This window comes from Mastigoproctus giganteus, chromosome 14, assembly GCF_048544385.1.
Source record: "Mastigoproctus giganteus isolate SK-2022 chromosome 14, ASM4854438v1, whole genome shotgun sequence".
Classification (NCBI taxonomy): domain Eukaryota; kingdom Metazoa; phylum Arthropoda; class Arachnida; order Uropygi; family Thelyphonidae; genus Mastigoproctus; species Mastigoproctus giganteus.
This window is the reverse complement of record NC_143588.1, coordinates 109,542,985-109,615,073: the sequence shown is the minus strand read 5'-3', so window position 1 is coordinate 109,615,073 and position 72,089 is coordinate 109,542,985.

Below are 72,089 nucleotides of genomic sequence, written 5' to 3'. Positions count from 1 at the left end.
TTATTTTGGCTGATGCTGAATAAGCTTCTTTTCGTGCATCATGTGCCTTTGCTAATGCTAACAATATGGTACTACATTCAGGAATTGAAAGTGAAAAAGACGGGGGTAATTGTGCAATTAGATATGAAGTTCACTGAGCAGTGCAGACAGGCATCCAAGGGAGGTGTTGGTGTCTTGTGAATGATACATAAGATTTTGCTAGCAGCGACAGGGAGGTGGTTATCCCGTTGTACAAGGGAATGGTCAGGCCACACCTCGAGTACTATGCATACGTCTGGAAGCCTGATTTTAGGAAGGATGTAGAGTTGCTAGAACGAGGACAAAGAATGGGAACAAAGTTGTGTTGTATCCAAGAAAGACTTAAGTTCTACAAATTGCAGCATCTAGAGTGTAAGCACATGCCATTGATCTGATTCAGGTGTAGAAATGGGTTTTTCAAACTGAATACTGATAGGATTCTTGCACTTGCTCAGAGTAAGAACCTGAGGGGCATAAATTCAAATTCAGGAAAGCCAGTGGGAAGTTTAGTGGTGGAACAGACTTCCATCATTTGTTGTGGAAGTTGATAGCATAAATAAATTTAAGCCTGGACTGGAGAGGCATTGGAACGAATCGAGGGGTGAAATAGGAGTGTTTTTTTTTTTTTTTTTTTTGGCTGATACGGCATAAGCTTGCTTTCTTGCATCGTATGCCTCTACTAATGCTAATATTACCCACCGTCGGTTTTGCCAACCCTTGCAGTTGGCATTCATCATATATTTTGTTTTTAAGTCTTAAATGATTTCCTTAGATCAACAAAGCTTACTCTTCTCTCCACCCTTTCCAACATATCTTCCTGAAATTTGGTTTCCAAATCTGCATGCAATCAGATGTAACCTAACCATTTCATTATACAATGAGGTATTCACCTTGTTATGTATAGTTACAATGCCCATATGAACCAGAAAGTATCCACACCTTCAGATCATCAGCATAGTACTAGAATTAGGTATATGATACAAGGGAGGATAAATTATTGACCACCATCCAAATAAAGAAATAAAAAATCACTTCGTTTTCACATCCCTTCAAATAATGTGTACAAAATTCCTTTAATCTATTCAGACTGTCCACTTTAACAACACTAAGTAGATTTGTATTCCAAAAAATTAATTGCTCTTTGATCGAATGTGAATTTCTGCACAGCTCTTCAGTAACCATCCTTTTCCAGTTTATATTTATACATTCTTTAATGCATCTACGAAAGAGTAAAGATGCCATCAGCATTAAATTTTCTTAACTCATTTAAGGTCTTAATATTTATTATTAGGTCATGCAAATGTCTAGTTTCTAGCAACTACAACGCAGTCTTTCTTGGTTAGAAAAGTACCTTTCGTAACCAATTATCTGGTATTCTTTTGTGCTCTCAACTACTCTTGTTACTCTTTGCACCCTTTCCAATGGATTTATTTTCTTCCTAAAATGAGTTTTCCAAACCTGTATGCATTATGCTTAATTTTGTTTGACCATTGCTTTACAGAATGGGATAATCACCTCTTGTTCCATGCTTGCGAGATTTATGAATATCCTTGGCAACTTATCCCCGTTGCTCAAATTTGGTGAGTCCGGCTTGTAACACCCAGGGTCCTGAGCTGGATATCATCATTCTTCTCTTTCTTGTTGAATCCTTTTTACTTCTGACACTTGCTTTTCTCTCTCTCTCTTCCCCCCCCCCCCACCTCTTTCTCTCTCTTTCTCTGGGTAATTTGATATTTTTTTTTTTTTTTTTTTTTTTGACTGGTGCAGCATAGGCCTCAGGCGTCCTTACACCATAGAGATAATAATAACAAACATCTCTTTTACCAGTTTCTGCTGCGCGGAGAATTTTGTTGGACTAATGAGTTATCCCTCTATCTTTTTCTTACTTCACTACCGTCAGTTTGGTACCACTCAGATGGTATGTTTTTGTGGGAATACTGTTAACCAAATGCAATAGCTTTCATTTATCAGTTAAACCTTCACTGCTATTCTCCAGCATATCTGCTGAGTTTCGAAAGATCCTCTTGAAGTAGCATATCCTCATTACTGCATCATCAACAAACTTCATACTTGTAACATCGTATCATTAATAAATATGTCATAATTGTAACATCGCCCCCAGGGGCTCACATGTGATGAGTATGGGCTTGCCACACCCACGGTCCTGAGCTGGATATCATCATCCTTCTTTTTCTTGGTGATTCCCTTCTACTCGCTCTCTCTCTCTCTCTCGGGGTATTTCACAAAAATTTTTTTTTTTTTTTTTTTTTTGGCTGGTGCAGCCTAAGCCTCAGGCTACCTTGCACCATATAGCTAATAATAATAATAATAATAATAATAATAATAATAATAATGGGTATTATTAATAAATATCACAAACATTAAGCGGCCGAATGCCAACCACTGCAGAACCCTACTTATCATATTACTGTACCCGTGAAGTGCAGTGATAGTTTACACTCAATCTTTGTCTCTCCCATTTTGTTCTATTAATTTTTTCGAGAGACAATTTTCTGTCTCGAAAAATTAATACAACAAAATGTTGTTTTTCATGAATATTTAATCCTGAACAGTCGCAGAAGGTAAATATTTGATTTAATAGGAATCCTAGCATGCAAATTCCAAGTATCCAATAGGAACCGATTACCAACTTTAGAGATGCACATTATGAGCATTACTCATGCCTATAAAATGATTTGTGACAGCGATCGCTTCAATAATGTTTTTTTTTTTTTTTTTTTTTTTTGACTTGCTCGGTTGGATAGTCCCGTATTCTCTTCGTCTCTAGTACTCGGGATGGCAAGTCATTGACAATTAGATAATTCTTTCAGATGGTGGGCAGTTGGATTGGATCCCGCTGTCTGGTGTTGGTCCCTCTTTGCCTGTAGGAGTATGTAGAAATCACCATTGGGCGTTGCTTTTCGTGGACGACGATCACTGGTCCTTCGAACACTTGTACCTGTCAATCTGAAAGCCGATCACGCACATGAGATGATGCTATGGGCGATATCGAACTCTGCAGCTACACTCCTTGCATTTCGACCTTCCACAAGCTTCCCAATTATTGGACCCCAGGTAAAGTCATCCAGATGTTGTCTACTGGGTTCGTTGTCTGTAGCACTGTATGAAAACTATCGAACGTCTGTAACAATCGTGCTCACCATTCGGTAATTTGCACATACAGGGTGATTCACTACCAGTGCCACAAACTTGCAGGAGGTGTAGGGGGCACAAAGACGAATCGAAATCACATACCATTGCAGGATCCGAAGTGCCTTCGTCATGCGGTAGAGGACGTTGAACGGGAGGTCGCGTGAACAGCAATCCCGCTGGAAGTCAACATTTGCGAACCAGTTCCCGAGGCAGTAGGATGGACGAGTATTCAAACGTTGAACTGGCCGACATGCACCTCGCGTATGGAGCGCGGACTGTAACGGGCGCTCCGTTCTGTGCTTGTACCAGGAACGTTTCCCGCACAGGCGTGCTCCTCATCATACGATTTTCGCACGTGTGCACAGAAGGTTACATGAGACTGGTTGTTTCACGAGAGGTACCATGAATCGAGAGCGAACGACTAGGACGCCAGACAATGAGGAGAATGTCCTACGTCTTGCAGAAGGCAATCGGAGTACGAGTACTCGAGCGATAGGCCAACGATTGGGTATTTCCCAATCCACTGTATGGAGAACACTGTACTGTCAACAAACCAAATGAGTTCATACCATCTGCAACTCTTCCAATCATTAGAGCCTGCGGATTATCCACCCCGGAGGACTTTTGCTACCTGGTTTCTTCAACAGAAACGGTTCGCAAATGCTGACTTCCAGAGGGACCGCTGTTCACCCGACCTCCCGTTCAACGTCCTCTACCGCATGACGAAGGCATTTCGGACCCTGCAATGCTATGTGATTCCGATTCGTCCTTATGCCCCTTACACCTCCTGCAAGTTTGTCGCACTGGTAGTGAATCACCCTGTATACTGCTGAAGTGCTGCTTTTTGCACATATACGGCTGATGTGCACCAGCTTCATCCTGAACGGTCACAGTTATGCAAATTGCCACAGGGTGTTTCATTTGATTTTGTGGTTGTAACCTTTAGAAATAGTGTTGGTCCTTAAGTTTTGCACACCAGTGTATCATATATGAGATTCTTTTCTTTTTCAATAAATGAATAATTATTACGCCTAAGTTTTTAATCCCAATATTTTGGGGTGGCAAATTTTATTTCGCCAAATGGCGGCCCCGTGTGTTTTATACGTTAATTGATAACACTGCAGTGTGCTATGATATCTGTCTTCTTTGGGAAGCAGATGATACAGTGAGTGCATTGTCAACAAGTCAGAATACGACAGGGGGTTGGAGCTGGCGGTGACTTGCGAGCTGACCATTATATTCTGACCATATATTTTGCGATTATTTGTATATATTTTTAATAATTTGTACACTTCGCATATTGCAATGTTACCAATTAAGAACTGATAACAAATTTGCAGTTTAGTGTCGCTAACTCTAATAAGGCTATGCAGTCTCAAAATATGGTTTCAGTAATTTTGTGCATTTAGTCAGTTTGTTGATCGCTGGACGGAAATACCAAGTTTCCGGTAGGGAAAAGAAAAAAGCAAAATTTGCCTGATAACGTGAACTCCAACACATGAAGAAAATAATAAATAACATGAAAATTTTGGCGTCACTGATGGAAATTGAACTGATGTTTTTCCATATTGTGCAGTAGTGATAAGCAGCATGCTATCCAAGACCTATAAAATCTGTGTCACTGTAAGAGTGAGACGTGGACTTGAGTGATGTGTCATACCAGGACCAACTGGGAACTAACTAATCTGCCCATATGTAATATGGCCATAAATTGTATGTGTGGTCTTTAGTCGAGTTGGCTGTTTTGTTGGATGAAAAATCAAGTTTATGGAGGGATAAACTTTGCTGTCAACACCTGAGACCATCCAACTTTGCAGCTGTGGCAAAAAGCCATTGAAAGGCATTTGTATCATTGACGAGATTTGAAATCAGGCCTTCACCCATTGTGAGAAACGGCAGTGATTATTACAACTGTGCTACCCACTATGCTGTGAAATGAGATGACAAATAAAACTGTGAATTCCACTGGCTGTTGTTAGCCTACTTAACAATTCCGACGTGAATTTTCACAGCTAATAATAAACCAGCCATCAGTCCCACCGTTACAGTATGGTAAGTCTGTTACTGTGTGTTGAATATAATATGACTTGCCAACACCACCTGAATAGCCAGGCCACACTTTCACAATCACCGACACCAAAATTGTTGTGCATTGTTTGGGTTGGACAGAATGCAATCTTGAAATTTTTCAAGTAAAGCAGACATTTTTTAGATTACTTCTGTAACCAAAAATTCTTTTTATAAAATGCTCTTTATAAGAAAAAAAAAAAAAAAAAAAAAAAAAAATGCAAGGATTTCATTACTTCAACCAGTAGACTATCTATAGCAGTGATTCTTAACTGTTTGCTCCTTTGTGGCAGAATAATGGCTTTCTCACTTATTTGGATAGATTGGGATTTGAATCCCATTAGAAAACTAGGGGAATTCTTAACTTTTCACTGATGCTACATTTTTAAATGTTTCTGTTATTTTTTAAAATTTCTAAACAAAAATCTGATCCTCCAGTAACACCTTTGCCCATGAAACATTAAATTTCTGTTTGCAATTGAACAGATGCCAGGTAAGCTAAAAAAGCTGTCGATCCTCTAGGCAACTGCCATTGCCTTATGAGTCATAAATGGCAGATGTCTAACCTTTCTATAGAGTTTTGGTTTCTCTAACTAACTGCTGACAAAAATATAGATGTTCACACTGTGTCTATGACGTGTCACGAGTATTTCTTTCAATCCATGGGATGCATGACCTTGAAATTTCTGAAAATGATGATAAAAACTTTTATTATTATTATTATTAGTTTCTCATTAGTATCATTCAATATTTTTTGTAATCAAGTTTAGCAGCTTATAATTAGACAGTTTTCAATTCAGTAACAAAGCTTAAAATTAACCCACAGACTGGCTCCATTGATTTAGTAACTGCTACTAAAGAAAATGTTTCTCAATGGTTAACAGAGAAATTGCAAGAACTTCTTGCAGTAGATTTGAGGGATGACTCAACCTCAGGAGCCAGAAGGTTGTTATGGTCATTCGTCAGCTTGTGCTCCATCAAGATTTGTTACTAAGCCTACTCTTGTTTCTGATTATGAAAAAAATAAATAAGAAAATTGATGGAATGGTGTTGAAATTTGCAGATGATATATATATATATAAATAATCCTTCCTTATTCAACTCTGTCCTGTCTTATATCTTGCAAAAAGGATTCTTCTACTCCTGTGCTTATTGTCAAAGACATTCTGATTCCTAGACAAGATCACGTCTCTATTAGTGATTACAATTACCTCTGTTCTAATCACTCTAGGCCTAAGAACATATTAAATATTGATGTGCTTATGCCGGCACACCTATTCATTTAACACACTGTTTTCGATTTTGCTCTCGGTGTTACTTTTCATCCAAACAGCTACTCATTCCGTACATCTCTCAAATCTGCCCTACCTTGAATTTTGTTCCCGCATGTGTGGTGGGGCCCCCATGACCTCTCATACTTCTAGACTCCATTCAAAAGAGCACAGCTAGATTAATTGATGACCCATCTCGTATAAAGTTTTTCCACTCTCTGTCCCATAGATGCTCTGTTTCTCCTACATGCCTTTTCTATATGTACATCCACAGGCATTGTTCTTCTGAATTTGCTTCCCTAATAATAACTCTCACTTCTCTACCAATCTGAACACATGCTGCAGCCAGTCAGCATCCTTTTACTCACAGAACTAACTTTTCTTCTTCCACAATTATTCCTTCAACTTCTGTTTTTTGGAACACCTTCCCCTCTCATCTATTTATACTGAAAATTGTAATCTAAATTTCATGTCTAATGCAACAAGTATCTTCTTTCATTCTCTGAACCTTCAACTCCTAGACAGTAGTTAGTGCTATTCTAATATCTTTCATTTTGAGGTTCTCGTAAAAAAATAGGAAAAAAGTGTTAAGGTGCAGTGGATAAATACCTCCTGACAGTTGAAAAAGCGTAATTAAAATTGATACAAGTTATATCGAAAAAGTTTTTTGGCTAATAAATATTGATTTTAACAACTATAGTGCACTCTTGGTAATAGTAATAGAGGCGTATGAGGCAAGAAAGCAAGCATATGAGCTTATGCAGCATCAGCCAAAAAAACAAAGTAATAATAAAAGATAATTCACACAACCATTCGGTCTAAAAGTTTGTCCAGTTCCTCCTTGAATTTATTTAAGCCGTCAACTTCTACAATGGCAGATGGAAGTTTTGTTCCAGCAATTAATCATCTGGTAGCTAAAGATAAATTTCCACACATCTATTCTACTACTGTCTTTCCTCAATTTGAATTTATGCCCCCTTAGGTTCGTAATCTGAAAAAGTGGAAGAATCAAATCAGAATTCAACATGCTCAAACCATTAAAGGCCTTATACACCTCAATCAGATCACCTTTTAGCATTAGCATTAGGAGAGGCATTTGATGCAAGAAAGCAAGCTTATGCAGCATCAGCCAAAAAAAAAAAAAAAAACCACTTCCACTTCACCCTTCGTTCGTTTGAAATACTTCCCCAGCTGAGCCTTAAATTTATTTAGGCTATCAACTTCCATAACAAAAGATGGAAGTCTATTTCACCAACCAACTATACGCTTGCTAAAGGCAAATTTCCGCATATCTATCCTACCTCTGTCTTTCCTCAATTCGAATTTATGCCCTCTCAGGTGATAATTTTGAGCAAGAGGACGAATCCCATTGGCATTGTAATTTGCAAAACTTAAGCCTTTCTTCGTAAGAGCGACCCTTTGTTCCATTAAATAATCTTGTTGCCCTTCTCTGTACTCGTTCCAGCAGCTCTACATCCTTCTTGAAATGAGGCCTCCAGACCTGTATACAGTACTCTAGGTATGGCCTGACCATTGCCTTATACAAGGGAATAATCACCTCCTTATCCCTGCTAGAAAAATTCATGTATATCTTTGACAAGACACCATGAGCTACTCTTACAGCCCCTCTGCACTGCTCAGAGAGGGTCATACCTGCACAATTACCCCCAGGTCCTTTTCATTCTCCACCACTCTCAGTGTAGTACCACAGAGTTCATACGTTGCTCTGAGGTTGCTATTTTCCATATGTATAACTATACATTTGTCAAGGTTAAACTTCATTTGCCACCTCACAGCCCATCTGCTCAACCTTTCCAGATCCAGTTGCTGCAGCATATTGTCAGTAGTGTCCTTGACAAACCTGCCAACCTTTGTATTGTCTGCAAATTTGGACATTAAGCTTCATATACCATCATCAGTATCATTTATAAATACAGGAAACAACAATGGACCTAGACCCTACGGATTCCACTAATAACATTAGTCATGATGAACAGTATCCATTGATTACCACTCTCTGTCTTCTCCCCCTCAACCACCCATTTATCCATAGCAGCAATTTGCCTCCAATGCTGAACTGCCCCAATTTGTGCAGCAGTCTTCCATGTGCAACAGTATCAAAAGCCTTTCTAAGATCCAAGTATATAATATGAAAGTTATTCCCTTCATTCAGTTCTTTTGTGACTGCATCATAGTATCCAATCAAATTGGTCAAGCAAGATTTTCTCTTAACAAAACCATGCTGTGTTCGAGCTATAACCGAAGTCTTGTGTAGATGATCCTGCAGTGCTTCTTTAATCAGTGCCTCCATTAATTTTCCTGGGATAGAAGTTAAACTCACAGATCTATAATTACTTGTGTCAGCCTTTGATCTTCTTTTGTGAATTGGGGTCACATTTGCATATCTCCAGTCTATGGGTACCTCCCCTGAGTCCAAAGAAGCTTTCATAATTAAGGCAAACGGTTTGCTTATTTCCTTTGATGCCTCGTGTAATATAATTGGATAGATTCTATCCACCCCAGATGCCTTTTTTATGTTCATCCTCAACGATTTCTCCATTTTCCTCTCGGTTATTACAAAATCATCTAGCTCACTGCCGGAGTTTGCTTCACCTCCAGCATTCCCGTTCCTGAATAACTCCTCATGTGTGAATGTAGATGCAAAACACTCGTTTAGTTTGTTAGCCACCTCAGCAGGATCGTCAACAGTTGAACCATCAATATCCAGTGGACCAATCTGATTCATCCTTTTCCTTCTAGAATTAAATGGGTAAGGAACTCTTTTCTGTTTTTCTTTGCATCCTTTCCCAAGGATTTCTCATAATCTGCCTTTGCCTGCCTAATCTCCTTTGTGACTTGATTTCAGACCAGCTTATATCTATCATAGGCTTCCATGTCACCCATTAATTTATATGTATCCCATGCATTTTTCTTCTCTGCCATATATCTCATTAGTTCATCTGAAATCTATTTAGGCCTAAACCTTGAACAATATTTCTTAGTTGGTATGTAAAGCCTAGTAGCTTCCAAGATAAATTCTTTGAATGCTTCCCATTTTGAATTTTCCGTTGGTAACATCAGTTGGTCCCACTGTATAGAATTTAACTACTGATTCAGACCATCGTAGTTGCCTTTACGAAAGGAAAAACCCTTGCCTTTACCCTGATGGTAGTTACCTCTTTGAGTAAATCCCACTTCAGCACACTGTGATCATTACCACCTTGTGGTTCCTTTATCTGCTGAATGAAGGATCACTACTTATAATCAGATCAAGAGTATTAATCCCTTTAGTTTCCTCCCGAACATGATGATCTAGAAAACAATCATCCAATAAATCCACAAAAGCCTTGCTCGTGTGAGTGACCAACCCACAAATTCCAGTCAATATCTGGGAAATTAAAATCCCCCGTTATAAGACCCTCTGATTTACTGGCCCACTCTATTTCCCTATACAGTTTGTAATTATACTCATCAGAGTCATTAGGCCTATAGCTCACTCCTCTCAAATTTGAACTCCCAATATGCTTATGTCACACCAAACTGACTCAACGCTGCACTGTCTAGCGATGTCAACTGGCTTGCTTCACTACCTTGGATTTTGTGTTTCTTAACTAATAGCATAACCCCCCTCCCTTCTTATCCTGTCTATTTTTTCTGTACACATTGTGTTCTGCCAATTCCAGTTCTGCATTCCTTATATCTGTGTGCCACCATGTCTCTGATACCCCAAATAATAATTGCCTTTGATGTTTTGAGCAATACCTCAAATTCATCAAATTTATTTACCAAACTCCTAGTATTGGTGTATGTGCAAGTATACATGCACCCATTCCTATTCTTAGCTACCCTAACACAACCCATGTGTTTACTTGTACCGCATTGACTCCCAGCAGTCTCTGAAATACCTGCATCTTGTTTTCCAGGCTGCTGCTCATTTTAATAGTAACACTGCAAGAATCACTTTCACCTCTGCCAGTGGCTACTGTTAATCTATTAGTCCTTGTAACCCCCCAAGCCAGCAGTTTTCCTACCCACCTAACACTGTCTCGATAGCATCAGCAAATATTCTTGCACCCTTTCTATATAACTGTATCCCATCCCTGTATAAGCTGTCTCTCCTGTTAACAAGTACAGACCAGGCTGAAAAAAATTCTACCCCTTGTGCCTTGCACAGTCTTTCCAGGGCCGAATTGATCGACTAGGCTCTCATCTTATATACTCCTCCTACCATGTCTGGGCAGAATTGCAGACACTTTCAAATTCAACCCTAATGCGCAGCTTTTTTTCAATAGTGACCTGTACTTGTTAAGTAATTCCGCAGGTCTCCTACTCTTAATATTATTAGTGCCAACGTGTACAATAATATCACCTTTTGTGCCATTAAAAGATGATATCCGCTCTGCAACATCATCAACCTTTGCCCCTGGCAGATATACCTTGGTCCTGTTCCACCTATCCCTTTAACATACCATGTTCCCCATTTCCCTGACAATGTGTTTCTTAATTAACAGCATGACCCCTCCTCCCTTCCTGTCTTGTATATCCTTTCTGTACACATTGTACTGACCAAATTCCAATTCTGCATTGCTTATATCTGTCTCACACCATGTCTCTGATATCCCATGATATGTCGGTGATGTCTTGACTAACACTTCAAACTCATAAAATTTATTAACTATACTCCTAGCATCAGTATACATGTAAATATACATGCAGCTGATTCTACTCTTAGTTACCCTAACACAGCCCATGTATTTATTTGTCCACTGTGTCTCCAACAATGCTGGAAATCTCCAGTGCCTTTCTTTCCATACTGCTGCTCATTCTAATTGAAGCAATGCAAGAATCACTTTTGCCTCTGCCAGTGGCTACTGTTAATCTATTAGTCCTTGTAGACCCCCAAGCTAGCAGATTTCCTACCCACCTAACCCTGCCTCGATAGCAATAGCAAATATTCTTGCACCCTTTCTATTTAAGTGTATCCCCTCCCTGTAGAAGCGGTCTGTCATGTCAACAAGCACAACCAGGCTGAAAAAATTCAACCTCTTGAGCCTTGCACAATCTCTCCAGGGCTGAACTGATCGACAGGTTCTCATCATATACTCCCTCCTATAATGTCTGGCAGAATTGCAGACACTTTCACATTCAACCCTAACTGGTGACTTTTTTTTTCAATATTGACCTGTAACCCATCTTTGGACCCTTTCAAGAAGCACAATGTCTTTCTGTAGGTTGGACTACATATTGAACACAGTATTCCAAGTGTCGTCTAACAGTAGCCTTATATAATGGGATTGTGATGTCCTTATCTCTACTAGAAATTACTTGATAAATCATTGATAGGACACCATGGGCTTCCTTGAAATCTGTTTTCAATGTTCGGAGAACATCATTTCTGACGGTATCATAACTCCCAAGTACCATTCTTTCATTACTGACTTTAGTTCACCTCCACCAATTGTATAAGTTATTTCGGAGTTGCTGTTCCCAGGTGTAAGACCTTGCATGCTGCTGAATTAAAGCATAGCTGCCACTTTTCTAACCATCCCTGAAGTCTATATAAGTCACTCTGAAGAAACTCTGCTTGCTGGTTATCCTTATCTATTCTACCTATATTTACATCATCTGCAAGCAAGACATCATGCTTGCTATCCCTTCATTGATGTCATTTAAGAAAATCAAAAACATCAATGGTCCCAATACTAGATCCTTGGGGAACACCACTTCTTACATTAACCCAATCTGAGGAATAACCATTTATCACAACCCTCTGCCTCCTGTCCTGAAGCCATCCAGTTATCCATCTAAGCATTTTCCTGGTGATTCCAACCTGTTCCAGCTTACAAAGTAACCACTTGTGTGGGACTGAATCAAATGCTTTGCTGAAATCCAAGTAAACAATGTTGAAATTATTCTCTAATTCCAGCTCTTGTCCCTGGTGATCTATTTTGACAGGTGACCCTGTCAAAATAGATAACCAGATTAGTTAAACATGATTTTCCCTTTATAAAACCACGCTGATTATCCTTCAGATTTCCATTTCTATCCAAACGGTCCTGAATTCCACCCTTGATCATTGCCTCCATAATCTTCCCTACTACTGAAGTTAGACTGACCAGCCGGTAATTTACCACTTCACTCTTAGAGCTGCTTCATGTATTGGAGATACATTGGCACTTTTCCAATCCAGTGGAATCACTCCAAAGAAAGACAGCAAAGAGTTCTTTACTTGTGGCGCCTCTGTAGTCAGGTGGGCAGGAGCATCTGTGCGTAGCACACACTTCTTGATTAGACCGGGGTTCTAGCTCGTGACCATCAAATATGAATGATGCAGAAAGGTCAGGGAATGACCACGCATATCCCCGGAGCAATATGGCCTTAGTTGCTGATGTTCCTAAAAAAACCAAATAACAAATAACAAGTTCTTTACTTATGTAAACTCTAGGAGGAAAGGGATGAATCAGATTGGACCACTTAACACAGATGAGTTGTCTATTGGTGGTCATGCACAGGTAGCTGATAAACTGAATAAATATTTTACATCTACATTCACACATGAGGATTTATTCAAACCCCTTAGAAAATTATTATGAGAGCTTACTTAGACTCGGGGGAGGTCGCCATGGGCTGCAAGGAGAGGTCTGCAAATGTATCACCAGTTCACAAAGGGGATTCAAAAGGTGACACAAGTAACTGTAGAACTGTTATTTAACTTGTCTTCAAGGGAAAATAATGGAGTCACAGGTTAAAGCATTTCAGGATCATCAAAACAAGACTGCAGTAATAGTTAAGACACAGCATGGGTTTGTTAAAAGGAGGTCTTGTCTGACCAATTTGATTGGATGCTATGATATGGTAGAAAAGGAATTAACTGTCAAAAATAATTTGATATCATATACTTGGATTTCAAGAAAGCTTTAGATACTGTTGCACATGGAAGGCTACTGTACAAATTGGGATAGTATGGTATTAAGGGCAAGTTGCTACAATGGATAAAAGGATGGTTGAGTGGAAGCAGACAAGAGAGTGGTAATCAATGGACACTGCTCTTCGTGGACTAATGTTATTAGTGGAGTTCCCCAGGATTCAGTGTTGTGCCCATTGTTGTTTTGTATATTTATCAATGATATTGATGAAGGTATATCAGGATTAATGTCCAAGTTTTCAGATGATACAAAGGTTGGCAGGATTGTTAACGACAGTAAAGATAGTATGCTACTCCAACTGGATCTAGATAAGTTGGGCTAATGGGCTGAGAAGTGCCAACCGAAGTTTAACATTGACAAATGATATATGTGTAGCAATAACCCAAGAGAAATGTACCACCTGTGTGGTACTACACTGTGGAAAGTGAAAAATACCTGGGAGTAATTGTGCTGTCAGATATGAAGTTTTCTGAGCAATACAGACAGGCTGCAAGAGCAGATCATGGCATTTTGTGAATGATATACAGGAATTTTGCTAGCAGGGACAGAAAGGTGATTATCCCGTTGTACAAGGCAATGGTCAGGTCACACCTAGAGTACCGTGTACAGGTCTGAAGGCGTCGTTTTAGGAAAAATGTAGAGTTGCTAGAACGAGTGCAAAGGGCAACAAGACTGGTGAGGGGAACAAAGAGGCATTCTTACCAAGAAAGGCTTAAGTTCTGCGAATTGCAGTGTCTGGAGAGTAGGCACCTTCGAGGTGATCTGATTGAGTTGTTTAAGGCCTTGAATGGGTTGAGAAAACTGAGTGCTGATGGGAAACTTCCTCTTTCTCAGATTACGAACCTGAGGGGGCATAGATTCAAATTGAGGAAAGACAGTTAAAGAATAGATGTGCAGAAATTTGCCTTTAGCCAGCAGGTAATTGATAGGTGGAAACAACTTCTATCTTTCGTTCTGGAAGTTGGTAGCCTAAATAAATTTAAGGCTGTGCTGGGCCGGCATTTGGAATGAATGGAGGGATAAAATGGGAAGGTTTTTTTTTATTTTTGTCTGATGCTGCATAAGCTTGCTTTTTTTGCATCGTGTGCCTCTTCTAATGCTAATTCGCCTGGTGAGATTGGCAAAAGGGCGTCCATATGAGGAAGGACTGCGAATATTTGGGTTGCAGAACTTGGAAACTAGGCCCCTTAGATGAGACCCGAATCATGTGTTTAAAGCTCTCAGAGGCAATAAGTAAAATGAATGACAACAAAATTTTCCTGGTTAATAAATGATTCTAGAATAGGGGCCATAATTTCAAGATATGTTGGAGATGTTTAGACTTGGTTGTAGAAAGGTGGTGACGGTTTGGGGAAATTCAAAAGTCAGCTTCATAATTACCTATGGGAGGAGAGAAATGCATATGTTGCTTATTTACTTTTCTCTTATTAATTATTTTTTTAAAATTTTCTCATTATTATTTTATATTTTTTTAAATTTATTTAATGTTTTTTTCTTGACTGGTGCAATCATAAGCCATAGGCTTCCTTGCACCATGTGGCCATTGCTAAAACTAATATTATATGGCAAATACCATTACTCAGTAAATAAATACTTTATTTATTAATGTTTTATCAGTACATAGACTAAAAGAGAAATAATTATTAAATGTTATATCATACCCTTTACATTTTACTAATATGCAATGCTGTTATGGACTTACATGTTATGTATCTGTTCTGGAATAGCTGCGTAATTTAGTTTTTCTGAACTGATGACAGCACTTTTTCAGTACATGTTTCTTAATAGTAGTCAGAGGCCAATAATGAAGTTGTGCACTATCACTCTGACATTATAATGATGCTGTCGCCCAAATAATGTTTTCAAGCACTTTGTTAATTTCTTCTATTTTTTCCTTATATGCTTCTGTATAATCTGCTAAGTCGCACCCTATGTCATTGGCCTTCTGTTTGTTGATTCTTTCCTCGCTATTTGCAGAGGCTGCAATTTCTTCCTCACTCAGGTAATGTGCAACTGAATCTTCCCTATCCATCTCATTCCAAGCAACCAGGTCATTTGCTCCAAGACTGTCACCAAGTATATATAATAGCCTTTCCTTCTGGTTCTAAAAATGCTGCTAGCTCAAGGGGATTGTTAGTGATCTTGTCTTCTCAAATACATTTTTCCAGCAGTTTTTAATTCCAGTTTAGCTTATTTTCTTACAGCTTAAACCAATATGTATGCAAATCTTTCACTGTTAATTTTTTCAGAATTTCTAAAAAGATTAACAGTGAAAGACACTAAAATTGTAAACTGCAAAATTCAGAAAAACTCGACTTCCCGAGTTTACAATACCAGCAAGTAGTTCACCTTGATAGTAAGTGTTGATGGATCAAATAATGCCCTGATACATGGGTTGAATTAGCGCATTGTGTTCCTTGGCAGAAACATGACACCGATCTTGCAATCTTTTGATTTCAGTACATGAACTGAAGGATGAGGTGGGCAGTGATTGAACAATAACAAAACCTTTTCTTCAAGTTTTTTATAATTCAAGTGGCATCTCACAGATGGTACAAATTCACTTTCAACCCCAACTTTTTCCCCATACACACTCTGTTTCTACTGCATGCCTTTTATATAGGTACTACCACTGGCATTGTTCTTCTGAATTTGCTTTTGTAATTCTGCATCTCTCTCTCTTCCATGCCAGCTTAAAACTCACGGAGCCAACTTTTCTTCTTTTTCATTTATTCATTCAACTTCTGTTTTTTGGAAAAAGCTCCCTCCACATGTATTTCCTGAAAATTATAATCTAAATTTTGAGTGTAATCCAACAATTATCTTTTTCACCTTCTGATCCTTCAACTCACAAATGGTAGCAAGTGCTATTCTAATGTCTTTCATTTTGGGATTCAAATTAAAAAACAGGGAAAAAGTAAAAATTGTTAAGGAGCAGCTGGATAAATACATCCTGGCAGTCGAGAGGGCATAATTGAAATGGATACAAGTTATACGGAAAAAAGTTTTGGCCAATAATAAACGTTGGTTTTAACAACTGATTGTGCAACTAAGTTGTTACTTATGTAACAACTAAGAGAAACCAAGCAAGCACTCTTAACTGTAATTGCATGTCTAGAAGGGTGGTGTGTGTTCATTTGCTGATTTTCATGTGAATTCTGAAAAACCCAGAAAAATTCATTAGTGAAAATATACATCCTCTACTAGAGATCAGCTAAGTACACCTTTGAATGAAGAGGCCCTTAGAAATTGCTTCAGTCAACAACATAAATTGAATTCAGACCTCACCAAGCAAGTGGCAGATGGTGATATTAGTCCGTCACAGAGGGCATTTTTGGCTGAAAGAAAAAGCCTAGTTTCCATTCATAAGATGAATGGAAACTAGGCTTTTTCCTTTCATCTTATGAATGGAAACTGTGAATGAAGAAGACCTTGCAAATTCCTCCAGTCGTCAACATAAATTGAATTCAGACCTCTCCAAGTGAGTGATATATCTTGCAGACGGTGATATATCTCGCAAGTTAGTCTGTCACAAAGGGCATTTTTGGCTCATAGCAAAAGCCTAGTTTCCCTTCATCTTATGAAAGGAAACTGGACTACTCATGCCAGCGTGCTAGTGTGATGTGAGAATTATCAATTGCAGTTGAGTCACAAAACCCTGTGTTATGCACTAACCTATACACTACATTTATTGATAGATACTCCTATGGTCATCTGGAATTACACAATAACATTTTTCAGTTATGTTATTTCATTCAACTTAACACTACCTTTGTGCACCAATAATTACTATTCATCGGTTTTCTTGGCTTACCTGACTATGTCTGAGGTTTGCTTCCACATTTTCGCTATATCAGTTATCATTGACTCTGCAATTATAACATATTTGCTCTCACCTATATATTTGAGAGCACCCATTCAGTGTGCCATAATTTTCACAACCGGCTGGGCTAGCCGGGTCAGGTAAAGTGCCAGCCTGTCAACCCAAAGGTCTTGGGCTTGAATCAGAGTAAATCCAAAAACTTTGGGAGTGCATTATGGCCACAGAAGCCGATGTGCCAACAACTAACAAAAAAAAAATAAATAATAAATAAAATACTGTAATTTTCAGAATGTTGAAAGATAACATTCCAAAAATTTGTAAATAGTGAAAAGGTAAATGTCTGGAATTCATAACTGAAAGTGAACACTTTTGGAGTGAACAATAAATCAGAAGAAAACTCAAAATTTTATTGAAGGGTTATTCTACATACATAAACTAACCTTAACACAAGCCAAAAAAAATTTAAAAATGTGTTCCAAGCTAGAAACAAATACAAATTGTTGATGCTAATAGTACAGAATTCAATCAATGTGCCGAGAGGATCAAGCAATTCAAGCCACTTATATTTTGATTGATTAGCAATGACCTACATGTGTGTTTGCACATTGGGTGCTGTACTTAATGTGTCTATACATTATGGCACAGCATTTTGTGAACACTAATACATGTTGATGCAGTGAATATGTTAAACATATGAACATGCATAAAGAGATTTCTGATATGGCATGCAGTGATTTAAACCACTTAAATTCTTTCTGAGCTCCTTGCCACAGATTATTATACTTGTTTCTGATATCAGTTGTATTGCTTATATACTATTTAAACCTGTTCCTTCATTACGTATGTCTTATTTGTGCCATTCAGTATGTTAGGAGAGGTTTGCAAATACATTTGTTCGAGTAGGGTGTGTGTGTGTGTGTGTGTGTATTTATATATATATACTTACAAACACACACACAAAGGAATAATTTACAGGAAGAAATCTATATTTCATCCACTGGCCATTTTTCCGTTTGGAGGTGTTATTCATGTTGCGTATGCCATTACCGTCATGTACTATTCTTTTTTACAACCTCTATCAGAGTTTGAATATGTAAATGTGAACAAGCATATAATTTAATAAATATAGTATGGCTCCTTCATTTCACATTTGATATTGCAACTAAGATGGAAAGGTGTTTTCATTATATAAATTGTGTACCTTGTTTTATATTCTCAAAACTTTTTTTTTTTTTTTCAGATTCAGCAAGGAGATTAAATTAAATATGCAGCTAAGATAGAAGTGAATGTAGGTAAAGTTATGACACCAGTGACTACGAATTTAATCACAGCTCCACAGCCAAAGGATGCCATCAAATGCAAGTGATGACAAAAATGTTTAAAAGAACATATAAAATAACAGAAGCACAGGAATATTCAATATCTCAGTTTAAAAGCACGCAAAGCTTTGTTACCTTAAAAGATATTGAAAAACAGAATCACGAATTCATTCCTCCAAATTTAATTGCATAAAAGGAGATAAATTTCACAGTATCCAGATACTTTTCAAAGGTAGGATTCAAGTTGAGATACATCGAAGTCAGCCAGAAGTAAACTTGTTACTTCATACTCTGAATAAATCCTTTTCTTGTGGATTTTATGATAAGGCATTTACAAGATCAGGTGCTTTAAAACAACATATTTATGTTCACAAACAGGAGAGGAGAAACCGTTCATTTGTGAAATATGTCGCAAACTATTTTCAAGATCAAAGTACCTATTAGGCAAGAAAGAAATTTACCTTGTGAAATCCGTGGCAAGTCATTTTCCAACATGTTTTATTTGAAACGGCACTTAATAATTCACAATCACAAGAAATCCTTCGCTTGTAAAATATGTGGCAAGGCATTTTCACACTCAGGTATATTGAAAGGACATCTCTTCGTTCACACAAAGGAAAATCTATTTTCTAAAGAAATATGTGATAAAGCACTTTCACAGTCAGGTATATTGAAAAAGCATCTGTCAGTTGATACATGGGAAATACCATTCTCCTGTGAAACGTGTGGTAAGGGATTCTCCCGGTCAGATCTATTGAAAAAGCATCTGTTAACTCACACACAGAAAATACCATTCTCTTGTGAAATATGCGGTAAAGCTTTATCAAATTCAAGTAGTCTTAAAAGACATTTTCTTGTTCACACTCAGGAAAAAGCATTCTCTTGTGAAATATGTGGTAAGGCATTTTCACGATCAGGTGATTTGAAACAACATCAGTTAGTTCACACTCAGGAAAAATCCTTCACTTGTGAAGTATGTGGTAAAGCATTTTCACAGTCAGGTAATTTGAAAGAACATCTCTTAGTTCATGCACAGGAAAAACCATTCTCTTGTGAGATATGTGGCAAGGCATTTTCACGATCAGGTCATTTGAAACAACATCTGTTAGTTCACACTCAGGAAAAACCCTTCACTTGTGAAGTGTGTGGTAAGGCATTTTCACTGTCAGGTAATTTGAAAGAACATCTCTTAATTCATGCACAGGAAAAACCATTCTCTTGTGAAATATGTGGTAAGACATTTTCACGGTCACGTCATTTGAAAGTACATCTGTTAGTTCACACTGAAGAAAAACCCTTCACTTGTGAAGTATGTGGGAAGGCATTTTCACGATCAGGTCATTTGAAACAGCATCTGTTAGTTCACACTGAGGAAAAGCCATTCTCTTGTGAAACATGCGGTAAAGCTTTTTCATGTTCAAGTAATCTTAAAAGACATTTTCTAGTTCACACTGAGGAAAAATCATTCTGTTGTCAAATTTGTGGTAAGGAATTTTCACGGGCAGGTAATTTGAAACAACATCTGTTAGTTCACACTCAGGTAAAACCCTTCACTTGTGAAGTGTGTGGGAAGGCATTTTCACATTCAGCTCATTTGAAACAGCATCTGTTAGTTCACGCACAGGAAAAACTATTCTCTTGTGAAATATGTCGTAAGCCATTTTTACATTCAGTTCAGTTGAAACAACACCTGGTAGTTCACACTCAGGAAAAACCATTCTCTTGTGAAACATGCGGTAAAGCTTTTTTACTTTCAAGTAGTCTTAAAAGACATTTTCTAGTTCACACTCAAGAAAAACCATTCTCTTGTGAGATATGTGGCAAGGCATTTTCACAGTCATATTGTTTGAAACAACATCTGTTAGTTCACACTCAGGAAAAACCATTCTCTTGTGGAACATGCGGTAAAGATTTTTCATGTTCAGGTCGTCTTAAAAGACATTTTCTAGTTCACACTCAAGAAAAACCATTCTCTTGTGAGATATGTGGCAAGGCATATTCACAGTCATATTATTTGAAACGACATCTGTTAGTTCACACTCAAGAAAACCCATTCTCTTGTGAAACGTGTGGTAAAGCTTTTTCATATTCAAGTAGTCTAAAAAGACATTTTCTAGTTCACATACAGGAAAAAACTATTCTCTTGTGAAATATTTGGAAAGGCATTTCCACAGGTGATTTGAAATGCATCTTAGTTCATGCACAGGAAAAAAACATTCTGTTGTGAAATATGTGGTGTCATTTTTACTGTCAGATATACTGAAAAAGCATTTGTTATTTCACACACCATAAAGACCATTCTCTTGTGAAACATGCGGTAAAGCTTTTTCATGTTCAAGTAATCAAGTAAAATGACATCTGGAAAAAACCATTTGTGCAGTGTGTAGGAAGGAATTTTTTAAATAGGTCATATGAAACAGAATCCGTTAGTTCACACCCAGCAGTAATGGCATCTGTTATGTCTTACCCTATTTACTTTAGAGATATGAGGCAAATATGTTACTAATCTTAAAAAAACATTAACTCACAGGTAAACTCTCATATGTGAAATGCAGTATGTGACAAGGCATTAATTTTTAAGAATTTAATCTAAAATTAGATTTCATGGTTTATATTCTTAGAAAATAATTTGTGAAATATGTAAAGAGATCAAAAAGTCATCTCTTACTTCACCTGTTATTAACCACATTTAAAAAAAAAATGTGAAAGTAAAGCAAAGTAAATTTGAAAATGGGCAAACGTGATAATGCATGGCTTAGCTTCAGGAATATGCCATCAATTCCAAGCGAAACTTGTCATAAGGCACCTTGAATGTATATTAATTTAAATAAATAAACATCTTTTTATTAGTCCATTATTTTAGCATTATATGAGATAACGCAATCAGTCTGACCCAGACATTCACTCATAGGTTGTAGAAATGTATAAGTATATTAATAGTTTTTAAAGAATACTGTTGTAATGAGAAATATGTGCAAAAGCTATAATTCCCACTCTCTCTTTCAAAACAGTCCAAACACGTGCCGCCACCAGCCAACATCCATTTACTGTCCAACTTCAAACACACAGAACCAACTTTTTCATCTTCCTGATTTATTCATTTAACTGCCATTTTCTGGAACAACCTTCTTTCGTACGTATTTCCTGAAAATTACTATCTACAGAAGTTCAAGTCCAATGTCAACAAATATCTTCTTTCGTCTTCTCAACCTCCAACTCAAGCAAGGTACTAAGTACTATAGGTTCTAATACCTCTCGTGTTTGGGGTTCACAAAAAAAAAAAAAAGCCATTTGTGCATAAAAATATTTGAGTGGAGATTTTCATAATTGAGATACAGTGTAAGAATTAATTAATTTCTTTCAAAAATATATTCTGAATTTTAGTCTGTTGAAATTTAACAATAAAAGATAATATTGTTGTACATGGAACTAATGACACTAAAAGTAAGAGATTGCAGATTTATTGAACACGTTCAGGTCAATGTTGAAAAAAAGTTGCAAATTAGGGTTGAATGTGGAAGTGTTAGCAAATCTGCCCAGGCACATCAGGAGGGGGTATATGATGAGAGCCTTGTCAATCAATTTGGCCCTGGAGAGATTGTGCAAAGCTCACAGGGTAGAATTTTTTTTCAGTGTGGTCTGTGCTTGCTAATAGGAGGGATTGCTTTTACAGGGATGGGATACACTTAAATAGAAAGAGTACAAAAAAATATTGCTGATGCTATTAAGGCAGTGTTAGATTGGTCGGAAAACTGCTAGCTTGGGGGTTACACAGATTAAAAGGTTAACAGTGGCTGCAGGCAGAGGCAAAAGTGATTGTTGCACTGCTTCTATTAGAATGAGCTGCAGCCTGGAAAGAAAGGTGCTGGAGATATCCAGGGCTGCTGAGAGTCATAGAACAAGTAATTACATGGGCTGTGTTAGGGTAACTAAGAGTAGAAACAGGTGCATGTATACTTGCATGCACACCAATGCTAGGAGTATGTTTAATGAATTTGATGAGTTTGAAGTGCTGGACAAGACATCAAATGTGGATATTTTTGGGATATCAGATGTGTCACAGATATAAGCTCTGCAGAATTGGAATTTGGGCAGTAAAATGTGTACAGAAAGGATAGACAGGAAGGGAGAAGTTGTTATGCTGTTAGTTAAGAAACAATATCGAAGGAAGTGCAACCAATTGACGGTGGACCATGCAATGTTGAGTCACTTTGGTTTTACATAAACACTGGGAAAGGAAAAATGAGAGTAGGTGTGTGTGCTATAGGCCTAATGAGTATAATGAGCAATTGTGCAGAGAAATAGAGGGCCAGTAAATCAGAATGTCATAATGTGGAATATTAACTTTCCAGATATTGAATGGAACTTCTGGGTTTGTCACTAACAAGAATTTTATGGGTTTATTGGAGTTGTAAGCTTTCACATACTATGGAAGCATGGTATGTTCAGTTATATATGGAACCTACTTCGATAGAAATGCAAGAGGGAGAAAATTGTGAGAAGTTGGGTATTTAGCTCTCATAAGGCGAATGGAAGGATCAAACACGTACCTCTGTTGTTACTCCTGTTGTATGAAGCAAAAATTAGTAAAGCTTGTAAGATGGTCAAGGGCAGACCAGATTAAACAAGAAAGGGGCCAGGGGAAATGGGAGAATATTTGAGATATAAAGGATGTAGAGGCGGGAAGATAGGGGCAGTTCTGGGTGAATTTGGAGGGGTGTTTTTAGAGGGTAGTCAAAGTTGAATAGGGTGTGCAGAAATGTAGGAGTAGCTGAAAATTTTGGAGTCATGGTCTTATTGGTGTGGGCTGTACTTCAGTTAGAGAGAAAGGCAGGATAAACTTTTCAGAATGTGGATGAACGTTGGGTCCAAAAGTTTCATAAAGCTATGAGGAACATTCAGAAAACCTAAGGAATCAGAGAAATGATTGGAGATCTGGACATAAGAAGGGAAAAACATACAAGGTCCAAGAAAATTCGAAATAAAGATCCTGTGCTTAACAGACCGTCCATCCTGACAGAAAAGAAACGAAGTAGAAATTTGCCTTAATAACGTTATTCTAAAACATTGTTTAGAGAAGCAATAATAATTTGTTAAAAAGAACCCGTTAAGAGGCAATCAGTGTTCCTAGGAATCCTTGACTTTTGTACAAAGTAGTAACTCTAATTGAACGGGTCTGAACTCTAGGAATGAAGGTACGTAATGGTGATTTGTAAGGACTATCCCTAGACCCTATCTGAATAGAAATTTTGATGTATGGTAATCAGAGCTCTGATTTATTGTGATTAATAGCTTGTGTAATCTTAGAATGATTAATATATATTTAGGAATGGTATTCCATTGAAATTATTATTGTGAAAACCCATAGGTGTAATTGTAGAATGAACTTGTATACATATAGGAATGACCAATTATGGATGTTTGGAAATAAGGAGTGACTGTTATGGAAATTTAAGCGTTTTTTGTAGAATAATTTAATGTTATGGGAGAAGATATGTGTATTTTTTATATTGATTGTTATTCAATATATAAAATACACATATTTCTAAAAGTTACAATCACAAAATCAAATGAAACAGCCTGTGGCGATTTGTGTAACTGGCCATTCAGTAGAAAGGTGGTGCACATACAAAAATTTGAATCACGATTAGAGGGCTCACATAAACAGTTAAAAGCAGCTGTTATGTGGAAATTACCGAATAGTGAGCACGATTGTTACAGACATTCGATTGGTTTCATTCAGTGCTACAGACAAAGAAATGGCCAATAGACAACATCTGGATGACTACCAAGGGTTGAATAATTGGGAAGGTCAAAGTGCGAGGAGTGTTGCTTCAGAGTTCGGTATCCCCCATAGCATCATCTCATGTACATGATCGGCCGTCAGAACAACAAGCATAGCTGTTCTAAGGAACAGTGGTGGTTGTCCACGAAAAGCAATGCACAATGGTGACCACTATATAATCCTACAGGACAAGAGAGACTGGGATCCTTTGCAAACCAGCTGCAGAGGATGCAGGATATCACGGTTTACTCTGGCCAGTGCACTCCACAAAGGTGGACTCTTTGCCCGATGGCCAGTACGCAGGGTGTCTCTAACACCTGTCGATCAGAGACTGTTTACAGTGGTCCATTGAACATGACAATAGCAGCGCAGTTGGGTAAGTTGCTATTTATTGATAACAGTAGATTCAGTCTCAGCAGCGATTTTGGACGACAGCTAATCTGGTGAGAGGTTGGCACATGATATTACCCTGCAAACATCACTGAAAGGAATCGATATGGCATCGAGGTGTTCTCGTCTGAGGAGACGTTATCTTGGATGGGCCTACAAAACTCCAGATACTGGAAGGCGGTACTGTAACCGGTGCAGGCTGCTGTACTGAGGTAATCCTTCCACATGTGCATCTGTTCCGAGGTGCCACTTCCCGCAAGTTCGTGTTTGTGGCTGATAACCCCACACCCCATTGCACTGGAGCTGTTGATATGCTTTTGGAAAGTGACGACATTGTTCGTATGGATTGGCCTGCATGTTCAGACGATCTAAATCCCATCGAACACATGCTCTGGGGAGTTGCCTAGTGGCACATCCACACCCAACTGTAAATGTTCACAAGGTGAAGATGGCGCTGAGAAAGGAATTGACTATGTTTCTGCAAGAACTTATCAAAAAATTTGTTCTAATTTTGGACAGGTGGTGCAAAGCCTGCATCGATATTAGTGGTGTCCATATCTCCTACTGAGGACCAACACTTCCCTTTGTTCCGTCTTTGACAATGATGCATCTGTATCATGGAGCCAGTGCTTAGTTGCCATTTTTCAATAAAGTCTCTGTACCATTTTGTTTCCATTGTCGGTGTTGCTTGCTTCATTTGAGTACCTCACGAGGTTCCTTTGGTATGCCTTTCCCATATACAGGCCACTCCTATGAGAAGCTTCAGTTGGAAACCTGACTGGTACTTAAGTTTTGCACACCAGTGTATTAAATTTCTTTAACTGCTACTAGTGTCTGGAGTTTTCTAACCGGATTTGTAACTTTCATTAGTAGTCAGAGGAACCAAATGAAACACTGATTAAGGTAGGAATTATTGGCTTTGGTTTGCTGTTTTAAGAGAAGGCTTTAGCCAGAGAGTAAAACACTTTACTGTTTTCTACAGCAATGTGTTAGAGAAGCAACTAATAAGACTCTTGATCTGATAATCAGCAGTGATTATTCATGCATTAAGCATTAGTAGGTAAATGAACCACTGTGTGGCAGTGATCACAACGTACTGATGTGGGATTAACTTAAAGATGTAACTGCCATCCATCAAGGGTAAAGAGAAGGTCTTTTGCTTCTGTAAAGGTGACTACAGGGGTTTCAGACAGTTTGTAAATTCTATACAGTGTTATTAACTGATGATGTTACCAACTTTGAATTCTAAGCCTTCAGGGACTTAATCTTGTAGGCTACTACGCTAGTCATTCCAACAAGGAAATACTGTTCAAAGTTTAGGTCTAAATGGATGTCAGCTGAATCAATGAGGCTTGTGGTAGCAAATAAAATTGTATGGGATGCATATAAATCATGAGGCAACACAATGTCCTGTGTCACATAAAATAGTCTGTAATCATGTCACAAAGGATGTTAGACAGGAGAAGGCAGATTAGGAGAGATCTTTTGCAAGGGGTGCAAAGAAAAACAGTAAACAGTTCTTTACTTATGTAAACTCTAAAAAGAAAGGGATGAATCACATTGGACTGCTTAACATAGATGGGTTCACATTTGATGATCATGCTCAGGTAGATGATAAACTGAATGAGAATTTTGCCTCTACATTCACACATGTGTTATTAAAATGGGGAATGCCAGAAGCTTATCAAACTCTAACAGGGAATTAAGTGATTTTGTAATAACTGAGAGCAAATTGGAGTATAAATTGTTACGGTTAAACATAAGGAAGGCACCTGGGGTGGACAGGATCTATGTAGTTATATTAAAGGAAGTAAGGATTAAAGGATTTTCATAATACAAATATATAATTTGTATTGTGAAATGTAATTTTTATAATTATATTATTGTAATAACTATCATATAACATATAATGTTTAATATTATATATATTCGATTTTTATTAAATTAAATTTAAATTATTTTTTTGTGCTCGTTATAGTTAAGAGTGAGTGTGACGTCAAGAGATCTGTATTTCGCATACGAGTTTTGTTCTGATTGGTGGGGGATATGAACGAGTGTGCTGATTGGTTATGGGGATATAAATGAAGTACAGATCTATGAATTTACCGACGATTTCTGGTCGGGTTGCTGCCGTAGAAATCGTCTGTTTTTTGCCGCGCTGGTTTTCAAGCGAGCGTCCGTGAGTGTGCAATGAATTGTGGGTTTCCCCTTCGAGATGGGGATATGAACGAACGTCAGTGGGGTCCCCCTTTCGAAGCTGAGATATAAACGAGCTCTGTTTTGATTGGTTGAGGATATGAACGAGTGTGGGAAAAAAAAAAAAAATTCTTGGCCATGCCACACACACAAGAAAATTGAAAATATAACAGCAGACATACTGACTTCTTCCCTCTGTCCGAAACAAAGGATTTGGCTGGAAAAACGTTGATGATGTTGACGACGACTAACATACGAATACCTGGGGCAACACCAGTTCTTGCACGGAGATAGCAACGTTGCCATGACAACAGAAACATCGGAAGACAGTATAGCGAGTAGCAAAATATTAGGTTACATTACTGAACACATCTAGGATTCCTATTGGTCAAAGTGAAAATACAAACATAGCTACCCCACTGGTGGAGATTCAGTATCGTGTAGACGTAAGTTGACTCCACCAAGTGGGCGGAGTCAACTTACGTCTACACGATCACAACAGACGGGTGCTACGCCGTCCGTGTCACTTTGTGCCGCTCCTGTCACTTGTGGTATTTTGATATCACATGGTTGCGGTTTAATCATCGGTCTTAATTACATTCGTAATTAAAAAAGATCATACTTATCCGAATTTAAAGGTGAAATTAAACTAGTGGGTGAGGGGGCCGAACACCCCCGCTTAAACGGGGTCTGGGAGCAGAGCCCCAGGAAAAAAAAAATTAATTTTGAAATGTCGACTGATGAAAGGCAACACGAGGCACGCTGAGGTTTTTCTGGGTTACGAAACCGAAAAATTAAAAAAAATGAACTATTGTTTATTGGTATTGTTCTCGGCTGAATAATTTCGGGAATTATTCATATTTGTTGCTGTGCCAAGTGCCGTCCACATGTCATTTCAAATCAACCGGGCGAGGAGAGGAGGGGAAACTCAGTGAGTGGGCGGATTCACAACCCGTCAATCATTGATTTCCCCCTCCTCTCCTCGCCGCCATTTTTGGTGGCTGTACCCGATATTAAATCTTTACCTAGCCACTAAACATGTGCACTCGGTCACGGAAGGGGTCACGACCCTGAAACCGTACTTTTAATCCTGCTTACACACACACACACGGGTGAACAGCTAGCGAAAGTCGCGGCTTAAATAGGGTGTGGCCGACTTTGAGAGCCCATAACTCAGCTCCTGTGGGGCCTAGGAGGCTGAAACTTCATACTTAGATACTAGAGCAAATTACTTCATCCCTCCCTGAGTTTAAGCGCCTTCTAGTGGAAAAACTTTAAGTGCGCATGTATTTGGAACCAATTGGCCGATTGAACTGAAAATCGGTGTCAATGACCATTACCCCACCAGCAATCACCACAAAAATTTTCGGAACTCCGCGGAAAATATTTACCGACTTACAACATGAATGGGGCTCAATCTAGCAATCATTTATGCAATCTGTTTAATGTCAAAAATAATACGGTCACTTTATGATCACATGCTGTATCTCTCTCATATAACGGAAACAACTCATTTACCTTTCTCCCAGCCAACCCATCACTGATGTCACAACTAACGCCAAGCCGGCAACTTTGTTTTAAAAGTGTTCATTAGGCGTTGAGAATCTGAAATTAATTATTTTCTTTAATTTTATGTGTTTTCATGATTAAATATATATCGATCCTTTCTGTAAGCTGAAAAAGTGAAACGACAAGTTGGGAGGTTGCCCTGGTTGAAATCCACGTTCCTAAATACAGTGTTAGTCCATTTTTACCAGGAAGAATCTGAAAACCTGTTTTTTCTCTCTTCAATTGGATACTATTCTTAGCAAGACAAGCATACGATTTTGGTGTCTTAAGTTTATAGCATTTCTTAGAAAGACAAAATAGAACCACAGCAACCAAATATCTTTTTTACCCACACAATGCTTTCAAAACAGTCAAGATTTTTTTTTTTTTTTTTTTTTTTTAACACTCACTGCTTTCAAAAATTGCATTTCAAAGCAAGAGCACAAGGTGTGCATGACAAGGCTTTTTAAAGTTTAAGGTTGGCGCCATCTAGTGTGTCTTCCAGCAAGTTGATTTATTATATTTGTTCTATTTTGAAATAATACGACTTTATATTATAAAGTAATTTTCCCAAAGTTGTTTAAGATTGTTTAAAGCTGCCAACCCGTCGCTGATGTCACAACTAACGCCAAGCCGGCGACTTTGTTTTAAAAGGGTTCATTAGGCGTTGAGAATCTTAAATTATTTTCTTTAATTTTATATGTTTTCATGATTAAATATATATCGATCCTTTCTGTAAGCTGAAAAAGTGAAACGACAAGTTGGGAGGTTGCCCTGGTTGAAATCCACGTTCCTAAATACAGTGTTAGTCCATTTTTACCAGGAAGAATCTGAAAACCTGTTTTTTCTCTCTTCAATTGGATACTATTCTTAGCAAGACAAGCATACGATTTTGGTGTCTTAAGTTTATAGCATTTCTTAGAAAGACAAAATAGAACCACAGCAACCAAATATCTTTTTTACCCACACAATGCTTTCAAAACAGTCAAGATTTTTTTTTTTTTTTTTTTTTTTTAACACTCACTGCTTTCAAAAATTGCATTTCAAAGCAAGAGCACAAGGTGTGCATGACAAGGCTTTTTAAAGTTTAAGGTTGGCGCCATCTAGTGTGTCTTCCAGCACGTTGATTTATTATATTTGTTCTATTTTGAAATAATACGACTTTATATTATAAAGTAATTTTCCCAAAGTTGTTTAAGATTGTTTAAAGCTGCCAACCCGTCGCTGATGTCACAACTAACGCCAAGCCGGCGACTTTGTTTTAAAAGGGTTCATTAGGCGTTGAGAATCTTAAATTATTTTCTTTAATTTTATATGTTTTCATGATTAAATATATATCGATCCTTTCTGTAAGCTGAAAAAGTGAAACGACAAGTTGGGAGGTTGCCCTAATTGAAATCCATGTTCCTAAATACAGTGTTAGTCCATTTTTACCAGGGAGAATCTGAAAACTTGCTTTTTCTCTCCAATTCTATACTATTCTTAGCAAGACAAGCATACGATTTTTTCATCGCATTCCTTAGAAAGACAAAATAGAACCACAACAACCAAATATCTTTTTTACCCACACAATGCTTTCAAACAGTAAAGATTTTTTTTTTTTTTTTTTTTTTAACGCTTACTGCTTTCAAAAATTGCATTTCAAAGCTAGAGCACATGACAAGGCATTTTAAAGTTTAAGATTGGCTCCATCTAGCGAGTCTTTCAGCAAGTTGATTTATTATTATTATTATTATTTTTTTGTTCTATTTTGAAATACAGTATAATGAACATCCCTTTCATCTTCATGGTCCAAATCCACGCTATTATTTGGAGTCGTGAACTGACCAATGTTGTCAAGGGAGTATGTTGATTGATCTGAACATGACATTGACGTAGTAGACGAAATAGATCGCCATAGTAACCAGTGTTTGAAACATCCGACGCTAAACATTCACTGTTTGAGACAAGTGTTGAACATTTAACAATTGTAAAATACAATACAGAATCCCAATTAAATTCTTTGTCAAAGTCCTCTATAGGTAAAAAGTTTCCAAAGTAGTAGTAGCAGTGGCATTTGATGCAAGAAAGCAAGTGTATGAGCTTATGCAGCATCAGCCAAACAAAAAATTTCCGCACATCTAATCTACATCTGTCTTTTTTTAATTTGATTTTATGCTCCCTTAGGTTCGTAATCTGAACAAGTGGAAGGATCCCATCAGAATTCAGCGTGCTCAACCCATTCAAGTCAACGGAATCGAAGTAGTTGTTCAAAACAACCCTTTCAACAACCGATGTACATGATATGCTGTGACAATACATTTTTAAAGTTTAAAAAGTGGCGTTAAGAGATCGCAACAAAATAGTCCTTTTAACCAATGAGCAGATTCAAATTTAAACAGATATAACCAATCAGCCTCCGTAGCCGAGTGGTCAGGAGCGGGAGTGCAGTAGCACACGCTCTTTGAGTAGACCGGGGTTCAAGCCCCTGACCGCTGAATATGGTCGATCTGCCAACCCGCACTGGACCAACGTGGCAGATTATGGTCCGTTTCCCTCAACATGAATTGTTGAGGAGGCTTCCATCCTGCAGTGGGTTGATAATGGCTGCACTTTACTTTTTTTTAACCAATCAGCGGTTAGGAAAGTTGAAATTTAGACAATGATGTGTGTATTACTGACTCAAACAGTCAACATGTAGCGGGACCAACGCAATGACACACAAAGTCACAATAAACAAAACTTTGTTAACTTCAAAAGAAAGCGACAAAAGTGTGTTTCCGTCAGCGTTTAGAAGCAAGAGGTCCACGTCGCAACCAATAGGAGCTTTCCTCTCTAGGAGTGTGAATCTACGTCAATGAAACTACCATCAGGAAACAAGCTTTTAGATACACCGTGAGAGCTGCGAGTTCGAAAACACAAAGTGCTCATAAACTTGTGACTTTCTTTGAAATTAAAACAGCTTGCAGAAAGACTTGGAGATCGGAAATTAGTTGTTTCCACAACAGTTAAAGCAAAAATCAGGGGATTGAAACTATGTTTACTGAGTTCTTTCCCTTTCTATAGTAACTAAGACATGGTATATGTAAAACAGTACTAACGCAAGGTTTGTAGTGTGTGTGTCGTCAAGAGATGTGTATTCTGCAGTGAATTGTGGGGGCCCTTCCATCGCAGGGGACGTGCGACGTCTTTAATATGTTTCTTATTTGTTTGAACATATTTTCAGAGAGAAAAACAGATAGTCAAACACACAATTCGAAAAAAACCGAAAATCGTATTCTTAAGTAATTTATCAAATATATTATTCTATACCTTCGAAAATCTGAAAGTAAAGATGATGGTGGCCCCCATCTATCGAGCCTTCCAGCAAGTTGATTTATTATTAGTGGCATGGTTTTTAAAAAAAATAAGCTTATCATTAAATTTGATTCCAAACTCCGAACTATTTATTACGTGAGAAAAATTTCATTGATTACATGTTCATATTTTCTACAATGCATATTCGTAACCAGGAGAAATGTTTCTTCTCAACCGTGAAAATAACTAAACCTCCAATGCTCCAGGGTTCATTTGACATGTACCAAATTAAGAATGCTCTTCTGATTTGCACCAATCATTCAAATTATTCCTAACGTGTACGAAGGGTTAGATTCAAAATTAACATAATGTTTGTATATATTTTCACAAAAGCGACATACATTGTTGGGATGAAAAGCTGAAAGTCTCACGTGTGTTTTAACTCTATGATCAGGTAGAGAGAATGTTCTTACGGAATGTAGCCTAGTCTTAAAGCAACACACTTTAATTACAAACTTACAACATATAGGATGTACAAGAGCGAACTTGTGGATGCGTTTGGGTTCCAGTGGACTAACACTATTTAGGAACGTGGATTTCAACCAGGGCAACCTCCCAACTTGTCGTTTCACTTTTTCAGCTTACAGAAAGGATCGATATATATTTAATCATCAAAACGCATAAAATTAAAGAAAATAATTAATTTCAGATTCTCAAGGCCTAATGAACCCTTTTAAAACAAAGTCGCCGGGTTGGCATTAGTTGTGACATCAGCGACCGGTTGGCAGCTTTAAACAATCTTAAACGGGTGATATAGTTGTACACACCTTGGCACTAATGAAATTAAGAGTAGGAGACCGGCGGAATTACTTAACAAGTACAGGTCACTGTTGAAAAAAGCCGTGAAGTTGGGTTGAATTTGAAAGTGTCTGCAATTCTGCCCAGACACGATAGGAGGGAGTATATGACGAGAGCCCTGTTGATCAATTCGGCCCTGGAAGGATTGTGAAAGGCTCAAGGGGTAGAATTTTTTTCAGCCTGGTCTCTACTTGTTAACAGGAGAGACTGCTTCTACAGGGATGGAATACACTTAAATAGAAAGGGTGCAAGAATGTTTGCTGATGCTATCGAGGCAGTGTTAGGTGGGTCGGAATACTGCTAGAGTGGGGGGATAAAAGGACTAATAGATTAACAGTAGCCACTGGCAGAGGAGAAAGTGATTCTTGCACTGCTTCTATTGGAATGAGCAACAGCCTGGAAAATAAGATGCAGGATATTTCAGAGACTGCTGGGAATCATGGGGGTACAAGTGAACACATGGGTTGTGTTAGGGTGGCTAAGAGGAAGAGCAGGTGCATGTATACTTGCGTGTAAACTAATGCTAGGAATTTAGTAAATAAAAATGATGAATTTGAGGTATTCCTCAAAACATCAAAGGCAGATATTGTTGGGATTTCAGAGACGTGTCACACATATATAAGGAATGCAGAACTGGAATTTGGGGAGTACAATGTCTACAGAAAGGATAGACAGGATAGGAAGGGAGGAGGGGTTATGCTATTAGTTAAGAAACACATAAAATCCAAGGAAGTGAAGCCAGTCTGCATCGCTGTACAGTGCAGTGTCGAGTCAGTTTGGTGTGACATAAGCATTGGGAGATCAAAATTGAGAGTAGGAGTGTGCTATAGGCATAATGACTCTGATGACTATAATAAGAAACTGTACAGAGAAATATAGTGGGCCAATAAATCAGAGAGTCTTATAATGGGGGATTTTAATTTTCAAGATATTGACTGGAATTTGGGGGCTGGTCACTCACACATTAGCAAGGCTTTTGTGGATTTATTGGATGATTGTTTTCTACATCAGCATGTTCGGCAGGCAACTAGAGGGAGTAATACTCTTGATTTGATTATCAGTAGTGATTCTTCATGCATTAAGAATCTGCAGATAAATGAACCACTAGGTGGCAGTGTTCTGAAGTGGGAGTTACTCAAAGAGGTAACTACCATTAGGGGTAAAGGGAAGGGGTATTGCTTTCGTAAAGGCGACTACGACGGACTGAGACAGTATTTAAAATCTATGCAGTGGGATCAACTGATGATGTTACCAACAGAAAATTCAAAATGAGAAGTATTCAAAGAACTTATCTTGGAAGCTACTAGGCTTTACATACCAACTAAGAAATATTGTTCAAGGTTTAGGCCTAAATCGATGTCTGATGAACTAATGAGGCATATGGCAGAGAAGAAAAATGCATGGGATACATACAAATTAACAAGTGACACAGAAGCCTATGATAGATACAAGTTGATGTGTAACCAGGTTACAAAGGAGGTTAGGCAGGCGAAATCAGATTACGAGAGATCCTTGGCAAGGGATGCGAAGAAAAACAGCAAAGAGTTCTTTACTTATGTAAACTCTAGAAGGAAGGGGATGAATCAGATTGGTCCACTTGATGTCGATGGGTCAACTGTTGATGGCCCTGCTCAGGTAGCTAACAAACTAAATGAATATTTTGCATCGACATCTACACATGAGGAGTTATTCAGCGAGGGGAATGCCAGAGGTGTATACAACTCTAGCAGTAAGCTAGAGAATCTTCTAATAACTGAGAGTAAAGTGGAGGAGAAATTGTTGAAGATAAACACAAGAAAGGCACCTGGGGTGGATGGGATCTATCCAGTTATATTAAAGGAGGCAGCTAAGGAAGTAAGCAAACCCTTAGCCATAATTATGACAGTTTCCTTGGACTCAGGCGAAGTACCCATGGCTGGAGATGTGCAAATGTGACCCCAATTCACAAGGGAGGATAAAAGGCTGGCACAAGTAATTATAGACCTGTGAGTTTAACTTCTGTTCCCGGAAAATCAATGGAGGCACTGGTTAAGAAGCACTGCAGGATCATCTAGACAAGACGTCAGTTATAGCTCGGACACAGCATGGTTTTGTTAAGGGGAAGTCTTGCCTGACCAATTTGATTGGATACTATGAAGCAGTCACAAAAGAACTGGATTCAGGGAATAACTTTGATATTATATACTTGGATCTTAGAAAGGCTTTTGATATTGTTGCACAAATTGCAGCAGTGTGGCATTGGAGGGAAATTGCTGCTATGGATAAAGGGGTGGTTGAGGGGGAGAAGACAGAGAGTGGTAATCAATGGACACTGCACATCGTGGACTAATGTTATTAGTGGAGTCCTTCAGGGTTCAGTATTGGGTCCATTATTGTTTTCTGTATTTATAAATGATATTGATGATGGTATATCAAGCTTAATGTCCAAGTTTGCAGATGATACGAAGGTTGGCAGGGTTATCAAGGACACTACTGACACTATGCTACTGCAACAGGATCTGGAAAGGTTGAGCAGATGGGCTGAAATGTGGCAAATGAAGTTTAACATTGACAAATGTAAAGTACTACATATGGAAAACAGCAACCCCAGAGCAACGTATCAACTCTGTTGTACTACACTGACAATGGTAGAGAATGAAAGGGACCTGCGGGGTGGTTGTGCAGGCAGATATGAAGTATTCTGAGCAGTGCAGACGGGCTGCAAGAGTAGCTCATGGTGTATTGTCAATGATATATAGCAATTTTTCTAGCAGTGATAAGGAGGTGATTATTCCATTGTATAAGGCAATGGTGAGACCACACCTAGAGTACTGTATACAGGTCTGGAGGCCTCATTTCAAGAAGGATGTAGAGATGCTGGAATGAGTACAGAGAAGGGCAAAAAGATTAGTGAATGGAACAAAGGGGTGCTGTTACGAAGAAAGGCTTAAGTTTTGCAAATTACAGTTTCTGGAGACTAGGCACCGGCGAGGTGATCTGATAGAGGTGTATAAAGCCTTGAATAGTTTTAGTATGGTCAATGCTGATGGAATTCTTCCTCTTGCTCAGAATAATCACCTCAGAGGGCATAAATTCAAATTGAGAAAAGACAGATGTAGGATAGACGTGAGGAAATTTTCTTTAGACAGCGGATAGTTGGTTGGTGGAACAGACTTCCATCCCTTGTCGTGGAAGTTGATAGCCTAAATAAGTTTAAGGCTCAGCTGGACAGGTATTTTGAACGAACAGAGGGTTGAAGTGGAAGTGGTTTTTTTTTTTTATTTGGCTGATGCTGCATAAGCTTGCTTTCTTGCATCAAATGCCTCTACTAATGCTAATGCTAATGCTAAGGCACCTGGGTTGGATGGGATCTATCCAATTATATTAAAGAAAGCGGCAAAGCAACTAAGCAAACACTTAGCCATAATTATGAGAGCATCCTTGGACTCAGGGGAGGTTCCCACCGAATGGAGTTGTGCAAATATATCCCCAATTCACAAAGGGGGATCGAAGGGTGACACGGGTAATTACAGACCATCTAGTTTAACTTGTGTTCCGAGTAAAATAATGGAGTCACTGGTTAAAGATGCATTTCAGGATCATCTAGACAAGAATGCAGCAATAATTCAGACACAGCATGGATTTGTTAAGGGAAAGTCTTGTCTGACAAATTTTATAGGATATTATGATGTGGTTATAAAGGAACTGGATGCAAAAATTAATTTTGATATCATATATTTGGATTTCAGGAAGCTTTTGACACTGTTGCGCAGTGAAGACTATTGTACAAATTGGAGCAGAATGGTATTTAGGGTAAGTTGCTACAATGTATAAAAGGATGGTTGAGTCGAGCAGACAGAGCGTGGTAATTAATGGGTGCTGCTCTTCTTGGACTAATGTGATTAGTGGAGTGCCACAGGGTTAGGTGTTGGGCCTCTGTTATTTTGTGTATTAATCAATGATATTGATGAAGGTATATCAGCTTAGTGTCGAAGTTTGCAGATGATAGAAAGGTTGGCAGGGTTGTTAATGACAGTAATGGCAGCATGCTACTGCAACAGTATCTACATAAGTTGGGCCGATGGGCTAAGAAATGGCAACTGAAATTTAACCTTGAGTATTGTGTACACGTTGGAGGCCTCATTTTAAGAAGGATGTAGATTTGCTTGAGCGTGTTCAGAGAAGGGAACAAGATTGGTGAGGGGAAATGAAGGTATCCTCTTAGCACTGCAATTTGTAGTACTTAAGTACTGCAAATTGCAGTGGTTGGAGACTAGTCACCTGCGCGGTGATCTGATTGAGGTGTATAAGGCCTTGGATAGATTCAACACGCTTAATTCTGATGGGATCCTTCCACTTGTTCAGATTACAAACCTAAGGGGGCATACATTCAAATTAAGAAAGACAGATGTAGAACAGATGTCCGTAAATTTGCCTTTAGCCAGCGGGTGGTTAATTGCTGGAACAAATTTCCATCTGTCGTTGTGGAAGTTGGTAGGTTAAAGAAATTTGAGGATGAACTGGACAGGCATTTGGAGTGAATGGTGTGATTTTTTTTTTTTTTTTTTTTTGGCTCATGCTGCATAAGCTCATACACTTGCTTTCTTGCATCACATGCCACTACTAGTACTACTAGTAGTGGCATGTGATGTCCAGCTGAGCCTTCAATTTATTTACGCTAACAACTTCCACAATAATAGATAGAAGTCTGTTCCCCCAATCAATTACCTGTTGGCTAAAGGCAAATTTCTTCAGATTTATTGCAATGATCATTCTGAGCAAGGTTTTTAAACACCATTATCAGATCACCGCGCAAGTGCCTAGCCTCCAGACACTGTAATTTGCAAAATTTAAGACTTTTTTCTTAAGAGCAACCCTTTGTTCCATTCACTAATCTTGTTCCCGTTCTCTGTGCCTTCAGCAGCTCTACATCCGTCTTGAAATGAGGCCTCCAAACCTGTATACAGTACTCAAGGTGCGGCATGACCATTTCGTTATAAAAGGGAATAATCCCCTCCTTATGCCTGCTAGAAAAATTCCTGTATATCATTGACAAGCCAACACGAGCTACACTTGCAGCCCATCTGCACTGCTCAGAAACTTCATATCTGCCTGCCCAATTATCCTCAGGTCCTTTTCATTCTCTACCACTGTCAGCATAGTACCACAGAGTTGATACGTTGCTGTGGGGTTACTGCTTCCCATATCTAGTACTTTACATTTGTCAATGTTAAACTTCATCTGCCACCTCTCAGCCCATCTGCTGTACCTTTCCAGATCCTGTTGCAGGAACGTAATGCCAGTAGTGTCCTTAACATCCCTGACATCCTTTGTATCGTATGCAAACTTGGATATTAAGGTTGATATACCATCATCAATATCATTTATGAATACAGAAAACTACAATGTACCCAACACTGAACCCTGATGGACTCCACTAATAACATTAGTCCAGGATGACGAGTGTCCATTGATTACCACTCTCATTCTCTCTTCTGCCACTCAATCATCCATTTATCCATAGGAGCAATTTGCCTCCAATGCCACACTGCTCCAATTTGTGCAGCAATCTTCCATGTGCAACGGTATCAATAGCCTTTCTAAGATCCAAGCATCCAATCAAATTAGGCAAGACTTCCCCTTAACAAAAACATGCTGTGTCCGAGCTATAACTGAAGTCTTGTGTAGTTGATCCTGCAGTGCTTCTTTCACCAATGCATCCATTAATTTTTTTGGAACAGAAATTAAACTCACAGATCTATAAATACTTGTGTCAGCCTTTGTCCTCCTTTGTGAATTGGGGTAACATTTGCACATCTACAGTCTATGGGTACCTCCCCTGAGTCCAAACAGGCTCTCATAATTATGGCTAAAAGTTGCTTACTTCCTTTGCTGCCTCCTATAATATAACTTGATATATCCCATTCAACCCGGGTGCCCTTGCTATGTTTATCCTCAACAATTGCTCCTCCATTTTCCTCTCAGTAATTACAAATTTATCGAACTCACTCCCAGAGTTTACTTCACCTCTGGCATTCCCCTTTCTGAATAAATCCTCATGTGTGAATGTAGATGCCAAACAGTCGTTTAGTTTGTTAATCCACCTTAGCAGGATCATCAACTTTTGAACCATGAATATCCAGTGGACCAATCTGATTCATCCCTTGCCTTCTAGAGTTCACATAGGTAAAGAACTCTTTTCTATTTTTCTTTGCATCCGTTGCCAAAGATTTCTCGTAATCTGCCTTCGCCTGCCTAACCTCCTTTGTAACTTGGTTTCAGATCAACTTATATCTATCATAGGCTTTTGTGTTACGTGTTTATTTATATGTATCCCATGCATTTTTATTCTCTGCCATATGTCTCATTAGTTCATCTGACATCCGTTTAGGCCTAAACCTTGAACAATATTTCTTAGTTGGTATGTAAAGCGTAGTAGTTTCCAAGATAAGTTCTTTGAATGCTTCCCATTTTGCATTTGCTGTTGGTAACATCATCAGTTGGTCCCACTGTATAGAATTTAAATACTGTCTCAGACCATCGAAGTCGCCTTTACGAAACCACAAACCCTTCCCTTTACCACTGATGGTAGTTACCTCTTTGTGTAAATCCCACTTCAGCACACTGTCATCACTGCCACCTAGTGGTTCCTTTATCTGCAGATTCTTAATGCATGAAGAATCACTACATATAATCAGATCAAGAGTATTACTCCCTCTAGTTGCCTCCTGAACATGCTGATGTAGCAAACAATCATCAAATTAATCCACAAACGCCTTGCTGGTGTGTGAGTGACCAAACCACAAATACCAGTCAATATCTGGGAAATTAAAATCCCCCATTATAAGACTCTCTGATTTACTGGCCCCCTCTCTTTCCCTGTACAGTTTATTGTACTCATTAGAGTCATTAGGCCTATAGCACACTCCTAGTCTCACTTTTGATCTGCCAATTCTTATGTCACACCAAACTAACTGGACACTGCTCTGTACAGCGATGTTGACTGGCTTCACTCCTTGAATGTTATATGGGTCGTAAGTAATAGCATAACCCCTCCTATCTTCCTATGCTGTCTATCCGTTAGATACACATTGTACTCTGCAATTTCCAGTTCTTCATTCCTGATATCTCTTTGACACCACGTCGCTGATATCTCAACAATATCTGCCAGGTGGGCAGGAGCAGCAGTGCGTAGCACACGCTTCTTGATTATACCGGGTTTCGAGCCCGGGACCCCCATATGTGGAGGATGCGGAAAGTTCTGGGAATGACGGCCGTATAGACCCGGAGCAATATGGCCTCAGTCGCTAATGCTCCCAAAAAAAACAACCAAATAACAAATAAATGGGTTTGATGTTTTGAACAATACTTCAAATTCATCAAATTTATTTACCAAACTCGTAGCATTTGTGTACACGCAAGTATACATGCACTTGTTCCTATTCTTAGCTACCCTAACACAACTCATGTGTTTACTTTTACTGTAATAGATCCTAGCAGTCTCTGAAAAACCCTGCTTCTTTTATTCCTGGCTGGTGCTCATTCCAATAGAAGCAGTGTAAGAATCACTTTCACCTCAACAAATGGCTACTGTTAATCTATTAGTCCTTGTACCCCCCCCCCCCAAGCTAGCAGTTTTCTGACCCACCTAACACTGCCTGGATAGCATCAGCAAATATTCTAGCACCCTTTCTATTTAAGTGTGTCCGATCCCTGTAGAAGCAGTCTCTCATGTTAACAAGTACAGACCAGGCTGGAAAAAACATTTTACCCCTTGAGCCTTGCACAATCGTCCAGGGCCGAATAGATCGGCAAGGCTCTTGTCGTATACTCTCTCCTGTCGTGTCTGGGCAGAATTGCAGATACTTTCAAATTCAACCCTAATTCATGGCTTTTTTTTCAACAATGAAAAAAAGTTAAGTAATCCTGTACTTGTTAAGTAATTCCGCCGGTCTCAGAAACTGTTTACTGCTGCCCTTGAGAAAGCTTTCAGAAGATTAGACTGGTCGCAGAAAGATATGAATGTGAATGGAGAGTACCTAAACCAATTAAGATTTGCAGATGACATTGTGATCATAAGTCACGATCCCAAAGAAATAGAGGAAAATCTTAATCAGTTATGCACACTTAGTAAGGATTTTGAACTAAAGATGAATATGGCTTTAGCCATATTTATCTTTAGTTCAAAATAAATAAAAGTAATGATGAACAAGTATTTCACAGAAAGGGATATAATAATTGAAGGACAATAATTGAAAAGGTGGAGTCATATACTTATCTGGGTCAAGTCATTATCTGTAATAATGGTAAATGGCAGGAAGTCAAGAAAACAATAAATTTTGGAAGGATAGCATTCTCGAAATATAGTCACATACTGTGGAGCAATATCCCAATTTGTCTGAAACGTAAAATAAGGAACCAAAGGATACTCCTCAACATAACTTATGGAAGTGAAACTTGGACACTGTCCAAAAGAATGAAAGAGAAGCTGAGAACGACACAGCGAATAATAGAACGAATTATATTGGGAATCAGCCTGTTAGATAAGAACAGAAACACGTGGATTAGGCAGCAAACTCAAGTAAAGGACTTTCTTAACAAAACTAAAGAACTAAAATGGTCTTGGGCGGGACACATAGTTCGAAGACATGATGACAGATGGACTTAGAGAATAACAGAATTACCCAAGAGGAGCTGGAAGAAAACCTGCAATACAACGATGGAGATGGACAAATGAATTTCTTGAGTTTGTGGGTAGTAAATGGATGGCCATTGAAAAAAACAGTGACGTAACTACTATGTAGGCAGGCAAGGCAATTGCCTCCGAGTTCCGGCCCTTTGGCTGTCTCCTGTTTTTGCAATTTTCATTAATTAAGTAGGAGCTCGAACATGTTCTCTCCCTCCGGGCCCGAAAAAGGGTAACTACGCTACTGACACAAAATAGAAGGAACAGGAAAGTTACAGAGAGAGGTCTTCATCCTGCAGGGGATTGAAAATGGCTGATGATGATGGACAGGGAAAGAAATGTCTAATCCGAATTGATGATAAACTGTGTGGTATGTTGTTGCAGGTTAAAAAACAGAGTACAGCGCCGTACAGATCAAAACCGAACGGTTTTGATCTGTACGGCGACAGATTCAATAGGTCATCAAAGGGAATTTGGCAGACCCAGTAGAGAAAAGGGACATATTGGAATGATTACTTGTCCTCTGCACTTTTCTTAATTAGAACAAGCGTACACAAGGATAAGCTCTCCTTTTTTTTTTGCTAATAGGGAACGGTCTTAAGTTTGCTTCAGATCTTCAAGTGAACACTGTTAAATGTAGTATCTTGAGTTTCGGCTTTTAAAAAGACACTGTAGATAAATTTGAGACAGCTAGATAACTCTCAAGAGAAACCAGTAGAGAGGTTAGCAGGAGGAGTAGAGGGAGGTTCAGTATGAGCAGAAAGTATAAATCGTTCCTAGTTGGAGGCTGCATATTACTTCAAGACACAGGGAAGAAGAAGAACAAGAGATAGAACAAATATTCTCTTGTCCCATTTGGAATCGTGAAAAAGTTATCCCTTGTGAACTATAAGATAAAACTAATTAGACACTTATTGACTGAAATGGTAAAACACGAAGATCGAATAAGCCATACTATATAAGAGAAGAAGAATTTTTTGCTGCAATTTTATTCTAGGGACATTCTAGTGATAAGCACCTCCGTCATACTAAGGAAAGGAAAGGTTCAGCTAGAAACAACCCCCTGCCAAAGGAAGAGATATGGTTCTGTTAAAGAAAAAAACAGAGAAAAGTCTGTATGTCAGTTTGACAATCTGTTCAAACTTATGAAAGTGACATTTGAATAGTAAGAGTAACAAATAATTTAAAGGGGAAAAAATAATAAAATAAACAGGATTGTGCAGTTTCCTAGATATTAAGGAGATAGCGAGCGGTTAATTTAAGCTGGGTGTACAGTGTATCACCAGAGAATCTGTGAGAAAAAAAAAAAAAAAGTAATGTGGTGATTTTTTTTAACATAGTTTCGTGTCAGTTCATTATTACGAGTTGGCCACCCTGTTTTGAAGGCATAAACGACATAAATTGTTCATTTATTGATTGATACGTGTGGATTGTTATTCAGTGTTTTCTTTACAAATATTTATCTTATATACTTATTTATTTTATTTTTTTCTATGGGAAATTAAATACGAACTTAAAGGAATCCGAGCGCAAATACATGATCAGGGCGTTGAGGATTTTGACAATATTTCGAGCGATGAGTAGTTGGATAAATACTGCGATAGGTAAGTTTAAAGAAGAGATCCGTTTGTTATTTGCTGAATGTCAGATACAGTCAGTCCTCGTGTAACACGTGTTTACATTACACGAATTCGATCATACACGATTTATAAATAGGGGAACGATATCGTATCCTTTTATAGCGGGAACAACTCAAAGTGGAATTAAAATCCATTAGATTAAGACAGAATTGGAAGAGATGAACGGCTGTCATCTGTTTCGATAGAAAATCAAAGAAAAAACAAGTTTGCTTACGACAGAAGCAACAGCATTAGTAATATTTTATTACGTAATAGTCGTAAGGAAATACGTAAGTATTTTATTACGATAATTTATTGTGTTTGGCAATGTTTTAGTTACAAATGTATGCTCAATCTTGGGTGGTCGGCACCTAAACCTATTTTTCCCATAGGGCCTGATGTTTATATTGCACGATTTTGCATTGCATGAGGGTTTATAGGAATACAACTATCGTGCTATACGAGGACTGACTGTACTGATAAATCTGATCTGCACTTCTCATCCTGAAATAATCAGTGGCAGCATACTGAATCCAGAAACCTAATTAGTGAGAATAATTAACCAGTAAAGTTCCTGGTTAAAGTTCAATAAGAGACTCTTATCCATGGATCTCTGCGATATAATGTCCAGATGTAGCTCAACTCACTGTTTTGAGCTGATTGGCTGCTAATCATGATTCTGCTTTAGAGTGAATGTCATTCTACAAATGAGTAGAGCCGGCAGGAATATGCCTAGCCACTTCCAGAACGGAATTCACTCTAACTCAGCCCTCGTTAGTAGGATTGCCATCCTGGAAAATAGTAATAGTAGTAGTAATAGAGGCATGTGATGCAAGAGATATATGAGCTTATGTAGCATCAACAAAAAAAAAAAAAAAAAAAAAATTTCACACAACCATTCCCTCTAAACGTTTGCCCAGTGCTTCCTTGAATTTATTTAAGCTATCAACTTCCATAAGACAGGTGGAAGTTCATTCCAACAATTAACCAAACCTGCTAGCTAAAGACAAATCTCAGCACATCTGTTCAAGAACTGTCTTTCCTCAATTTGAATATATGCTCAATCAGGTTCGTAATCTGAGCAAGCAGAGGAATCCTTCAGCATTCATCCCACTGAATCTAATCAAGGCCTTATACACCACAATTAAATTTGCCTCGCAGGTGCCTAGTCACCAGACACTACACTTTGCAGAATTTAAGCCTTTCTTCATAAGACTAACCCATTGTTTGCCTCACCAGTCGTGTTGCCCTTCTCTGTACTTGTTCTAGCAATTCTACATCCTTTCTAAAATGAGGGTTCCAAACCTGTACGCAGTACTCAATGTGTGAACTCACCATTGCTTTATACAACAGGACAACCGCCTTCTATTCCCTCCTAGCAACATTCCTGTATATCATTGACAATACCCCATGACCTGCTTTGTCTGAATTGCTCAGAAAACCTCATATCTGACTACACAATAATTTCCAGATCTTTTTTTATTTTCTGTCACCATAAGTGTAGTACTACACAGTCGGTATATTTCTCTAGGATTACTTCTACCCATACGCAGTACTTTGCATTTGTCAAAGTTAAACTTCAGTTGCCACCTTTAGGCCAATCTGCCCAAATGTTCTAGATCCTGTTGCAGTAGTGCACTGCTACTACTGTCATTAACAATCCTGTCAACCTTTGATCTGCAATCTTCGACAGTTATTCATCAATGATATTGCATATTCATCAATATCATTGATAAATATACAAAACAAAAGTGTGCTCAGCCGAACACTGTGGGACTCCACTAATAAGATTAATCCATGAAGAGAAGCTTCCATTGATTACCACTCTCTGTATTCTCCCACTGAACCATCCCTTTATACACAGCAGCAACTTGCTCTTAATGCCACACTGCTCCAATTTTTACAGTAGTATTCCATGTGCTACAGTGTCAAAAGTTTTCTTGAAATCCAAGTATATGATATCAAAATTATTTTTCGAATCCTGTTCCTTTGTGACCACATCAGAGTATGCAATCAAATTGGTCAGATAAGACTTCCCTTGAACAAACCCATGGTGTGTCTGAATTATTACTGCTATCTTGTCTAGATGATCCTGCAATGCTTCTTTAACCAGTGACTCCATTATTTTTCACAGAACAGAAGTTAAACTAACTGGTGTGTAATTGCTCGTGTCACCCTTAGATTCACCTTTGTGAATTGGGGATACATCTGCACAACTCCAGTACTTTACCCTGTATCCAAGGTTGTGTCATAGCAATGGCTAAGGGTTTGCTTACTTCCTTTGCTGCCTCCTTTAAAATAACTAGATTAAACCCGTCCACTCCATGTGCCTTTCTTATGTTTAACTTCAACAATTTCTCCTCCACTTTCCTCTCAGCCATTAGAAAATCATTAAGTAGCCTGTTACAGTTTGATAATCTTCTGGCATTCTTCTCCCTTAATAACTCTTCACATGAGAATACAAATGCAAAATACTCATTCAGGTTATCAGCTATCAGAGCAGGCTCATCAACAGTCAAACCATCAATTGTTAATGATCGATGTTCAAGTCCCATTAATGATGTGAGAAATATTTATGAGCCTTTTTCACAATATGGTTGAATTAGTTGGTCTCAGGAGAGTGTAGGCATGGTTTTTTCTTACAGGAAAACAAAAATTGACCTGTGTTGGAATCCTGTTATTGACAGGACTCAGGTATTTTCCATCTGGTGTGGGAAGGACGGTGATCCTACCAACTGTGCTACCCTGACGAGTCAAGTTCTTATGAGGCCAGCTATAATCATATTTAGTCATATTTAGTTAAAATAGACACAAAAATTATATTTAAGCTTAGAGACAGTTTTTGTTCAGCGAAACCAAGTAACTGCAATGGAGAATGGAGCCTGTCCATTTCTCAGCAGATCGAATACCAGCAATTTTTTCACAAACATTCACAATATTTGGTATTCGATCTGCTGAGAAATGGACAGGCTCCATTCTCCATTGTAGTTACTTGGTTTCGCTGAACAAAAACTGTCTCTAAGCTTAAATATAATTTTTGTGTCTATTTTAACTAAATATGACATTTGACTTTTACAGTGGAGGCCTGAAAAAGGATGTGATCTGTTTGAAGAACCATGAGGATCCGATAGAATACAACACAATCAGGCTTCTGTTGGAGAACAGCATAGAAACAGTTAAGGCTGCCTGTGAAGGAGGATCTAAACCACAAATTGTAAGTGTGACTAAAGAATAGGATTCTCAATATTTCTTAATTACTTAATTTACTCTTGATTTTTTAATGAGTCCTTATGTGCTGTAATGTAATAACTAGATCGTATGTATAGCTTAGCTTTATTTTCAGCACTCACTCACTCAAATGTGAGGTGAGTGCTGAAAATTAAGTGAAGCTATTCATACGATCTAGTTATTTAATTTACTTAATAATTACAAGACTATAGTAGAAAATAAAATTTTACATTGAGTGTCTATTTTATTAGGTACATTTATCATTTTCATGACATGGTGCATGCTTTCAATAATTGCATCACAAATTCGCACCATATGATATAAAACATGTGGACAGATACATGGGGATACTTGGTGTGCCCAAGACAGCACCAAAAGGGCAAGATGAAAGATTTAATTGAATGTGGTATAGTAGTTGCCATCAGATGCCTCATATACAGTATACCTCATTGCATTCAACCGTGCTTGGGCTTTTTATGAAGGAATGAATAGCATCACAAGAATATGGAACTTGCTGTCAAAAAACTTGGTAATGCAAGAGACAAACAAATGTGGAAAAGACTTGCACGGGGTTGAAGAGAGTTTGCACTCAGCGAAACCACAATTCAATAGAACTGGTTATCAAAGGGACATTTCTGAATGAACAATTTGTACCAGTTCTCCAATGGGATATCACAACTGACGACTGAATCGGATTCTATTCTTGTCAGCAAAAAACAAGAAGGTTCGATTACAGTTTGTTCTTGAAAACCAAGACTGACAGTGGAGGATTGAAAAAACCTTTGCTTGCTCAAAATAATTTGGTTCCTGGCATTTTTTGCTGATGGGAAATATATATATGGCAAAAACTTGATGAGTCCATGGATCAGTCTTGCCAGGTGTCAACACTGAGGGCTGTTGGCCATCGTGTAATGGTTTAGGGAGTGTTTTCATGGCCCTTATTGGGTCCCTTAATACTAGTGGAGAAATTTTGGGAGCTAATGGTTATCTGGAAGTTATCTCCAACCTGACACATCACTTCATGGCAATGTGCATAGTGTGAGTAACTTGCGAATTGCACAGACATTTAAAAATGAGTCAATTCAGCGTATTGTGCTGGCTTCCCCAGTCACCAGACTTGATCCAACTGAACACTGTTGGATAAGCTCCAATTAGTTCTTTGGAATAGAAATCTCCAACCTTCATTTGTAATAACTGTGGGAAACATTTGACTGAACATTGTCTAGAACCTTTTATTTTTTTACAGTAATTTATCAAAACATTAATGCAATGTTATCCACTGGCCCAAGAAATATGAATCTTTATTCAGTAACAAAAACAAAATGAAAAGTCTTAGAGTTGGGTCCCCACACCAGATAAAACAAGACCTCAGTTCATGTCCTGTCAATGACGAGAGATATTTTTATGGGCGTTTTTCACAATGTGGCCAAGTTAGTCAGTCTTGGCCGAGGGTAGCATAGTTTTTTTCTCAGCAAACAGAAAATTGGCATCAGAACACAAAATTTATAGACAGTATACACAGAGCTTAGTCGCTGATGCTCCTAAAGCCCTGCCATCTTCTAAAGACACCTTCCACCGGCCTTCTAGACTGCTTAACAATTCCTGCATGATTTTTAACAAGTAATAAATAACCAGCCATCAGCCCCACCTCGATTGTAAGGTAAGTAAGTCTGCTACTGTGTGTTGAATTTAATAATATGACTTGCCAACACCACCCGAATTGCCAGGCCACCTTTTCAAAATCTCTGACCCAAAAATGGTGTGCATTCAGTTGGGTTGGACAGAATGCAATCTTGAAACTTTTCAAGTAAAGTAAAGTACACATTTTTTTTGGATTACTTTGTAACCAAAATTCATTTTATAATTGGAGGAATTTTTAACCTTTCACTGTTAGTAAGTCATCTGAGAGATGCTACATTTTTATATGTTTCTGTTATTTTTTAAAATTTTGTAAATGTAATCCTCCTGTAATAATACCTTTACCCACCAATATTTTTTAACTGGTTATAATACATATTCTGTTCTCATTTCCATATACAATAAATTACAAGACATGAAATTTTTATTTGGAATTGAACAGATGTCAGGTAAGCAAAGAAGCTGTCTCTCTTCTAGGCAACTCCCATTCTCACATGGGATTCATGAGACATAGACATCATATGTCTAACCATTCTGTAGAGTTTTGGTTTCTCTAACAACAAAGATATAGATCAGTGGTTTTCAACCTTTTTTTAATAACGAAGTCCCTACTCAATCTACTCAATTTTCTGCCTGTTAGATCTGATTCTCTCTCTCTCTCTCTCTCTCTCTATATATATATATATATATATATAATATTAAAAAATATATATATATATGTTATATGATATTTATTACAATAATATAATTATAAAAATTACATTTAATAATATAAATTATATAGAAAGTATGTAATAATTTTATTCTTTATATAGAGGTACTAAGTAAACATCAATTATAGATCATCACAAAATTAAAAATATACTGTACACCGTTTTATAATGAAATAAGCATATCGATTAAAAAAATAATAAGTTTAAGTAACTTACCCAAATTACGTGGCACCCCTGGAATGTTGAAAACCACTGATGTAGATGTTCACATTATTTCTATGAGGATCCACATGAGTATTTGTGTTTCAATCCATGGGATGAGTGACCTAGGATTTTCCCAATTTTGATAAAAACTTATATTATTATTGTTACTGGTTTCCCTCATTATTTTCGTTCAATATTTTTTAATTACCTCTAGCAGCTTATAATTAACAGGTTGTTTTCAATTCAGTAATAAAGCCAAAAATTAACCGACAGACAGGTTTGCATTCATTCAGTAACCACTACTAAAGAAAATGTATTTCCCTGTGGGTAACAAAGAAATGTAATTAAATAAAAATAGCAAGAGCAGGGGATTTGATGAATGGCTGAAGCTCGGCAGCCAGAAGGGTGTTATGAATAGTCATTCTTCAGAGTCTGCTCCCTCAAGGTTTGTTTCTGCTTATGAAAAAAATAAATGGCAGAATTAATGGTACTGTGTTGAAATCTGCAGATGATATATAGGTCAGAAGCATAGTTAATGTAGCAATTCAGTCCAACTTCTATACAATGATTTAGTCAAGCTTCATGTATAACAAGAAACGACATAGTATTTGGGGTTATGTGCCACCGGTGGCTTCCCACGTGTATTTACTTGATGAAATGCAGAACTACTGCAAAAGCCAATAAAGTGTAGCATCTGGTTAATGAGGTATTGTGTTTTGTTCTGTTGTTTGGCTGCTTTGCTACAAGTCCCCCTGGTGGGACCCTATGTTGCCCGCCACCACCACTGGGAGGTAAGCCAGACCTAATTTTAATTGGCTGGTCTCCGCCATTGTTACCTGGGCTTTCCGGATGGAGGGCAAATGCGAAAAAAAAAAAAAAAGAGGATGAGTGGGTGTGGATAACATGAGAGTGAGATTCATAGTTGGAAGGAAGATAGAAGATGAGGAAGGAAGGCATTCTTCGGCTGAGGTAGGTAGGTAGGTAGGTGAAGGATGAAGGGTGGGTTTCTCCCGGTAGACAGGAAAGAGTTGCAAGGCTAGAGTGCCCGCATAGAGAGGGATCTGTTTGGCACCTGCTTTCAATGATGAATTCAAGTGAGTTTCCTTTAATTAGTTTACTGGTCTTGCCTCGGACTAAATTCTATCATAGTTTACTGTAAGAGAATTGTCATCCTGAACTTAAAATCAGCTTGTTTGAAAGCTGAGAGCTGTTTGTAGGTGTTTTCGTTAGTAAGGAAGTAGTGTTCTTCACCATGAGAGACAGAGGTGAGCATGTGGCTTCCATGGGCATGGTAAAGGTGGCACTTGTGGAGCATGTGCTCCCAATTTTTGTCTTTTCCGCAAACACAGAGGATTATCATCAATTCCTGTTTGGTTAACTTGGCTTTGAAGGAACCTTGTCGATCTGACCAGTCCAGTTGCCTGGATGGGTGAGATCGACAGAAGGACAACTCTATGAGGTATTATTCCAACTATGTTGGTTACCGATCTTTGCAACCAGGGTACCTTGGAAGTAACTTGATTGAGATTTATGAGGCTCTGATAGGGATTAATAAAATGAAAGTAGGATTTTCACTATTATAAAGAATTCCAGGACTAGAAGTCATCAATTAAAATTACAGGGTCTGAGTTTTAGATTAAATAATATAATTTCTTGTATGCACCAACAAAGTGAAAACAATTTCAAAACTCAGTGAGAGAGTACACACAATAAAATATAAAATACGAACTGACACTAGGGATAGACATTCAAGAGATGATGTAATACATTTAATGCAAACAAAGAACACAGCAATAGTAGCTTTCGGCTACTGAATGTAGCCGTTATGAATTAACTGAGCATTGGAAAGCGGTGGTTTTTATATATCTGGTTGAACTTCAAGTACAAAAGCACACAAGGTCAGAGAGGAGTGGTGAATAGTCTTCCCTTAAAACACACATTCGACCTCTGAAGCGGGACAGGATCATTTACCACATACCTTGCTAGGACTGTGCCGCTAGCTACATCGGGAAAACTAACTGTCGCTTGGAGATGGTTTTCTGGGGTAGGTGACTGCCCCAGAAAACTCTCACACACCACGAGATGACTGCCCCAGAAAACTCTCATACACCACGAGATGGCTGCCAATCTTGTGGTGTATGAGAGACTCAAAGATGGGGTGCATGCGGGTGCTGCAATATCTGTTGATTGTAGTTCTGGTGATGTCGATTCTAATCAGCGGCGGCTCTTGAAATGGTGCGAAGAGCCTATGATTTCAGCATCGTTGGGTATGATTTCATGTACTTGCTCCTAACCGTGTGCAGCTAGAATCAAATGAGCAAAGTTGGCTCTAGTAATGGAGATGTGGTGGTCCTGAAAACCGCCTCCAAGCTACAGTTACTTTTGCCGATGTAGCTAGCGGCACAGTCCTGGCAAGGTATGTGGTAAATAATCCTGCTTCGCTTCAGCGGTTGAATCTGTGTTTTAAGGGAAGGGGCTAATTGGATTTCAATTTCTTTCTGGGTGTTTGAACGGTGTAGATGTTGTAGCTGCAAATGATTCTGGATGTGCCTAGTGTTAGTGTAGGTTGAAATGGGATTCGAGCAATTCCTCTGGAACTGGAAGTGCCAAGTTGACAGATGTCAGAGGAAAAATATCCGGCATTGTGAAACCATGATGTGCATAGTTCCCAGTAACTGGTCTGTTCAGGGAAGCCGCATATGCTGAGGTATGATTCGACCCTATGTATTTTGTTACTTATGCAGTTTTGTTGGTGCAATGTATCCAAGCCCTATTCATTAGTGAGCGGCGCATTACTGTGACATTGTTTGCCTGTGTGAAAGTGGTCATCAGGTTTAGATTAGATTGTATGAAGTTTTCTTCTACCCAGTGTGCCATTGATTGCTGGAATAAGTTCCCTTGTGGATAGTTGAGGTTGACAGTTTGAATAAATTCAACGGTTAACTGAATAGTTACATGTGTGAGAAGGGAAGCATATAATTTGCATTTCCTTATCTGCTTTTTTCTTTTTTTTTTTTTTGAGTGCAGTTGCGTTGCCAAGGAATTCTGAAGATTATGAGGAGTCTCTACATGCAAATTCCATTTGCATGTAGAGACTCTTACCAACATCAATTGGATGCACTTCCTTAGATTAGCATTAGTAGAGGTATATGATGCAAGAAAGCAAGCTTATGCAGCATCAGCCAGAAAAAAAAAAAAAAAAAAAATCACACTATTCCCTCCAAATGCCTGTCCAGTTCCTTCTTAAATTTATTTAACCTATCAACTTCCATAACTACAGATGGAAGTTTGTTCCATCAATTAACCACCATGTGCAAAAAAGGCAAATTTCTGCACATCTATTCTACATCTGTCTTTTCTTAATTTGAATTTATGCCCCCTTAGGTTCTTAATCTGAACAAGTGGAAGGATCCCATCGGAATTCAGTGTGCTCAAACCATTGAAGGCCTTATACACCTAAATCAGATCACCGTGCAGGTGCCTAGACTCCAGCCACTGCAATTTGCAGCACTTAAGCCTCTCTTGGTAAGAGGATCCCTTCATTCCCCTCACCAATTTTGTTGCCCTTCTCAGTACACGTTCATGCAAATCCTTCCTAAAATGAATCCTCCAGACCTGTACACAGTACTCAAGGCGTGGCCTGACCATTGCCTTATAAAGAGGGACAATCACCTCCTTTTCCCTGCTAGCAAAATTCCTATATATCATTAACAAAACCCCATGACCTGCCCTGGCAGCCTGTCTGCATTGCTCAGAAAACTTCATATCTGTCTGGACAATTATTCCCAGGACTTTTTCATTTTCTACCACCTTAAGTGTAGTACCACACAGTTGGTACGTTTCTCTGGGGTTACTTCTACCCATATGCAGTACTTTGCATTTGTCAAGGTTAACTTTCAATTGCCACTTCTTAGCCCATCTGCCCAAATTATCTAGATCCTGTTGCGGTAGCACACTGCCTTTACTGTCATTAACAACCCTGCCAACCTTTGTATCATCTGCAAACTTCGACACTAAGTCTGATATACCTTTATCAATATCATTGATAAATATACAAAAGAACAGCGGACCCAACACCGAACCCTGTGGGACTCCACTAATAACATTAGTCGACGAAGAGCAGCACCCATTAATTCCCACCCTCTGTTTTCTCCCACTCAACCATCCTTTTATCCATTGTAGCAGCTTTCTCTTAATACCATTCTTCTCCAATTTGTACAACAGTCTTCCATGTGCAACAGAGTCAAAAGCTTTCCTTAAATCCAAATATATGATCTCAAAATTATTTTTGGCATCCAGTTCCTTTGCATCCACATCATAATATTCTATCAAATTTGTCAGACAAGACTTTCCCTTAACAAACCCATGCTGTGTCTGAATTATTGCTGCAGTCTTGTCTAGATGATCCTGCAAAGAATCTTTAACCAGTGACTCCATTATTTTACTCGGAACAGAAGTTAAACTAACTGGTCTGTAATTACTCATGTTACCCTTCGATCCCCCTTTGTGAATTGGGGATACATTTGCACATCTCCAGCCTGTGGGGACCTCCCCTGAGTCCAAGGGTGCACTCATAATTATGGTTATGTGTTTGATTAGTTGCTTTGCCACATCCTTTAATATATGCTATTCATTTCTGCTATTTTCTCCTTATATGCTTCCATATAATCTGCTAAATCGCACCCTATGTCATTTGCCTTCTGTTTGTTGATTGTTTCCCCACTATTTGCAGAGGCTGAAATTTCTTCCTCACTCAGGTAATGTGCAACTGGATATTCCTCATCCATCACATTCCAAGCGCATTGTGTTCCTTGACAGAAACATGAGCCCGATCTTGCCATTTTTCGATTTCAGTACAACTGAAGGATGAGGTGGGCTGTGATTGAAAAATAACAAAGCCTTTTCTTAAAGTTTTTTAAAATTCAAGTGGAATCTCACTGATGATACAAATTCACTGTCAAACCAAAGGTTTTCCCCATATACACACACACACACACTCTGTTTCTACTGCATGCCTTTTATATAGGTACTACCACAGGCATTGTTCTTCTGAATTTGCTTCTATAATTCTGCCTCTCTCTCTCTCTTCCATGCCAGTCTGAACACTTGCCAAAACCAGTCAGCAGCCTCTTACTGTCCAGCTTAAAACTGACAGAGCCAACTTTTCTTCTTTCTCATTTATTCCTTCAACTTCTGTTTTTTGGAAAAAGCTCCCTTCACATGTATTTCCTGAAAATTATAATCTAAATTTTGAGCTTAATCCAACAATTATCTTCTTTCATCTTCTGATCCTTCAACTCCCAAATGGTATTAAGTGCTATTCTAATGTCTTTGGTTTTGGGATTCAAGTAAAAAAAAAAGAAAAAGGTAAAAAGTGTTAAGGAGCAGCTGGATAAATACATCTTGGCAGTCAAGAGGGCATAATTAAAATGGATACAAGTTAAACTGAAAAATTATGCAGAAAAATGTTTTGGCTAGTAATAAACATTGGTTTTGACAATTGTATGTGCAACTAAGTTGTTACTTATGTAACAACTAAGAGAAACCAAGCATGCATTCTTAACTGTAATTGCATGTCTAGAAGTGTGGTGTGTGTTCATTTGCTGATTTTCATGTGAATTCCGAAAAACCTAGAAAAATTCATTAGTGAAAATATACGTCCTCTACTAGAGATCAGCTAACTACAGCTTTGAATGAAGAGGACCTTAGAAATTCCTCCAGTCATCAACATAAATTGAATTCAGACCTCTCCAAGCGAGTGGCAGATGGTGATATATCTTGCAAGTTATTCTGTCACAGAAGGCATTTTTGGTGATAGCAAAAGCCTAGTTTCCTTTCATCTTATGAATAGAAACTGGACTACTCGTACCAGCGTGCTAGTGTGATGTGAGAATTATCAATTGCAGTTGAGTCACAAAGCCCTGTGTTATGCACTAACCTATACACGACATTTATTGATAGATACTCCTATGGTCATCTGGAATTACACAATAACATTTTTCAGTTATGTTATTTCATTCAACTTAACACTACCTTTGTGCACCAATAATTTCTATTCATCAGTTTTCTTGGCTTCCCTGACTATGTCTGAGGTTTGCTTCCACATTTTCGCTATATCAGTTATCATTGACTCTGCAATTATAACATATTTACTGTCACCTATATATTTGAAAGCACCCATTCAGTGTGCTGTAATTTTCAGAACCGACTGGGCTAGCTGGGTCGGGTAAAGTGCCAGCTTGGCAACCCAAAGGTCGAGGGTTCGAATCCCACCTTAGGCTTTAATCAGAGTAAATGCAAAAACTTTGGGAGTGCATTATGGCCACAGAAGCCCGATGCCCCAACAACTAACAAAAATAAATAAATAATAAATAAAATAATTTTCAGAATGTTGAAAGGTAACATTCCATAAATTTGTAAATAGTGAAAAAGTAAATGTTTGGAATTCATAACTAAAAGTGAACACTTTTGGAGTGAACAATAAATCAGAAGAAAACTCAAAATTTTATTGAAAGGTTATTCTGCATACATAAACTAACCTGAACACAACCCAAAAAAAAAATTAAAAATGTGTTGCAAGCTAGAAACAAATACAAATTGTTGATGCTAATAGTACAGAATTCAATCAATGTACTGAGAGAATCAAGCAATTCAAGCCACTTATATTTTTGATTGATTAGCAATGACCTACATGTGTGTTTGCACCTTGGGTGTGTACTTAATGCGTGTATACATTATTGCACAGCACTTTGGGAACACTAATATATGTTGTTGCAGTGAATATGTTAAACATGTGAACACGCATAAAGAGATTTCTGATATGGCATGCAATGATTAAGCCACTTTTAAATTCTTTCTGAGCTCCTTGCCGCAGATTATTATGCTTGTTTCTGATATCAGTTGTATTGCTTATATACTATTTAAACTTGTTCCTACATTACTTATATCTTATTTGCACTATTCGGTATGTTAGGGGAGGTTTGCATATACCTTTGTTAGAGTAGGGTGTATGTGTGTATATATATATATACACACACACACGCAGACACACACAAAGGAATAGTTTACAGCAAGAAATCAAAAATTTATCCACTGGCCATTTTTCTGTTTGGAGGTGTTATTCATTTTGCGGATGTGTCATTGCCGTCATGTTCTATTCTTTTTACAACCTCTATAAGAGTTTGATATGTAAATGTGAACAAGCATATATTTTAATAAATATAGTACGTCTCCTTAATTTCAGATTTGACATTGCAACTAAGATGGAAAGGTGTTTTCATTATATGAATTGTGTACCTTGTTTTTTATTCTCTTAACTTTTTTTTTTTTTTTTTCAGATTCAGCAAGATTAAATTAAATATGCAGCTAACATAGAAGTCAATGTAGGTAAAGTTATGTCACAGTGACTACTAATTTAAACACAGCTCCACAGCCAAAGGAAGCCATCAAATGCAAGTGATGAGAAAAATGTTTAAAATAACATAAAATAACAGAAGCACAGGAATATTCAATATCTCAGTTTAAAAGAAAGCAAAGCTTCATTACCTTAAAAGATATTGAAAAACAGAATAACGGAATTCATTCCTCCAAAGTTAATTGTATAAAAAGAGATAAATTTCACAGTATCCAGATACTTTTCGAATGTAGGATTCAAGTTGATATACATCCAAGTCAGCTAGAAGTAAACTTGTCATTTCATACTCTGAAGAAATCCTTTTCTTGTGGATTTTATAAGGCATTTACAAGATCAGGTGCTTTAACACAACATATTTATGTTCACAAACAGGAGAGGAGAAACCGTTCATTTGTGAAATATGTCGCAAACTATTTTCAAGATCAAAGCACCTACAAAGACATCAATTCATAGTCAAGAAAGAAGTTTTCCTTGTGAAATATGTGGCGAGTCATTTTCCAACGTGTTTTATTTGAAACGGCACTTAATAATTCACAACCACGAGAAATCCTTCGCTTGTAAAATATGTGGCAAGGCCTTTTCACATTCGGGTATATTGAAAGGACATCTCTTAATTCACACAAAGGAAAATCAATTTTCTGAAGAAATATGTGGTAAAGCATTTTCACAGTCAGGTATATTAAAAAATCATCTGTTAGATCACACACAGGAAATACCATTCATTTATGAATTATGCGGTAAAGGATTCTCTCAGTCAGATATATTGAAAAAGCATCTGTCAGTTCACACACAGGAAAAACCATTCTCTTGTGAAACATGTGGTAAGGCATTTTCACAGTCAGGTCATTTGAAAGAACATCTCTTAATTCATGCACAGGAAAAACCTTTCTCTTGTGAAATATGTGGTAAGCAATTTTTGCAGTCAGTTAAATTTGAACGACATCTGCTAGTTCACACTGAGGAAAAACCATTCTCTTGTGAAACATGCAGTAAAGCTTTTTCATGTTCCAGTCATCTTAAAAGACATTTTCTAGTTCACACTCAGGAAAAACCATTCTTTTGTGAGATATGTGGCAAGGCATTTTCATTGACAAGTACTTTGAAACAACATCTGTTAGTTCACACTCAGGAAAAACCCTTCACTTGTGAAGTATGTGGTAAGGCATTGTCACAGTCAGGTAATTTGAAAGAACATCTCTTAATTCATGCACAGGAAAAACCATTCTCTTGTGAAATATGTGGTAAGGCATTTTCACTGTCACGCATTTTGAAACAACATTTGTTAGTTCACACTCAGGAAAAACCCTTCACTTGTCATGTATGTGGAAAGGCATTTTCACAGTCAGGTCATTTGAAAGAACATCTCTTAATTCATGCACAGGCAAAACCATTCTCTTGTGAAATATGTGGTAAGCCATTTTTACGGTCAGTTCATTTGAAACAACATCTTTTAGTTCATACTCAGGAAAAACCATTCTCTTGTGAAACATGCAGTAAAGCTTTTTCATGTTCAAGTAGTCTTAAAAGACATTTTCTAGTTCACACTCAGGAAAAACCATTCTCCTGTGAGATATGTGGCAAGGCATTTTCACGGTCAGGTCATTTGAAACAACATCTATTAGTTCACACTCAAGAAAAACCCTTCAATTGTGAAAAATGTGGTAAGGCATTTTCACAGTCAGGTAATTTGAAACAACATCTGTTAGTTCACACTCAGGAAAAACCCTTCACTTGTGAAGTATGTGGTAAGGCATTGTCACAGTCAGGTAATTTGAAAGCACATCTCTTAATTCATTCACAGGAAAAACCATTCTCTTGTGAAATATGTGGTAAGGCATTTTCACTGTCACGCATTTTGAAACAACATTTGTTAGTTCACACTCAGGAAAAACCCTTCACTTGTCATGTATGTGAAAAGGCATTTTCACGGTCAAGTCATTTGAAAGAACATCTCTTAATTCATGCACAGGAAAAACCTTTCTCTTGTGAAATATGTGGTAAGCAATTTTTGCAGTCAGTTAAATTGAAACGACATCTGCTAGTTCACACTGAGGAAAAACCATTCTCTTGTGAAACATGCAGTAAAGCTTTTTCATGTTCAAGTCATCTTAAAAGACATTTTCTAGTTCACACTCAGGAGAAACCATTCTTTTGTGAGATATGTGGCAAGGCATTTTCATTGACAAGTACTTTGAAACAACATCTGTTAGTTCATACTCAGGAAAAGCCATTTTGTTGTAAAACATGCGGTAAAGCTTTTTCATGTTCAAGTAATCTTAAAAGACATTTTCTAGTTCACACTCAGGAAAAACCATTCTCTTGTGAAATATGTGGTAAGGCATTTTCATGGTTAGGTAATTTGAAAAAACATTTGTCAGTTCACACTCAGTTAAAACCCTTCACTTGTGAAGTATGTGGGAAAGCATTTTCACATTCAGCTCATTTGAAACAGCATTTATTAGTGCACGCACAGGAAAAACCATTCTCTTGTGAAATATGTGGTAAAGGTTTTTTACGTCCAAGTAGTCTTAAAAGACATTTTCTAGTTCACGCTCAAGAAAAACCATTCTCTTGTGAGATATGTGGCAAGGCATTTTCCCGATCAAGTTCTTTGAAACAACATCTATTAGTTCACACTCAAGAAAACCCATTGTAAAACATGTGGTAAAGTTTTTTCATATGCAAGTAGTCTAAAAAAACATTTTCTAGTTTACATAAAGGGAAAACTATTCTCTTGTGAAATATGTGGAAAGGCATTTTTACAGGTGATTTGAAAATCATCTTAGTTCATGCATGGGGGGAAAAATCATTCTGTTGTGAGATACGCAGTGTCATTTTCACGGTCAGATATAGTGAAAAAGCATTTGTTATTTCACATAAAATAAAGACCAATTCTCTTGGGAAACATGCGTTAAAGCTTTTTCATGTTCAAGTAATCAAGTAAAATGACATCTGGAAAAATCCACTTGTTCAGTGTGTAGAAAGGCATTTTTACAAATAGGTCATATGAAACAGAATCTGTTAGTTCAAACCCAGCAGTAATGGCATCTAATCATAAAAAAAACATAAACTCTCATGTGTGAAATGCAGTATGTGACAAGGCATTTATTTTTAAAAATTTAATCTGAAATCAGATTTCATGGTTTATATTCATAAGAAATAATTTGTGAAATATGTAAAGAGATTGAAAAGTCATCTATAACTCCACTTGTTATTAACCACATTTAAAAAAAAAATGTGAAAATATAGCAAATTAATTTGAAAATGGACAAACCTGGTAATGCATGGGTTAGCTTCAGGAATATGGCATCCATCCCATGTGAAACTTGTCATAACGCACATTGAACGTACATTAATTTAAATAAATAAACATCTTTGTATTAGTCCATTATTTTACCATTATATGAGATAATGCAATCAGTCTGGCCCATGCATTCACTCATATGTTGTAGAAATTTCAAAGTGTATTAAAAGCTTTTAAAGGATACTGTTGTAATGAGAAATATGTGCAAAAGCTATTTGTGCATAAAAATATTTGAGTAGAGATTTTCATAATTGGGATACGGTGTAAGAATTAATTAATTTCTTTCAAAAACATATTCTGAATTTTAGTCTGGTAAAATTTAACAATAAAATATAATATTGTTGTACACGGAACTAATGACATTAAAAGTAAGAGATTGCAGATTTATTGAACATGTACAGGTCAATGTTGAAAAAAGTTGCGAATTAGGGTAGAATGTGGAAGTGTTAGCAGTTCTGCCAGGCACGACAGGAGGGAGTACATGATGAGAGCCTTGTCGATCAATTCGGCACTGGAGAGATTGTGCAACGCTAACAGTAGAATTTTTTTCAGCATGGTCTGTGCTTGCTAACAGGAGGTATTGCTTCTATAGGGATGGGATACACTTGAAGAGAAAATATTGCTGATGCTATTGAGGCAGTGTTAGGTGGGTCGAAAAACTGCTAGCTTCGGGGATACACAGATTAAAAGTTAACAGTGGCTGTTGGCAGAGGCAAAAGTGTTGCTATTAGAATGAGCAGCAGCCTGGAAAGGTGCTGGAGATATCCATGGCTGCTGGGGGTCATAGAACAAGTAAATACATGTGCTGTGTTAGGGTAACTAAGAGTAGGAACAGGTGCATGTGTACTTGCATGCATACCAGTGCTAGGAGTGTGGTTAATGAATTTGATGAGTTTGAAGTGCTGGACAAGACATCAAATGTGGATATTTTTTTGGGATATCAGTGATGTGTCACAGATATATGCTCTGCAGGATTGGAATTTGGGCAATAAAATGTGTAGAGAAAGGATAGAAAGGAAGGGAGGAGAGGTTATACTGTTAAACAATATATAAGGAAGTGCAACCAACTAATAGTGGACCATGCAATGTGCAGTCACTTTGATGTGACATAAACACTGGGAAAGGAAAAATGAGAATAGGTGTGTGTTGTAGGCCTAATGAGCAATTGTGCAGAGAAACAGGGCCAGTAAATCAGAATGTCTTATAATGTGGGATTTTAACTTTCCAGATATTGACTGGAACTTGTGGGTTTGTCATTAGCAAAACTTTTATGGGTTTATTGGAGGTGTAAGCGTTCACTTACTATGGAAGCATCGTATTTGAAGTCATACATGGAACCTACTTCAATAGAAATGCAGTAGCGAGAAAGTTGTGAGAAGTTCAGCTGTATTAGCTCTCAAAAGGGGAATGGAAGGCACAAACAAGTACCTCTGTACTTGTTTGCGCCTTGTTTGGGAAAATAGGGGTAGTTCTGGGTGAATTTGGAGTGGTGTTTTTAGAGGGTTGTCAAAGTTGAATGTGGTGTTGAGAAATGTAGGAGCAGCTGCTGAAAATTTTGGAGCCATGGTCTTAGTGCTGTGGGCTGTAGTTAAGTTAGAGAGGAAGGCAGGATCAAATTTTCTGAATTGGATGAACATTGGGTCCAAAAGTTTCATAAAACTCTGAGGAACATTCAGGAAGCCTAAGGAATCAGAGAAATGGTTCTAGATCTGGAGATAAGAAGGGAAAAACATACAAGGTCCAAGAAAATTCGAAATGAAAGAAATCCTGTGCTTAACAGACTGCCCAACCTGACAGAAAAGAAACTAAGTAGAAATTTGTCTTAATAATGTTATTCTAAAACATTGTTTAGAGAAGCAATAATAAATTGTTAAAAAGAACCCGTTAAGAGGCAATCAGTGTTCCTAGGAATCCTTGACTTTTGTACAAAGTAGTAACTGAAAGGGTCTGAACTCTAGGAATGAAGGTACCTAATGGTGATTTGTAAAGACTGTCCCTAGACCCTATCTGAATAGAAATTTTGATGTGTGATAATCAGAGCTCTGATTTATTGTGAATAATAGCTTGTGTGATTTATTGTGAATAATAGCTTGTGTGATTTATTGTGAATAATAGCTTGTGTAATCTTAGAATGATTAATATATATTTAGGAATGATATTTCATTGAAATTATTATTGTGAAAACCCATAGGTGTAATTGTAGAATGAACTTGTACACATATAGGAATAACCAATTATGGATGTTTGGAAATAAGGAGTGACTGTTATGGAAATTTAAGCGTTTTTGGTAGAATAATTTAATGTTATGGGAGAAGATATGTGTATTTTTTATATTGATTGTTATTCAATATATAAAATACACATTTCTAAAAGTTACAATCACAAAATCAAATGAAACAGCCTGTGGCGATTTGTGTAACTGGCCATTCATTAGAAAGGTGGTGCACATGCAAAAATTTGAATCGTGATTAGAGGGCTCACATAAACAGTTAAAAGCAGCTGTTATGTGGAAATTACCGAATGGCGAGCACGATTGTTACAGACATTCGATTGGTTTCATTCAGTGCTACAGACAAAGAAATGGCCAATTGACAACATCTGGATGACTACCCAGGTTGAATAATTGGGAAGGTCAAAATGCGAGGAGTGTGGCTTCAGAGTTCGGTATCCCCCATAGCATCATCTCATGTACATGATCGGCCTTCAGAACAACAAGCACAGCTGTTCTAAGGACCAGTGGTGGTCGTCCACGAAAAGCAATGCTCAATGGTGACCACTATATAATCCTACAGGCCAAGAGGGACTGGGATCCTTTGCAAACCAGCTGCATAGGACACAGGATATCGCAGTTTACTCTGGCCAGTGCACTACACAAAGGTGGACTGTTTGCCTGATGGCCAGTATGCAGGGTCTCTCTAACACCTGTCCATCAGAGACACTGTTTACAGTGGTCCATTGAACACTACAATAGCAGCGCAGTTGGGTAAGCTGCTATTTACTGATTACAGTAGATTCAGTCTCAGTAGCGATTTTGGACGACAGCTAATCTGGCGAGAGGTTGGCACATGATATTACCCTGCAAACATCACTGAAAGGAATCGATATGGCATCGAGGTGTTCTCGTCTGAGGGGACGTTATCTTGGATTGGCCTACAAAACTTCAGATACTGGAAGGCGGTAATGTAACTGGTGCAGGCTACTGTACTTAGGTAATCCTTCCACATGTGTGTCTGTTCCGAGGTGCCTCTCTCCGCAAGTTTGTGTTTGTGGCTGATAACCCCACACCCCATTGCACTGCAGCTGTTGATATGCTTTTGGAAAGTGACGACATTGTTCGTATGGATTGGCCTGCCTGTTCAGACGATCTAAATCCCATCGAACACATGCTCTGGGGAGTCACCTAGTGGCACATCCACACCCAACTGTAAATGTTCACAAGGTGAAGATGGCGCTGACGAAGGAATTGACGATGTTTCCACAAGAACTTATCAACAAATTTGTTCTAATTTTGGACAGGCGGTGCAAAGTCTGCATCGATATTAGTGGTGTCCATATCTCCTACTGAGGACCAACACTTCCCTTTGTTCCGTCTTTGACAATGATGCATCTGTATCATGGAGCAAGTGCTTAGTTGCCATTTTTCAATAAAGTTTCTGTACCATTTTGTTTCCATTGTGTCGGTGTTGCTTGCTTCATTTGAGTACCTCACGAGGTTCCTTTGGTATGCCTTTACCATATACAGGCCACTGCTATGAGAAGCTTCAGTTGAAAACCTGACTGGTACTTAAGTTTTGCACACCAGTGTATTACAAATCTTTAACTGCTACTAGTGTCTGAAGTTTTCTAACCGGATTTATAACTTTAATTAGTAGTCAGAGGAACCAAATCAAACACTAAGGTAGGAATTATTGGCTTTAGTTTGCTGTTTTAACAGAAGGCTTTAGCCAGATAGTAAAACAGTTTACTGTTTTCTACAGCAACATGTTAGAGAAGCAGCTAATAAGACTCTTGATCTGATAATCAGCAGTGATTATTCATGCATTAAGCATTTGCAGGTAAATGAACCACTGTGTGACAGTGATCACAACGTACTGATGTGGGATTAATTTAAAGCTGTAACTGCCATCCATCAAGGGTAAAGAGAAGGTGTTTTGCTTCTGTAAAGGTGACTACAGGAGTTTCAGACAGTTTGTAAATTCTGTACAGTGTTATCAACTGATGATGTTACCAACAACTTTGAATACTAAGCCTTCGAGGACTTAATCTTGTAGGCTACTACGCTAGTCATTCCAACCAGGAAATGCTGTTCAAAGTTTAGGTCTAAATGGATGTCAGCTGAATTTAGGCTTGTGGTAGCAAATAAAATTGTACGGGATGCATATAAGTCATGAGGCAACACAATAGCCTGTAATCCTGTCACAAAGGAGGTTAGACAGGAGAAGGCAGATTAGGAGAGATCTTTAGCAAAGGGTGCAATGAAAAACAGTAAACAGTTCTTTACTTATGTAAACTCTAAAAAGAAAGGGATGAATTACATTGGACCGCTTAACATAGATGGTTTCACATTTGATGATCATGCTCAGATAGATGATAAACTGAATGAGAATTTTGTATCTACATTCACACATGTGTTATTAAAAGGGGAATGCCAGAACCTTATCAACCTCTAACAGGGAATTAAGTGATTTTGTAATAACTGAGAGCAAATTGGAGTATAAATTGTTATGGTTAAACATAAGGAAGATCCCGTCCACCTGGATCGTCCACGGGATCTATCTAGTTATATTAAAGGAAGTAAGGATTAAAGGATTTTCATAATACAAATATATAATTTGTATTGTGAAATGTAATTTTTATAATTATATTATTGTAATAACTATCATACAACATATAATTTTTAATATTATATATATTCGATTTTTATTAAATTAAATTTAAATTATTTTTTTGTGCTTGTTATAGTTAAGAGTGAGTGTGACGTCAAGAGATTTGTATTTTGCATACGAGTTTTGTTCTGATTGGTGGGGGATATGAACGAGTGTGCTGATTGGTTATGGGGATATAAATTAAGTACAGATCTGTGAATTTACCGACGATTTCTTGTCGGGTTGTTGCCGTAGAAATCGTCTGTTTTTTGCCGCGCTGGTTTTCAAGCGAGCGTCCGTGAGTGTGCAGTGAAGTGTGGGTTTCCCCTTCGAGATGGGGATATGAACGAACGTCGGTGGGGTCCCCCTTTCGAAGCTGGGATATAAACGAGTTCTCAAAATCTTGGCCAGGCCACACACACAAGAAAATTGAAAATATAACAGCAGACATACTGACTTCTGCCACCTGATCCGAAACAAAGGATTTGGCGGGGAAAACGTTGATGATGTTGACGACGACTAACATACGAGTACCTGGGGCAACAACAGTTCTTGCACGGAGATAGCAACGTTGCCATGACAACAGAAACATCGGAAGACAGAACGTGTTGAGTATTGTGTCGACTAACATACGGGTAACTGGGGGCATACCAGTTCTTGCATGGACATATCAACATTGCCACGACAACAGGAACATCGTTAGGCAGAGCGGGCAGAGTATAGCGAATGGCAAAATATTAGGTTACATTACAGAACACATCTAGGATTCCTATTGGTCAAAGTGAAAATACAAATATAGCTACCCCACTGGTGGAGATTCAGTATCGGGTACAGCCAATGAGAACGGCTCAGCCGGCGCCACCCAGTGGACGGACTCAACTTACGTCTACACGATCACAACTGACACGGGTGCCACGCAGTGCGTGTCACCTTGTGCGGCACCTGTTACTTGTGGTGTTTTGATATCACATGGTTGCGCTTTAATCATCAGTCTTAATTACATTCGTAATTTAAAAAAAAATCATACTTATCCGAATTTAAAGGTGAAATTAAACTAGTGGGTGAGGGGGCCGAACCCCCCGCTTAAACAGGGGTGTGGGGGAAGAGCCCCAGGAAAAAAAAATAATTAATTTTGAAATGTCGACTGATGAAAGGCAACACGAAGCACGCTGCGGTTTTTCTGGGTTACGAAACCGAAAAATTAAAAAAAAATGAACTATTGTTTATTGGTATTGTTCTCGGCTCAACTGGGCGAGGAGAAGAGGGGGAACTCAGTGACTTGGCGGAGTCACAACCCGTCAATCATTGCTTTCCCCCTCCTCTCCTCGCCGCCATTTTTGGTGGCTGTACCCGATATTAAATCTTTACCTAGCCACTAAACATGTGCACTCGGTCACGGAAGGGGTAACGACCCTAAAACCGTACTTTTAATCCTGCTTACACACACGGGTGAACAGCTAGCACTGACGAAAGTCGCGGCTTAAATAGGGCATGGCCGACTTTGAGAGTCCATAACTCAGCTCCTGTGTGGCCTAGGAGGCTGAAACTTCATACTTAGATGCTAGACCAAATTACTTCATCCCTCCCTGAGTTTAAGCGCCTTCTAGTGGAAAAAACATTAAGTGCGCATATCTTTGGAACCAATTGTCCGATTGAACTGAAAATCGGTGTCAAGGACCATTACCCCACCAGCAATCACAAAAATTTTCGGAACTCCGCGGAAAATATTTACCGACTTACAACATGAATGGGGCTCAATCTAGCAATCATTTATGCAATCTGTTTAATGTCAAAAATAAGACGGTCACTTTATGATCACATGCTGTATCCCTCTAATATAACGGAAACAATTCATTTCCTTTTCTCACAGCCAAGCCATCACTGATGTCACAACTAACGCCAAGCCGGCAACTTTGTTTTAAAAAAGTTCATTAGGCGTTGAGAATCTGAAATTAATTATTTTCTTATCGATATATATTTCGATTAATTATCGAAATATATATCGATCCTTTCTGTAAGCTGAAAAAGTGGGAGGTTGCTCTGGTTGAAATAAATAAAAATACACGTTCCTAAATACAGTGTTAGTCCATTTTTACCAGGGAGAATCTGAAAACCTGTTTTTTTCTCCCTTCAATTCGGTACTATTCTTAGCAAGACAAGCATACGATTTTGGTGTCTTCTTAAGTTCATAGCATTTCTTAGAAAGACAAAATAGAACCACAGCAACCAAATATCTTTTTTACCCACACAATGCTTTCAAAACACTAAAGATTTTTTTTTTTTTTTTTTTTTTATTAACGCTCACTGCTTTCAAAAATTTCATTTCAAAGCTAGAGCACATGACAAGGAATTTTAAAGTTTAAGATTGGCTCCATCTAGCGAGTCTTTCAGCAAGTTGATTTATTATTATTATTTTTTTTGTTCTATTTTGAAATATAATGAACATCCCTTTCATCTTCATGGTCCAAATCCACGCTATTATTTGGAGTCGGGAACTGACCAATGTTGTTAAGGGAGTATGTTGATTGATCTGAACATGACATTGACTTAGTAGACGAGATAGATCGCCATAGTAACCAGTGTTTGAAACACCGACGCCAAATATTCACTGTTCGAGACAAGTGTTGAACATTTAACACTTGTAAAATACAATTCAGGATCCCAATTAAATTATACTTATACTTTAAGTATAAGTAAAAATCTTATACTTTTTTTCAAAATAAAAGTATTCTCATACTTTTATTTTGAATAAAAGTATAAGAAAAAATAAATAAAATTAGGAGAATAAAAAATAAATAAATATAATGATTGTAAATATGAAATAAAACCATACCCACAGCTTCCCAGACTCGGATACCAGCTAAAGAAAGATAAGAAAAATTAATAAATAAAATAATAAAATATTGGAGAAATCCTGCACCTACTGGAAGCAGTGCAAAAAAATGAGTGCCAGCAATCATCGGGTTGGCCAAGCCTGAGAAGAAATAAAAATATAAAAAGAAAGAAAAAAAAAACTGGATGCATGTGGGGCAGATCTTCAAAAAGATGATCTTCTGAAAGCTATTCAAGGTGACAATGTTTTAACTTTGTAATACACCAATAATTATGAGGCTGCCATTATCGAATGTGCTGGAGGCACCATAGGAGGTTGAGCTGAAGCAGGAATGGTCAAAAGAAGTTTTCTTCTAGTAAATAAATGGAGCAAATTGTAGCATTCCAAGGTGTGAGGCAGATTCTACTAGATGTTTTTCGTTGCCCGGTGAGAAGGTGTTATACGGTATGGTAGGGATTTCCGTATGTTAATATAACAAGGGTAGTGTTAGAACAGGTGGTTCCAGTTGGAGACAAAGGCAAGAATCGGTATTGCTTATTCCGAAACGAAGGAGATCGAAGTTAAAAGAGCCATGTCCCGTTAGGATAAATGACGTGTAGAGGTTTGGAGAGAACCATAGGGAATTTTTCTTGTCGGCAGTAAAGGACACATCTAGTATAAATTTATATGTAGTTCTGTTTTTACGGATTGTCTCCCAACGATCTGGCAAATTTTTAATAAATCAGACCAAATCCCGACTTTTTCACTTTGGTGTCTGCAAGAACATCATTCTGTATTCCATAAAATTCTATGGAGGTTTGGTGTTTTTGACAGTAACAGAAGGCACGATGTAAAATATGCAAGTCCAGAGGTGGTACTCCAGCTATTACTTGTAGGGCGTCAGGTGAGAAAGTTCTGCAGGCTCGGGGCATTGTAAGAATCATGGATCTTTGAAAGGAAAGTAGTTTTGATTTCAGTTTGACGTTCTTAATTCTGTCGTACCAAATCGGAGCATCATAGATTGCAATAGGTATGAATACTGTCTTGTAATATAAGAGAACTCTGCTTCCAACCCCTCAGTCAGTTCTTGTAATCCGAATAATAACCATAGTAAATTTCTTGACCTTATCTATTAGGTGGTTTACGTGAAGAGTGAAATTGACTCTATCATCAATAATCACAGCAAGATGTTTTAACTGCTTGACATATGGTATTTGCTGGTTAGCTATTTTCAAGGTAGGAGGACAATAAATATTTAGTTTACCTTTAAAAATGAGCTGGGTTTTGGATGGAGAAATTCTAAGTTTGTTGGCAGTTGACCATTCGATGGGATCCTTTAAGACTGGAGAGGCTCTTTCTTGAATTTGTCGCTTGGAATTGCCAGAGAAGATAATGACAAGTTCATCGCATATGCGAATGGAGTAGCAAAATTAAAATGTCTGAATAGCCATGAAACCAACTACTGGTTCCTACAAAAACCTACAGTTCGTGTTATGCTGCAGGTTTTTGAAGTAACCTGTATAAATCTATGATCAAAGTAGGCTTGTATAACTTGGTACAACTGAGAGGAGCATGAGATGTTCCGAAGACTTCCGAGGGCGCTCTCGCACCAGAGGAAGTCATTAGCACCCTCGAAGCCTATGAATATGGCAAATACTGGATGTAATTTTTTAACGCAATAAGTGCATCTTCACTGGACTTGCCCTTAACGAATCCATACTGGTGAGGTGAAAAGATATATTGACAACCATTTAGGCCTAAACCAGGAAATATTGTTCAAGGTTTAGGCCTAAATGGTTGTCAGATGAACTAATGAGACATGTGGCAGAGAAGAAAAATGCATGGGATACATACAAATTAATGGGAGACATGGAAGCCTATGATAGATATAAGTTGGTCTGTAACCAAGTCACAAAGGAGATTAGGCAGGCAAAGGCCGACTACGAAAAATCCTTGGCAAAGGAGGCAAAGAAAAACAGAAAAGAGTTCTTTACTTATTTAAACTCAAGAAGGAAATTGTGAATCAGATTGGTCCACTGGATATTAGCATTAGCATTAGTAGAGGCATTTGATGCAAGAAAGCAAGCTTATGCAGCATCAGCCAAACAAAAAAAAAAAAAAAACAACTTCCACTTCACCCCTCTGTTCGTTCAAAATACCTGTCCAGCTGAGCCTTAAACCTATTTAGGCTATCAACCTCCACCACAAGGGATGGAAGTCTGTTCCACCAACCAACCACCCGCTGGCTAGAGGCAAATTTCCGCACGTCTATCCTACATCTGTCTTTCCTCAATTTGAATTTATGCCCTCTCAGGTGATTTTTCTGAGCTACAGGAAGAATCCCATCAGCATTGAGCATGCTTAAACCATTCAAGGCTTTATACACCTCTACCAGATCACCTCGCTGGTGCCTAGTCTCCAGACACTGTAATTTGCAAAACTTAAGCCTTTCTTCGTAAGAGCACCCCTTTGTTCCATTCACTAATCTTGTTGCCCTTCTCTGTACTCGTTCCAGCAGCTCTACATCCTTCTTGAAATGAGGCCTCCAGACCTGTATACAGTACTCCAGGTGTGGCCTGACCATCGCCTTATACAATGGAATAATCACCTCCTTATCCCTTCTGAAAAAACTCCTGTATATCATTGACAATACTCCATGAGCTACTCTTGCAGCCCGTCTGCACTGCTCAGAGAACTTCATATCTGCCTGCACAACCACCCCCAAGTCCCTTTCATTCTCTACCACTGTCAGTGTAGTACCACAGAGTTGATACGTTGCTCTGGGGTTGCTGTTTCCCATGTGTAGTACTTCACATTTGTGAATGTTAAACTTCATTTGCCACCTCTCAGCCCATCTGCTCAACCTTTCCAGATCCTGTTGCAGAAGCATAGTGTCAGTAGTGTCCTTGACAACCCTGCCAACCTTTGTATCGTCTGCAAACTTGGACATTAAGCCTGATATACCATCATCAATATCATTTATAAATACAGAAAACAATAATGGACCCAACACTGAGCCCTGAGGGACTCCACTAATAACATCAGTCCACGATGAGCAGTGTCCATTGATTACCACTCTCTGTCTTCTCCCCCTCAACCACCCCTTTATCCATAGCAGCAATTTGCCTCCAATGTCACACTGCTCCAATTTGTGTAGCAGTCTTTCATGTGCAACAGTATCAAAAGCCTTTCTAAGATCCAAGTATATAATATAAAAGTTATTCCCTGCATCCAGTTCTTTTGTGACTGCATCATAGTATCCAATCAAGTTGGTCAGGCAAGACTTCCCCTTAACAAAACCATGCTGTGTCTGAGCTATAACTGAAGTCTTGTCTAAATGATCCTGCAGTGCTTCTTTAACCAGTGCCTCCATTAATTTTCCTGGAACAGAAGTTAAGCTCACAGGTCTATAATTACTTGTGTCAGCCTTTGATCCTCCTTTGTGAATTGGGGTCACATTTGCTCATTTCCAGTCTATGTGTACCTCCCCTGAGTCCAAGGAAGCTCTCATAATTATGGCTAAGGGTTTGCTTACTTCCTTTGCTGCCTCCTTTAATATAACTGGATAGATCCCATCCACCCCGGGTGCCTTTCTTGTGTTTATCTTCAACAGTTTCTCGTCCACTTTACTCCCAGTTATTTCAAGATTCTGTAGCTTACTGCTAGAGTTGAATACACCTCTGGCATTCCCCTCGCTGAATAACTCCTCATGTGTGAATGTCGATGCAAAATATTCATTTAGTTTGTTGGCTACCTGAGCAGGATCATCAACACTTGACCCATCAATGTCAAGTGGACCAATCTGATTCATCCCCTTCCTTCTAGAGTTTACATAAGTAAAGAACTCTTTGCTGTTTTTCTTTGCAGCCCTTGCCAAGGATTTCTCGTAATCTGCCTTCGCCTGCCTAACCTCCTTTGTAACTTGGTTGCATATCAACTTGTATCTATCATAGGCTTCTGTGTCATGTGTTAATTTGTATGTATCCCATGCATTTTTCTTCTCTGCCATTTGCCTCATTAGTTCATCTGACATCCATTTTGGCCTAAACCTTGAACAATATTTCTTAGTTGGTATGTAAAGCCTAGTAGCTTCCAAGATAAGTTCTTTGAATGCTTCCCATTTTGAATTTGCTGTTGGTAACATCATCAGTTGGTCCCACTGTATAGAATTTAAATACTGTCTCAGTCCATCGTAGTCGCCTTTACGGAAGCAATAACCCTTCCCTTTACCCCTAATGGTAGTTACCTCTTTGAGTAAATCCCACTTCAGCACACTGTGATCACTGCCACCTAGTGGTTCATTTATCTGCAGATTCTTAATGCATGAAGAATCACTGCTGATAATCAAATCAAGAGTATTACTCCGTCTAGTTGCCTCCTGAACATGCTGATGTAGAAAACAATCATCCAATAAATCCACAAAAGCCCTGCTAGTGTGTGAGTAACCAGCCCCCAAAATCCAGTCAATATCTGGGAAATTAAAATCTCCCATTATAATACACTCTGATTTACTGGCCCACTCTATTTCCCTGTACAGTTCCTTATTATACTCATCAGAGTCATTAGGCCTATAGCACACTCCTACTCTCAATTTTGATCTCCCAATGTTTATGTCACACCAAACTGACTCCACACTGCACTGTCCAGCGATGTCGACTGGCTTCACTTCCTTGGTTTTTATGTGTTTCTTAACTAATAGCATAACACCTCCCCCCTTCCTATCCTGTCTATCCTTTCTGTAGACGTTGTACTCCCCAAATTGCAGTACCGCATCCCTTATATCTGTGTGACACCATGTCTCTGATATCCCAACAATATCTGCCTTCGATGTTTTGAGCAATACCTCAAATTCATCAAATTTATTTACTAAACTCCTAGCATTGGTGTACACGCAAGTATACCTGCACCTGTTTCTATTCTTAGCTACCCTAACACAACCCATGTGTTTATTTGGGTTGTGTTATTGATGGTTCAACAGTTGAGGATCCTGCTCAGGT